General features: G+C 36.3%; 1 protein-coding gene and 2 long non-coding RNA genes across 8 annotated transcripts; all 3 read left to right on the top strand.

Annotated features, from left to right (window-relative positions):
* The first annotated feature begins 23,924 nt into the window (after positions 1–23,924).
* Positions 23,925–29,231, top strand: si:dkey-273g18.1. Its single transcript, NR_138554.1, is given in 4 exon segments — positions 23,925–24,117; positions 26,895–27,455; positions 28,187–28,348; positions 28,761–29,231. It is a non-coding gene; the product is annotated as a si:dkey-273g18.1 (long non-coding RNA).
* On the top strand, positions 23,951–43,369 carry LOC147842277 (uncharacterized). 6 transcript variants are annotated; one of them, XM_087267528.1, is made up of 7 exons: positions 24,036–24,117; positions 26,895–27,065; positions 27,154–27,455; positions 28,187–28,348; positions 33,747–33,806; positions 34,652–34,784; positions 35,028–43,369. In XM_087267528.1, the coding sequence occupies exon 7, from the start codon at positions 35,043–35,045 to the stop codon at positions 42,996–42,998; it is 7,956 nt and encodes a 2,651-aa protein (XP_087123654.1). In that variant the 5' UTR covers positions 24,036–24,117; positions 26,895–27,065; positions 27,154–27,455; positions 28,187–28,348; positions 33,747–33,806; positions 34,652–34,784; positions 35,028–35,042; the 3' UTR covers positions 42,999–43,369. The 6 variants fall into 6 exon arrangements, with proteins under 6 accessions (XP_087123657.1, XP_087123656.1, XP_087123654.1 ...); XM_087267531.1 differs by lacking the exon at positions 27,154–27,455 and having other exon boundaries at positions 23,951–24,117; positions 26,895–27,099; XM_087267529.1 differs by lacking the exon at positions 34,652–34,784.
* Positions 43,370–54,400: 11,031 nt separating this feature from the next.
* Positions 54,401–57,137, top strand: LOC147842276 (uncharacterized). Its single transcript, XR_015944786.1, has 3 exons — positions 54,401–54,422; positions 55,382–56,522; positions 56,722–57,137. It is a non-coding gene; the product is annotated as an uncharacterized LOC147842276 (long non-coding RNA).
* Positions 57,138–65,000: the final 7,863 nt, after the last annotated feature.

The following is a 65,000-nucleotide window of genomic DNA, read 5'->3' as shown; positions in this document are numbered from 1 at the left end:
CATGTTACTAGCATGATTCTAGCATGAATTAGCATGTTGTTAGCACGATTCTAGCATGAATTAGTATGTTACTAGCATGATTCTAGCATGAATTAGCATGTTACTAGCACGATTCTAGCATGAATTAGCATGTTGTTAGCACAATTGTAGCATGAATTAGCATGTTACTAGCATGATTCTAGCATGAATTAGCATGTTACTAGCATAATTTTAGCATTAATTAGCATGATTCTAGCATGAATTAGCATGTTGTTAGCATGATTCTAGCATGATTTAGCATGTTACTAGCATGATTCTAGCATGAATTAGCATGTTACTAGCATGATTCTAGCATGAATTAGCATGTACCTAGCATGATTCTAGCATAAATTAGCATGTTGTTAGCACGATTCTAGCATGAATTAGCATGTTACTAGCATGATTCTAGCATGAATTAGCATGTTACTAGCACGATTCTATCATGAATTAGCATGTTGTTAGCATGATTCTAGCATGAATTAGCATGTTACTAGCATGATTTTAGCATGAATTAGCATGTTGTTAGCATGATTCTAGCATGAATTAACATGTTACTAGCATGATTCTAGCATGAATTAGCATGTAACTAGCATGATTCTAGCATGAATTAGCATGTTCTTAGCATGATAGATAGATAGATAGATAGATAGATAGATAGATAGATAGATAGATAGATAGATAGATAGATAGATAGATAGATATAGATAGATAGATAGATAGATAGATAGATAGATAGATAGATAGATAGATAGATAGATATAGGTAGATAGATCGATAGATAGATAGATAGAGGTAGATAGATAGATGGATAGATAGATAGATAGATAGATAGATAGATAGATAGATAGATAGAGGTAGATAGATAGATAGATAGATAGATAGATAGATAGATAGATAGATAGATAGATAGATAGATAGATAGATAGATAGATAGATAGATAGATATAGGTAAATAGATCGATAGATAGATAGATAGAGGTAGATAGATAGATAGATAGATAGATAGATAGATAGATAGATAGATAGATAGATAGATAGATAGATAGATAGATAGATAGATGGTGTAAGAGCATGAGTCAAACAAGCCAACCCCCGCCTCTCTACGATGTTCTGATGCTGAGATATAGCTGGTGCCATATCGTTGCTAGGTTAGTCTGTTTTGTTGCTATGGAGTTGATTGACAGCTTAGACTGATGATGTATCAAAGCTTCTTGCCAGTATGAACAGTTAAAAACAACCCCCATGTCTCTATCACACTGCAGCATGACAATATCAGTCTGAACCTCTTTAATTGCAGTCTATGGGACAGTTGCTAGGGTGCAGTATCTAGTTGTTAGGGTGTGGCTAGAAAGTTAAAAGGCCATCGGTGATTGGCTGCTGGCTAGACTGAGTTAAATGAGCTCAATCATTAGTCTGTAGGACAGTCTGATGCAGAGTTATGAGCTCACAAAGTTTGATCCCATGTAAAGTCAATGAGAGTATTTTGCAATGGAAGTCTATGGGACGGTTTCTAGGGTCCAAAAGTGGTTGCTAGGGCGTGGCCAGAAAGTTTAAAGGTGGTCAGTCATTGGCAGTTTGATAGTCTGAGTTAAATGAGCCCAGTTAGAAGTCTGTGTGATATTCTGATGCGGAGTTATGAGGTCACAAAGTTTGATCCAATGTTAAGTCTATGGGATTTTTCCGACGGTCCCGGGACATTTTTCGGAAAACCGAAAGTCGGATCAGTCGGAAAAGATATAGCAACTCGAGTCAGAATAGTTCGGAGGTCTGACCCGAGTTTGATGGTCATAGCTTGAAAGGCCTAGGACGAGATAGAGTTTAATTTTTAGTCTCAGAAGAAGAATAATAATATTAACTAGACAGTAAAGTTCGTCGAGACAAACTTTGAGGCTGGCTTGACAAAGCCTGTTGGTAATAGTTTATTTAGTTTAAAAACAGTTTGAAAAAGTATAAGTAGCATGTTATTAGCATGATTTTAGCATAGATTAGCAAATTATTAGCATGAATTAGCATCTTATTAGTACGATTCTAGCATGGATTAGCATGTTATTAGCATGATTCTAGCACGATTTAGCATGTTACTAGCATAATTCTAGCATGAATTAGTGTGTTATTAGCATGATTGTAGTAAAATTATCATGTTACTAGTGTTTTTCTAGCATGAAGTAGCATGTTATTAGCATGATTCTAGTATGAATTAGCATGTCACTAGCATGAGTCTAGTATGAATTATCATGCTACTAGCATGATTCTAGTATAAATTAGCATGTTATTAGCATGATTCTAGCATGAATAAGCATGTTACTAGCATGATTCTAGCATGAATTAGTATGTTACTAGCATGATTCTAATATGAATTAGCAAGATTCTAGTATGAATTAGCATGTTATTAGCATGATTCTAGTATGAGTTAGCATGTTATTAGTATGATTCTAGCATGAGTTAACATGTTACTAGCATGATTCTAGCATAAATTAGCATGTTACTAGCATGATTCTAGGAAGAACTAGCATGTTACTTGCATGATTCCAGTATGAATTAGCATGTTATTAGCATGATTCTAGCATGAATTAGCATGTTACTAGCATGATTCCAGTATGAATTAGCATGTTACTAGCATGAGTCTAGTATGAATTAGCATGTCATTAGCATGATTCTAGTATGAATTAGCATGTTATTAGCATGATTCTAGCATGAATTAGCATGTTACTAGCAAGATTCCAGTATGAATTAGCATGTTATTAGCATGATTCTAGCATGAATTAGCATGTTACTAGCATGATTCCAGTATGAATTAGCACGTTACTAGCATGATTCTAGCATAAATTAGCATGTTACTAGCACGATTTTAGCATGAATTAGCATGATTCTAGCATGAAGTTAGCATGTTGTTAGCATGATTCTAGCATGAATTAGCATGTGCTAAGGTGTTGCTAGGTGGTTGCTAAGGTTTTGCTAGACGGTTGCTAGGGTGTCCTAAGTGGTTGTTAGGTGGTTGCTAAGGTGTTGCTAGGCGGTTGCTAGGGTGTTTTGAGTGGTTGCTAGGTGGTTGCTAAGGTGTTGCTAGGTGGTTGCTAAGGTGTCCTAAGTGGTTGCTAGATGGTTGCTAGGGTATTCTGAGTGGTTGCTAAGGCGTTGCTAGGTGGTTGCTATGGTGTCCTGAGTGGTTGCTAGGTGGTTGCTAAGGTGTTGCTAGGTGGTTGCTAGGGTGTCCTGAGTGGTTGCTAGGTGGCTGCTAAGATGTTGCTAGGGTGTTGCTAGGTGGTTGCTATGGTGTTCTGAGTGGTTGCTAGGTTGTTGCTAGGCAGTTGCTAGGGTGCTCTGATTGGTTGCTAGGTGGTTGCTAAGGTCTTGCTAGGTGGTTGCTAGGGTGTTCTGAGTGGTTGCTAAGGCGTTGCTAGGCGGTTGCTAGGGTGTCCTGAGTGGTTGCTAGGTGGTTGCTAAGGTGTTGCTAGGTGGTTGCTAGGGTGTCCTGAGTGGATGCTTGGTGGTTGCTAAGGCGTTGCTAGGCGGTTGCTAGGGTGTTCTGACTGGTTGCTAGGTGGTTGCTAAGGTGTTGCTAGGCGGTTGATAAGGTGTCCCAAGTGGTTGCTAGGTGGTTGCTAAGGTGTTGCTATGTGGTTGCTAGGGTATTCTGAGTGGTTGCTAAGGCGTTGCTAGGCCGTTGCTAGGGTGTCCTGAGTGGTCGCTAGGCCCTTACTAAGGCATTACTAGGCCGTTGCTAGGTGGTAGCTAGGCGGTTGCTAGGGTAATTTGGGTGGTTGCTAGGCAGTTGCTAGGGAACCCTGGTTGGTTACTAGGCAAGCCTTACATACATGCTTGATAAAACATTTATACTTAGTAAGCATTTCTAGCAAGTTACAGTACTTGGCTAGTCAATATTAGCATGTAGCTAATCACTGCTAGCATGTGTAGCATTTAGGAAGTTCCGTTTGCTAGCATGAGTCAAACGAGCCAATCTCCAAGTCTCTACAATGTTCTGATGCTGAGATATAGCTGTTGATGAATGGTTGCTAGGGTACTCTGTTTTGTTGCTATGGGCGAGGTTACAGAGTGCACTTGAATGTGGTTGGCTGTCTAAGTCAAATGAACCAACCCCCATGTCTCTATGACACTGCTATGCAAAGATATGCATCTTGGCCTATTTTAATGGAAGTCTATGGAATCAATTTGGGGGCGTGGCTTGTGAGCTTCATTATCATATTGAGATGCTCATTGGTTGTCTGAGTCAGATGAGCCATCCCCCAAGTCAATAGGACACTGCTAAGCAAAGATATGCATGTAGGCCAGTTATTAACATGAGTCTAGCATGAATTAGCATGTAACTAGCATGATTCTAGAATGAATTAGCATGTTGTTAGCATGATTCTAACATCAATTAGCATGTTACTAGCATGATTCTAGCATGAATTAGCATGTTGTTAGCATGATTCTAGTTTAAATTAGCATGTGACTAGCATGATTCTAGCATGAATTAGCATGTGACTAGCATGATTTTAGCATGAATTAGCATGTAACTAGCATGTTTCTAGCATGAATTAGCATGTTGTTAGCATGATTCTAGTATAAATTAGCATGTGACTAGCATGATTCTAGCATGAATTAGCATGTGACTAGCATGATTCTAGCATAAATTAGCATGTTGTTAGCATGATTCTAGCATGAATTAGCATGCTACTAGCATGATTCTAGCGTAAATTAGCATGTTACTAGCATGATTCTAGCATGAAATAGCATGTTACTAGCATGATTCTAGCATGAATTAGCATGTTGTTAGCATGATTCTAGCATGAATTAGCATGTTACTAGCATGATTCTAGCATGAATTAGCATGTTGTTAGCATGATTCTAGCATGAATTAGCATGTTACTAGCATGATTCTAGCATGAATTAGCATGTTGTTAGCATGATTCTAACATCAATTAGCATGTTACTAGCATGATTCTAGCATGAATTAGCATGTGAATAGCACGATTCTAGCATGAATTAGCATGTTGTTAGCATGATTCTAGTATAAATTAGCATGTGACTAGCATGATTCTAGCATGAATTAGCATGTAACTAGCACGTTTCTAGCATGAATTAGCATATTGTTAGCATGATGGATAGATAGATAGATAGATAGATAGACAGACAGACAGACAGACAGACAGACAGACAGACAGATAGATAGATAGATAGATAGATAGATAGATAGATAGATAGATAGATAGATAGATAGATAGATAGATAGATGGTGTGCAAGCATGAGTCAAACAAGCCAACCCCTGCCTCTCTACGATGTTCTGATGCTGAGATATAGCTGGTGTCATATCGTTGCTAGGTTAGCCTGATTTGTTGCTATGGAGTTGATTGACAGCTAAGACTGATGATGTAACAAAGCTTCTTGCCAGTATGAACAGTTGAAAACAATCCCCATGTCTCTATCACACTGCAGCATGACAATATCAGTCTGAACCTCTTTAATGGCAGTCTATGGGACAGTTGCTAGGGTGCATTATCTGGTTGTTAGGGTGTGGCTAGAAAGTTTAAAGGCCATCAGCGATTGGCTGCTGGCTAGACTGAGTTAAATGAGCTCAGGCATTAGTCTGTAGGACAGTTTGATGCAGAGTTATGAGCTCACAAAGTTTGATCCCATGTAAAGTCAATGAGAGTCTTTTGCAATGGAAGTCTATGGGACGGTTTCTAGGGTCCAAAAGTGGTTGCTAGGGCGTGGCCAGAAAGTTTAAAGGTGATCAGTCATTGGCAGTTTGATAGTCTGAGTTAAATGAGCCCAGTTAGAAGTCTGTGTGACATTCTGATGCGGAGTTATGAGGTCACAAAGTTTGATCCAATGTTACGTCTATGGGATTTTTCCGACGGTCCCGGGACGTTTTTCGGAAAACCGAAAGTCGGATCAGTCGGAAAGGATATAGCAACTCGAGTCAGAATAGTTCGGAGGTCTGACCCGAGTTTGATGGTCATAGCTTCAAAGGCCTAGGACGAGATAGAGTTTAATTTTTAGTCTCAGAAGAAGAAAATATAATAATAATATTAAGTTTAATAGGATAACAGTAGTCTGGCTTGCTACACAAGCCAGCCTAACTAGACAGTAAAGTTCGTCGAGACAAACTTTGAGGCTGGCTTGACAAAGCCTGTTGGTAATAGTTTATTTAGTTTAAAAACAGTTTGAAAAAGTATAAGTAGCATGTTATTAGCATGATTCTAGCATGGATTAGCATGCTATTAGCATGAGTGTAGTACAAATTAGCATTTTATTAGCATGATTCTAGTATAAATTAGCATGTTATTAGCATGCTTCTAGCATGAATTAGCATGTTACTAGCATGATTCTAGAATAAATTAGCATGTCACTAGCATGATTCTAGTATGAATTAGCATGCTACTAGCATGATTTTAGCATGAATTAGCATGTTACTAGCATGATTCTAGCATGAATTAGCATGTTACTAGTATGATTCTAGCATGAATTAGCATGTTACTAGCATGATTCTAGTATGAATTAGCCCGTTACTATCATGAATCTAGTATGAATTAGCAGGTTATTAGCATGATTCTAGCATGAATTAGCATGATTCTAGTATGATTTAGCATGTTACTAGAATGATTCTAGCAAGAATTAGCATGTTACTCGCATGATTCTAGCATGAATTAGCATGTTATTAGCATGATTATAGTATGAATTAGCATGTTACTAGCATGATTCTAGCATGAATTAGCATGTTACTAGTATGATTCTAGCATAAATTAGCATGTTACTAGCATGATTCTAGCATGCATTAGCATGTTACTAGCATGATTCTAGTATGAAGTAGCCTGTTACTATCATGAATCTAGTATGAATTAGCAGGTTATTAGCATGAGTCTAGCATGAATTAGCATGATTCTAGTATGAATTAGCATGTTACTAGAATGATTCTAGCATGAATTAGCATGTTACTCGCATGATTCTAGCATGAATTAGCATGTTATTAGCATGATTATAGTATGAATTAACATGTTACTAGCATGATTCTAGCGTGAATTAGCATGTTATTAGCATGCTTTTAGCATGCATTAGCATGTTACTAGCATGATTCTAGTATGAATTAGCATGTTATTAGCATGATTCTAGTATGAATTAGCATGTTATTAGCATGATTGTAGTATGAATTAGCATGTTACTATCATGATTCTAGTATGAATTAGCATGTCACATAGCATGCTTAGGTGGTTGCTAGGGTATTCTGAGTGGTTGCTAAGTCGTTGCTAGGCAGTTGCTAGGGTGTCCTGAGTGGTTGCTAGGTGGTTGCTAAGATGTTGCTAGGCGGTTGCTAGGGTGTTGCTAGGTGGTTGCTAGGGTGTTCTGAGTGGTTGCTAGGTGGTTGCTAAGGCATTGCTAGGCGGTTGCTAGGGTGTTCTGAGTGGTTGCTAGGTTGTTGCTAGGGTGCTCTGATTGGTTGCTAGGTGGTTGCTAAGGTCTTGCTAGGCGGTTGCTAGGGTGTTCTGTGTGGTTGCTAGGTTGTTGCTAGGGTGCTCTGATTGGTTGCTAGGTGGTTGCTAAGGTGTTGCTAGGCGGTTGCTAGGGTGTTCTAAGTGGTTGCTAGGTTGTTGCTAAGGTGTTGCTAGGTGGTTGCTAGGGTGTTCTGAGTGGTTGCTAGGTGGTTGCTAAGGTGTTGCTAGGTGGTTGCTAAGGGTCCTAAGTGGTTGCTAGGTGGTTGCTAAGGTGTTGCTAGGTGGTTGCTAGGGTATTCTGAGTGGTTGCTAAGGCGTTGCTAGGCGGTTGCTAGGGTGTCCTGAGTGGTTGCTAGGTGATTGCTAAGGTGTTGCTAGGTGGTTGCTAGGGTGTCCTGAGTGGTTGCTTGGTGGTTGCTAAGGGGTTGCTAGGCGGTTGCTAGGGTGTTCTGACTGGTTGCTAGGTCGTTGCTAAGGTGTTGCTAGGCGGTTGCTAAGGTGTCCCAAGTGGTTGCTAGGTGGTTGCTAAGGTGTTGCTATGTGGTTGCTAGGGTATTCTGAGTGGTTGCTAAGGCGTTGCTAAGGCGTTGCTAGGCGGTTGCTAGGGTGTCCTGAGTGGTCGCTAGGCCCTTACTAAGGCATTACTAGGCCGTTGCTAGGTGGTTGCTAGGCGGTTGCTAGGGTAATTTGGGTGGTTGCTAGGCAGTTGCTAGGGTACCCTGGTTGGTTACTAGGCAAGCCTCACATACATGCTTGATAAAACATTTATACTTAGTAAGCATGTCTAGCAAGTTACAGTACTTGGCTAGTCAATATTAGCATGTAGCTAGTCACTGCTAGCATGTGTAGCATATAGGAAGTTCCGTTTGCTAGCATGAGTCAAACGAGCCAATCTCCAAGTCTCTACGATGTTCTGATGCTGGGATATAGCTGTTGATGAATGGTTGCTAGGGTACTCTGTTTTGTTGCTATGGGCAAGGTTACAGAGTGAACTTGAATGTGGTTGGCTGTATAAGTCAAATGAACCAACCCCCATGTCTCTATGACACTGCTATGCAAAGATATGCATCTTGGCCTATTTTAATGAAAGTCTATGGAATCAATTTGGGGGCGTGGCTTGTGAGCTTCATTATCATATTGAGATGCTCATTGGTTGTCTGAGTCAGATGAGCCATCCCCCAAGTCAATAGGACACTGCTAAGCAAAGATATGCATGTAGGCCAGTTATTAACATGAGTCTAGTATGAATTAGCATGTTACTAGCATGATTCTAGTACAAATTAGCATGTCATTAGCATGTTTCCAGTATGAGTTAGCATGTCATTAGCATGATAAGCATATGAAAAGCATGTTGCTAGCATGATTGGCATGTTATTAGCATGTTAGAATTATAAGCATTTAATAGCACAGCTAATTACAGTCTATAGGACAGTTGCTAGGGTGCAGTATGTGGTAGTTAGGGGTGTGGCTAGAAAGTTAAAAGGCCATCAGTGATTGGCTGCTGGCTAGACTGAGTTAAATGAGCTTAGCCATTAGTCTCTATGACAGTCTGATGCAGAGTTATGAGCTCACAAAGTTTGATCCCATGGAAAGTCAATGAGAGTCTTTTGTAATGGAAGTCTACGGGACAGTTGCTAGGGTGCAGTATGTGGTAGTTAGGGGTGTGGCTAGAAAGTTAAAAGCTCATCAGTTATTGGCAGTTTGGTAGTCTGAGTTAAATGAGCTCAGCCATTAGTCTGTAGGACAGTCTGATGCAGAGTTATGAGCTCACAAAGTTTGATCCCATGTAAAGTCAATGAGAATCTTTTTTAATGGAAGTCTACGGGACAGTTGCTAGGGTGCAGTATGTGGTAGTTAGGGGTGTGGCTAGAAAGTTAAAAGCTCATCAGTTATTGGCAGTTTGGTAGTCGTAGTTAAATGAGCTCAGCCATTAGTCTGTAGGACAGTCTGATTCAGAGTTATGAGCTCATAAAGTTTGATCCCATGTTAAGTCAATGAGAGTCTTTTGAATGGAAGTCTATGGGACAGTTTCTAGGGTCCAAAAGTGGTTGCTAGGGCGTGGCTAGAAAGTTTAAAGGTGATCAGTCATTGGCAGTTTGATAGTCTGAGTTAAATGAGCCCAGTTAGAGTTCTGTGCGACAGTCTGACGCAGAGTTACGAGGTCACAAAGTTTGGTCCAATGTTAAGTCTATGGGATTTTTCCGACAGTCCCGGGACGTTTTTCGGAAAACCGAAAGTCCAATCAGTCTGAGGAGATATAGCATACCGAGTCAGAATAGTTTGGAGGTCTGGTGTGAGTTTGGTGGTAATAGTTCGAAAGTTCAAGGAGGAGATAGATTTTGATTTTTAGAGTCAGAAGAAGAATAATAATAACTAGATTATTAAAGTTCGTCGAGACAAACTTTAGGCTGGCTTGAGAAAGTCTGTTGGAAATAGTTTGTTTAATTTAAACAGTTTTAAAAAGTATGAAACGAAGATAGATAGATATAGATAGATAGATAGATAGATAGATAGATAGATAGATAGATAGATAGATAGATAGATAGATAGATAGATAGATAGATAGATAGATAGATAGATAGATAGATAGATAGATAAAGCAGTTTATAGATAGATAGATAGATAGATAGATAGATAGATAGATAGATAGATAGATAGATAGATAGATAGATAGATAGATAGATAGATAGATAGATAGATAGATAGATAGATAGATAGATAGATAGATAAAACAGTTGATAGATAGATAGATAGATAGATAGATAGATAGATAGATAGATAGATAGATAGATAGATAGATAGATAGATAGATAGATAGATAGATAGATAGATAGATAGATAGATAAAAAACAGTTGATAGATAGATAGATAGATAGATAGATAGATAGATAGATAGATAGATAGATAGATAGATAGATAGATAGATAGATAGATAGATAGATAGGTAGGTAGATAGATAGATAGATAGATAGATAGATAGATAGATAGATAGATAGATAGATAGATAGATAGATAAAAACAGTTGATAGATAGATAGATAGATAGATAGATAGATAGATAGATAGATAGATAGATAGATAGATAGATAGATAGATAGATAGATAGATAGATAGATAGATAGATAGATAAAAACAGTTTATAGATAGATAGATAGATAGATAGATAGATAGATAGATAGATAGATAGATAGATAGATAGATAGATAGATAGATAGATAGATAGATAAAAACAGTTTATAGATAGATAGATAGATAGATAGATAGATAGATAGATAGATAGATAGATAGATAGATAGATAGATAGATAGATAGATAGATAGATAGATAGATAGATAAAAACAGTTGATAGATAGATAGATAGATAGATAGATAGATAGATAGATAGATAGATAGATAGATAGATAGATAGATAGATAGATAGATAGATAGATAGATAGATAGATAGATAGATAGATAGATAAAAACAGTTGATAGATAGATAGATAGATAGATAGATAGATAGATAGATAGATAGATAGATAGATAGATAGATAGATAGATAGATAGATAGATAAAAACAGTTGATAGATAGATAGATAGATAGATAGATAGATAGATAGATAGATAGATAGATAGATAGATAGATAGATAGATAGATAGATAGATAGATAGATAGATAAAAGCAGTTTGAAAAAGGATAGATAGATAGATAGTTTTGAGGTCACAAAGTTAGATCTATTGTTAAGTCAATGACAGTCTTTTGCAATAAAAGTCTATAGGACAGTTGCTAGGGTGCAGTATCTGGTAGTTAGGGTGTGGCTAGAAAGTTAAAAGCTCATCAGTGATTGGCAGTTTGGTAGTCTGAGTTAAATGAGCTCAGCCATTAGTCTGTATGACAGTCTGATGCAGAGTTATAAGCTCACAAAGTTTGATCCCATGTTAAGTCAATGAGAGTCCTTTGAATGGAAGTCTATGGGACAGTTTCTAGGGTCCAAAAGTGGTTGCTAGGGCGTGGCCAGAAAGTTAAAACCTCATCAGTTATTGGCAGTTAGGTAGTCTGAGTTAAATGAGCCCAGTTAGAAGTCTGTGTGACAGTCTGATGCTGAGTTATGAGGTCACAAAGTTTGGTCCAATGTTAAGTCTATGGGATTTTTCCGACGGTCCCGGGACGTTTTTCGGAAAATCGAAAGTCGGATCAGTCGGAAAAGATATGGCATACCGAGTCAGAATAGTTTGGAGGTCTGGTGTGAGTTTGGGGGTCATAGCTCGAAAGCTCTAGGAGGAGATAGATTTTGAATTTTAGTCTCAGAAGAAGAAGAATAATATATAAAAAAAATAATAAGTTTAAATAGGATTTCAGTAGTCTGGCTTGTTTCTCAAGCCAGCCTAATAAGTTTAGAAAGGATAACAGTAGTCTGGCTTTGACAAGCCAGCCTAACTAGATTCTTAAAGTTTGAGAACAAACTTTGAGGCTGGCTTGTGAAAGCCTGACGGTAATAGTTTATTTAGTTTAAACAGTTTTAAAAAGTATGAAAAGATAGATAGATAGATAGATAGATAGATAGATAGATAGATAGATAGATAGATAGATAGATAGATAGATAGATTAGCATGTTATTAGCGTGATTCTAGCGTGAAATAGCATGTTGTTAGCATGATTCTAGCATGAATTAGCATGTTACTAGCATGATTTTAGCATGAATTAGCATGTTGTTAGCATGATTTTAGCATGAATTAGCATGTTACTAGCATGATTCTAGCATGAATTAGCATGTTGTTAGCATGATTCTAGCATGAATAAGCATGTTGTTAGCACGATTCTAGCATGAATTAGCATGTTACTAGCATGATTCTAGCATGAATTAGCATGTAACTAGCATGATTTTAACATGAATTAGCATGTTACTAGCATAATTCTAGCATGAATTACCATGTTACTAGCATGATTCTAGCATGAATTAGCATGTTACTAGCAATATTCTAGCATAAATTAGCATGTTGTTAGCACGATTCTAGCATGAATTAGCATGTTGTTAGCACGATTCTAGCATGTATTAGCATGTTACTAGCATGATTCTAGCATAAATAAGCATGTTGTTAGCATGATTCTAGCATGTATTAGCATGTTACTAGCATGATTCTAGCATAAATAAGCATGTTGTTAGCATGATTCTAGCATGAATTAGCATGATACTAGCATGATTCTAGCATGAATTAGCATGTTGTTAGCATGATTCTAGCATGAATTAGCATGTTACTAGCATAATTCTAGCATGAATTAGCATGTTGTTAGCATGATTCTAGCATGAATAAGCATGTTGTTAGCACAATTCTAGCATGAATTAGCATGTTACTAGCATGATCCTAGCATGAATTAGCATGTTGCTAGCAATATTCTAGCATTGATTAGCATGTTGTTAGCATGATTCTAACATGAATTAGCATGTTACTAACATGATTCTAGCATGAATTAGCATGTTACTAGCAATAATCTAGCATGAATTAGCATGTTGTTAGCATGATTCTAGCATGAATTAGCATGATTCTAGCATGAATTAGCATGATACTAGCATAATTCTAGCATGAATTAGCATGTTGTTAGCATGATTCTAGCATGAATTAGCATGTTACTAGCATTATTCTAGAATGAATTAGCATGTTACTAGCATGATTCTAGCATGAATTAGCATGTTGTTAGCATGATTCTAGCATGAATTAGCACGTTACTAGCATGATTCTAGCATGAATTAGCATGTTGTTAGCATGATTCTAACATGAATTAGCATGTTACTAGCATGATTCTAGCATGAATTAGCATGTTGTTAGCATGATTCTAGCATGAATTAGCATGATTCTAGCATGAATTAGCATGTTACTAGCATGATTCTAGCATGAATTAGCTTGTTGTTAGCATGATTCTAGCATGAATTAGCATGTTACTAGCATGATTCTAGAATGAATTAGCATGTTACTAGCATGATTCTAGCATGAATTAGCATGTTGTTGGCATGATTCTAGCATGAATTAGCACGTTACTAGCATGATTCTAGCATGAATTAGCATGTTGTTAGCATGATTCTAACATGAATTAGCATGTTACTAGCATGAATTAGCATGTTACTAGCATGATTCTAGCATGAATTAGCATGTTGTTAGCATGATTCTAGCATGAATTAGCATGTTACTAGCATGATTCTAGAATGAATTAGCATGTTACTAGCATGATTCTAGCATGAATTAGCATGTTACTAGCATGATTCTAGCATGAATTAGCACGTTACTAGCATGATTCTAGCATGAATTAGCATGTTGTTAGCATGATTCTAACATGAATTAGCATGTTACTAGCATGATTCTAGCATGAATTAGCATGTTGTTAGCATGATTCTAGCATGAATTAGCATGTGACTAGCATGATTCTAGCATGAATTAGCATGTTGTTAGCATGATAGATAGATAGATAGATAGATAGATAGATAGATAGATAGATAGATAGATAGATAGATAGATAGATAGATAGATAGATGAATAGATAGATAGATAGATAGTTAGAGATAGATAGATGAATAGATAGATAGATAGATAGATAGATAGATAGATAGATAGATAGATAGATGAATAGATAGATAGATAGATAGTTAGAGATAGATAGATGAATAGATAGATAGATAGATAGATAGATAGATAGATAGATAGATAGATAGATAGATAGATAGATAGATAGATAGATAGAGTGCGAGCATGAGTCAAACAAGCCAACCCCCGCCTCTCTACGATGTTCTGATGCTGAGATATAGCTGGTGCCATATCGTTGCTAGGTTAGTCTGTTTTGTTGCTATGGAGTTGATTGACAGCTTAGACTGATGATGTATCAAAGCTTCTTGACAGTATGAACAGTTAAAAACAACCCCCATGTCTCTATCACACTGCAGCATGACAATATCAGTCTGAACCTCTTTAATTGCAGTCTATGGGACAGTTGCTAGGGTGCAGTATCTGGTTGTTAGGGTGTGGCTAGAAAGTTAAAAGGCCATCAGTGATTGGCTGCTGGCTAGACTGAGTTAAATGAGCTCAGCCATTAGTCTGTAGGACAGTCTGATGCAGAGTTATGAGCTCACAAAGTTTGATCCCATGTAAAGTCAATGAGAGTCTTTTGCAATGGAAGTCTATGGGACGGTTTCTAGGGTCCAAAAGTGGTTGCTAGGGCGTGGCCAGAAAGTTTAAAGGTGATCAGTCATTGGCAGTTTGATAGTCTGAGTTAAATGAGCCCAGTTAGAAGTCTGTGTGACATTCTGATGCGGAGTTATGAGGTCACAAAGTTTGATCCAATGTTACGTCTATGGGATTTTTCCGACGGTCCCGGGACGTTTTTCGGGAAACCGAAAGTCGGATCAGTCGGAAAGGATATAGCAACTCGAGTCAGAATAGTTCGGAGGTCTGACCCGAGTTTGATGGTCATAGCTTGAATGGCCTAGGAGGAGATAGAGTTTAATTTTTAGTCTCAGAAGAAGAATAATATAGAAAAATAAAAATAATAATAACTAGATTCTTAAAGTTTGAGAACAAACTTTGAGGCTGGCTTGTGAAAGCCTGACGGTAATAGTTTTAGTTTAAACAGTTTTTAAAACTATGAATAGATAGATAGATAGATAGATAGATAGATAGATAGATAGATAGATAGATAGATAGATAGATAGATAGATAGATTAGCATGGTATTAGCATGATTCTAGCATGAATTAGCATGTTGTTAGCATGATTCTAGCATGAATTAGCATGTTGTTAGCATGATTCTAGCATGAATTAGCATGTTATTAGCATGATTTTAGCGTGAATTAGCATGTTACTAGCATGATTTTAGCATGAATTAGCACGATTCTAGCATGAATTAGCATGTTGTTAGCATGATTCTAGCATGAATTAGCATGTTACTAGCATGATTCTAGCATGAATTAGCATGTTGTTAGCATAATTCTAGTATGAATTAGCATGTTACTAGCATGATTCTAGCATGAATTAGCATGTTGTTAGCATGCTTCTAGCATGAATTAGCATGTTACTAGCATGATTCTAGCATGAATTAGCATGTTGTTAACATGATTCTAACATGAATTAGCATGTTACTAGCATGATTCTAGCATGAATTAGTATGTTGTTAGCATGATCCTAGCATGAATTAGCATTTGACTAGCATGAGTCTAGCATGAATTAACATGTTGTTAGCATGATTCTAGCATGAATTAGCATGTTGTTAGCATGATTCTAGCATAAATAAGCATGCTGTTAGCATGATTCTAGCATGAATTAGCATGTTACTAGCATGAATTAGCATGTTGTTAGCATGATTCTAGCATGAATTAGCATGTTACTAGCATGATTCTAGCATGAATTAGCATGTTGTTAGCATGATTCTAGCATGAATTAGCATGTTACTAACATGATTCTAGCATGAATTAGCATGTTGTTAGCATGATTCTAGCATGAATTAGCATGATACTAGCATGATTCTAGCATGAATTAGCATGTTACTAGCATGAATCTAGCATGAATTAGCATGTTGTTAGCATGATTCTAGCATGGATTAGCATGTTACTTGCATGATTTTAGCATAAATTAGCATGATTCTAGCATGAATTAGCATGTTGTTAGCATGATTCTAGCATGAATTAGCATGTGACTAGCATGATTCTAGCATGAATTAGCATGTGACTAGCATGATTCTAGCATGAATTAGCATGTTGTTAGCATGATGGATAGATAGATAGATAGATAGATAGATAGATAGATAGATAGATAGATAGATAGATAGATAGATAGATAGATAGATAGATAGATAAAGGTAAATAGATAGATAGATAGATAGATAGATAGATAGATAGATAGATAGATAGATAGATAGATAGAGGTAGATGGATGGATGGATGGATAGATAGATAGATAGATAGATAGATAGATAGATAGATAGATAGATAGATAGATAGATAGATAGATAGATAGATAGATAGATAGATAGATGGTGTAAAAGCATGAGTCAAACAAGCCAACCCCCACCTCTCTACGATGTTCTGATGCTGAGAAATAGCTGGTGCCATATCGTTGCTAGGTTAGTCTGTTTTGTTGCTATGGAGTTGATTGACAGCTTAGACTGATGATGTATCAAAGCTTCTTGCCAGTATGAACAGTTAAAAACAACCCCTATGTCTCTATCACACTGCAGCATGACAATATCAGTCTGAACCTCTTTAATGGCAGTCTATGGGACAGTTGCTAGGGTGCAGTATCTGGTTGTTAGGGTGTGGCTGGAAAGTTAAAAGGCCATCAGTGATTGGCTGCTGGCTAGACTGAGTTAAATGAGATCAATCATTAGTCTGTAGGACAGTCTGATGCAGAGTTATGAGCTCACAAAGTTTGATCCCATGTAAAGTCAATGAGAGTCTTTTGCAATGGAAGTCTATGGGACGGTTTCTAGGGTCCAAAAGTGGTTGCTAGGGCGTGGCCAGAATGTTTAAAGGTGATCAGTCATTGGCAGTTTGATAGTCTGAGTTAAATGAGCCCAGTTAGAAGTCTGTGTGACATTCTGATGCGGAGTTATGAGGTCACAAAGTTTGATCCAATGTTACGTCTATGGGATTTTTCCGACGGTCCCGGGACGTTTTTCGGGAAACCGAAAGTCGGATCAGTCTGAGGAGACATAGCAACCCGAGTCAGAATAGTTCGGAAGTCTGACCAGAGTTTGATGGTCATAGCTTGAAAGCTCTAGGAGGAGATGAGTTTTGATTTTTAGTCTCAGAAGAAGAAAATATAATAATAAGTTTAAATAGGATTTCAGTAGTCTGGCTTGCTACACAAGCCAGCCTAATAAGTTTAATAGGATAACAGTAGTCTGGCTTGCTACACAAGCCAGCCTAACTAGATTCTTAAAGTTTGAGAACAAACTTTGAGGCTGGCTTGTGAAAGCCTGACGGTAATAGTTTATTTAGTTTAAACAGTTTTTAAAACTATGAAAAGATAGATAGATAGATAGATAGATAGATAGATAGATAGATAGATAGATAGATAGATAGATAGATAGATAGATAGATAGATTAGCATGTTATTAGCATGATTCTAGTATGAATTATCATGTTTTTAACATGATTCTAGCATGAAATAGCATGTTACTAGCATGATTTTAGCGTAAATTAGCATGTTACTAGCATGATTTTAGCATGAATTAGCATGATTCTAGCATGAATTAGCATGTTGTTAGCATGATTCTAGCATGAATTAGCATGTTGTTAGCACGATTCTAGCATTAATTAGCATGTTACTAGCATGATTCTAGCATGAATTAGCATGTTGTTAGCATGATTCTAGCATGAATTAGCATGCTACTAGCATGATTCTAGCATGAATTAGCATCTTGTTAGCATGATTCTAGCATGAATTAGCAAGTTGTTACAATGATTCTAGCATGAATTAGCATGTTACTAGCATGATTTTAGCATGAATTAGCATGTTACTAGCATGATTCTAGCATAAATTAGCATGTTACTAGCATTATTCTAGCATGAATTAGCATGTTACTAGCATGATTCTAGCATGAATTAGCATGTTGTTAGCATGATTCTAGCATGAATTAGCATGTTACTAGCATGATTCTAGCATGAATTAGCATGTTGTTAGCATGATTCTAGCATTAATTAGCATGTTACTAGCATGATTTTAGCATGAATTAGCATGTTACTAGCATGATTCTAGCATAAATTAGCATGTTGTTAGCATGATTCTAGCATGAATTAGCATGTTACTAGCATGATTTTAGCATGAATTAGCATGTTACTAGCATGATTCTAGCATAAATTAGCATGTTGTTAGCATGATTCTAGCATGAATTAGCATGTTACTAGCATGATTCTAGCATGAATTAGCATGTTACTAGCATTATTCTAGCATGAATTAGCATGTTACTAGCATGATTTTAGCATGAATTAGCATGTTACTAGCATGATTCTAGCATAAATTAGCATGTTGTTAGCATAATTCTAGCATGAATTAGCATGCTACTAGCATGATTCTAGCATGAATTAGCATGTTGCTAGCATGATTCTAGCATAAATTAGCATGTTACTAGCATGATTTTAGCATGAATTAGCATGTTACTAGCATGATTCTAGCATAAATTAGCATGTTGTTAGCATGATTCTAGCATGAATTAGCATGCTACTAGCATGATTCTAGCATGAATTAGCATGTTGTTAGCATGATTCTAGCATGAATTAGCATGTTACTAGCATGATTTTAGCATGAATTAGCATGTTACTAGCATGATTCTAGCATAAATTAGCATGTTACTAGCATTATTCTAGCATGAATTAGCATGTTACTAGCATGATTCTAGCATGAATTAGCATGTTGTTAGCATGATTCTAGCATGAATTAGCATGTTACTAGCATGATTCTAGCATGAATTAGCATGTTGTTAGCATGATTCTAGCATGAATTAGCATGTTACTAGCATGATTCTAGTATAAATTAGCATGTAACTAGCATGTTTCTAGCATGAATTAGCATATTGTTAGCATGATAGATAGATAGATAGATAGATAGATAGATAGATAGATAGATAGATAGATAGATAGATAGATAGATAGATAGATAGATAGATAGATAGATAGAAAGAGGTAGATAGATAGATAGATAGATAGATAGATAGATAGATAGATAGATAGATAGATAGATAGATAGATAGATGGATACAGACAGACAGACAGACAGACAGATAGATAGATAGATAGATAGATAGATAGATAGATAGATAGATAGATAGATAGATAGATAGATAGATAGATAGATAGATAGAAAGATGTAGATAGATAGATAGATAGATAGATAGATAGATAGATAGATAGATAGATAGATAGATAGATAGATAGAAAGATGTAGATAGATAGATAGATAGATAGATAGATAGATAGATAGATAGATAGATAGATAGATAGATAGATAGATAGATAGATAGATAGATAGATAGATGGTGTATGAGCATGAGTCAAACAAGCCAACCCCCGCCTCTCTACGATGTTCTGATGCTGAGATATAGCTGGTGTCATATCGTTGCTAGGTTAGTCTGTTTTGTTGCTATGGAGTTGATTGACAGCTTAGACTGATGATGTATCAAAGCTTCTTGCCAGTATGAACAGTTAAAAACAACCCCCATGTCTCTATCACACTGCAGCATGACAATATCAGTCTGAACCTCTTTAATGGCAGTCTATGGGACAGTTGCTAGGGTGCAGTATCTGGTTGTTAGGGTGTGGCTAGAAAGTTAAAAGGCCATCGGTGATTGGCTGCTGGCTAGACTGAGTTAAATGAGCTCAGCCATTAGTCTGTAGGACAGTTTGATGCAGAGTTATGAGCTCACAAAGTTTGATCCAATGTAAAGTCAATGAGAGTCTTTTGCAATGGATGTCTATGGGACGGTTTCTAGGGTCCAAAAGTGGTTGCTAGGGCGTGGCCAGAAAGTTTAAAGGTGATCAGTCATTGGCAGATTGATGGTCTGAGTTAAATGAGCCTAGTTAGAAGTCTGTGTGACATTCTGACGCGGAGTTATGAGGTCGCAAAGTTTGATCCAATGTTACGTCTATGGGATTTTTCCGACGGTCCCGGGACGTTTTTCGGAAAACCGAAAGTCGGATCAGTCGGAAAAGATATAGCAACTCGAGTCAGAATAGTTCGGAGGTCTGACCCAAGTTTGATGGTCATAGCTTGAAAGGCCTAGGACGAGATAGAGTTTAATTTTTAGTCTCAGAAGAAGAATAATAATATAGAATAACTAGATTCTTAAAGTTTGAGAACAAACTTTGAGGCTGGCTTGTGAAAGCCTGACGGTAATAGTTTATTTAGTTTAAACAGTTTTAAAAAGTATGAAAAGATAGATAGATAGATAGATAGATAGATAGATAGATAGATAGATAGATAGATAGATAGATAGATAGATAGATAGATAGATAGATAGATAGATTAGCATGTTATTACCATGATTTTAACGTGAAATAGCATGTTGTTAGCATGATTCTAGCATGAATTAGCATGTTACTATCATGATTTTAGCATGAATTAGCATGTTACTAGCATGATTTTAGCAATAATTAGCATGTTGTTAGCATGATTTTAACATGAATTAGCATGTTGTTAGCACGATTCTAGCATGAATTAGCATGTTACTAGCATGATTCTAGCATGAATTAGCATGTTACTAGCATGATTTTAGCATGAATTAGCACAATTCTAGCATGAATTAGCATGTTGTTAGCATGATTCTAGCATGAATTAGCATGTTGTTAGCATGATTCTAGCATGAATTAGCATGTTACTAGCAAGATTCTAGCATGAATTAGCATGCTACTAGCATGATTCTAGCATAAATTAGCATGTTGTTAGCATGCTTCTAGCATGAATCAGCATGTTACTAGCATGATTCTAGCATGAATTAGCATGTTGTTAGCATGATTCTAACATGAATTAGCATGTTACTAGCATGATTCTAGCATGAATTAGCATGTTGTTAGCATGATTCTAGCATGAATTAGCATTTCACTAGCATGATTCTAGCATGAATTAGCATGATTCTAGCATGAATTAGCATGTTGTTAGCATGATTCTAGCATGAATTAGCATGTTGTTAGCATGATTCTAGCATGAATTAGCATGTTACTAGCATGATTCTAGCATGAAGTAGCATGTTGTTAGCATGATTCTAGCATGAATTAGCATGTTACTAGCATGATTCTAGCATGAATTAGCATGTTGTTAGCACGATTCTAGCATGAATTAGCATTTGACTAGCATGATTCTAGCATGAATTAGCATGTGACTAGCATGATTCTAGCATGAATTAGCATGTGACTAGCATGATTCTAGCATGAATTAGCATGTTGTTAGCATGATTCTAGCATGAAGTAGCATGTTGTTAGCATGATTCTAGCATGAATTAGCATGTTACTAGCATGATTCTAGCATGAATTAGCATGTTGTTAGCACGATTCTAGCATGAATTAGCATTTGACTAGCATGATTCTAGCATGAATTAGCATGTGACTAGCATGATTCTAGCATGAATTAGCATGTTGTTAGCATGATTCTAGCATGAATTAGCATGTTACTAGCATGATTCTAGCATGAATTAGCATGTTGTTAGCATGATTCTAACATGAATTAGCATGCTACTAGCATGATTCTAGCACGAATTAGCATGTTGTTAGCATGATTCTAACATGAATTAGCATATTACTAGCATGATTCTAGCATGAATTAGCATGTTGTTAGCATGATTCTAGCATGAATTAGCATGTGACTAGCATGATTCTAGCATGAATTAGCATGTTGTTAGCATGATTCTAGTATGAATTAGCATGTGACTGGCATGATTCTAGCATGAATTAACATGTGACTAGCATGATTCTAGCATGAATTAGCATGTAACTAGCATGATTCTAGCATGAATTAGCATGTGACTAGCATGATTCTAGCATGAATTAGCATGTGACTAGCATGATTCTAGCATGAATTAGCTTGTTGTTAGCATGATATATAGATAGATAGATAGATAGATAGATAGATAGATAGATAGATAGATAGATAGATAGATAGATAGATAGATAGATAGATAGATAGATAGAAAGAGGTAGATAGATAGATAGATAGATAGATAGATAGATAGATAGATAGATAGATAGATAGATAGATAGATAGATAGATAGATAGATAGATAGATAGATAGATAGATAGATAGATAGAAAGAGGTAGATAGATAGATAGATAGATAGATAGATAGATAGATAGATAGATAGATAGATAGATAGATAGATAGATAGATAGATAGATAGATGGTGTAAGAGCATGAGTCAAACAAGCCAACCCCCGCCTCTCTATGATGTTCTGATGCTGAGATATAGCTGGTGCCATATCGTTGCTAGGTAAATCTGTTTTGTTGCTATGGAGTTGATTGACAGCTTAGACTGATGATGTATCAAAGCTTCTTGCCAGTATGAACAGTTAAAAACAACCCCCATGTCTCTATCACACTGCAGCATGACAATATCAGTCTGAACCTCTTTAATGGCAGTCTATGGGACAGTTGCTAGGGTGCAGTATCTGGTTGTTAGGGTGTGGCTAGACAGTTAAAAGGCCATCAGTGATTGGCTGCTGGCTAGACTGAGTTAAATGAGATCAATCATTAGTCTGTAGGACAGTCTGATGCAGAGTTATGAGCTCACAAAGTTTGATCCCATGTTAAGTCAATGAGAGTCTTTTGCAATGGAAGTCTATGGGACGGTTTCTAGGGTCCAAAAGTGGTTGCTAGGGCGTGGCCAGAAAGTTTAAAGGTGATCAGTCATTGGCAGTTTGATAGTCTGAGTTAAATGAGCCCAGTTAGAAGTCTGTGTGACATTCTGATGCGGAGTTATGAGGTCACAAAGTTTGACCCAATGTTACGTCTATGGGATTTTTCCGACGGTCCCGGGACGTTTTTCGGGAAACCGAAAGTCGGATCAGTCGGAAAGGATATAGCAACTCGAGTCAGAATAGTTCGGAGGTCTGACCCGAGTTTGATGGTCATAGCTTGAAAGGTCTAGGTGGAGATAGAGTTTAATTTTTAGTCTCAGAAGAAGAATAATAATATTAATAATAAAAATAATAATAAGTTTAATAGGATAACAGTAGTCTGGCTTGCTACACAAGCCAGCCTAATAATAATAAGTTTAATAGGATAACAGTAGTCTGGCTTGCTACACAAGCCAGCCTAATAACTAGATTCTTAAAGTTTGAGAACAAACTTTGAGGCTGGCTTGTGAAGCTTAGACTGAAAGTTTAAAGTAATTCTAAGTTTTAAGTAACTTAAAGTATAAAAGTAGTTTTGAATGTAAAAGTATTTTTAAGTAATTCATATTTTAGGTTGTTAAAGTTTAAAAGTAATTTTAAGTTTTAAGAAAGTTGAATATTAAAGGTAGCTTTAAGTAGCTTAAATATTTAAAGTAGTTAAGTAGTTATGTTTTTATGTAGCTTAACAGGGAAGTGAAACACTCAAATTTACATTATTTTGTACATTGAATTCCACTTTAATGAAAATATATTAAGCAAACTGGAATAATGTAAGTGTGTGTTTTGATGTGGGTGTATGCATGCATCAAGTTTATATGTATATATGTAAGTTTCATAAATGTTGTTTTGAACATAGGTTTATATGCGAGTAATGTATAGGTGCATATGCAGGTGTTTTATGTGTTGATAGGTACAGTTTGATTTAAATCCTACATGGCGCCTCATACGATCAACTCAATCTCTGAAAATGTATGAAGAACATTAAAACCTGCCATGTGAAAAACAGCGCCTATCTTAGCTTGGTTTGAACACCAAAAGAGGTGAAGGCTTTAGTGGAGAAGAGTAAATGTACCCGCCCCTATGACGTCACCACCGGACCTGGTTGAAACCAAGGCTGAAACAGGTGAGACCATATTTGGCGCGTGACACGTGACTATCTTTGGCGCGTCTGCTAAATAGGTTAATAACCCTCTGATGCTGAGTGAGCTTCTCTTTCATTATGACCAGGGGCGGACTTACCATAGACAGCACCAGGACATTTCACGTTGACCTAATGGTCAATCTGGAGTGCCACCGTGAATCTGGACCAATCGCCCACCACCAAGCGTGTAAGTGTATATGTCTGTGTGTGCACTTGTGTGACAATATGCCTATCTTTTTATTGAAAAGGGCCACCCCTTCTCAGGTGTGTTTTTCAGCATTGTGGCTGATTTATAGAATGTATACAATTCTCAGTAGTTCTGTGCAATTTATCGAAAATTCGATTTAGATTTTTACTTATAATGATTATAAAAAAAAAATTAATCCAGATAAAAGATTATTGCATCATATACCGCCCCGTTTAAAGCTGTACACGTTTGTTGCTCTGCAAAGCTCCGTTCCACGTGAAAATGACTAAAACCATGTGCTGTAATTTTTGCAACACGGGATGCGCATCATGCATTGATGTACGTTCGAATCCTTCATATATTTAATAGCGCGTAAGAGCACGTGCTGTTGGGTGTGTGCGAGCCTCGGAGCCATCTTAATGTGAGTGCTTTAATGGTCAAATACATGCACATTTGTGCCAGAACGCGGAGTTTAGTGATTATTCATAATAACCCTCGTTTGTGTAATAAACAAATAAGTTGAGTATCATGTATATATGTATAAGACATGTGAAAGAGAAACCATATCAGAGCCGCACTATTCTTAAAGAGACAGCGCGCTGAAAGAGCACGTGCTGTTGGGTGTGTGCGCGCCGCATGGAGACATGCAGAGCATACACATCTTAATGTGAGTGCTTTAATGGTCAACTACATGCACGTTTGTGCCAGAACGTGAAGTTTAGTTATTATTCATATTAACCCTCGTTTGTGTAATAAACAAACAAGTTGAGTATCATGTATAGCTGAGTATATATATGTGTAAGACATGTGAAAGAGAAACCATACCAGAGCCGCACTATTCTCAAAGAGACTTTTTCATTATTGTTAATAAAACAACAAATGGAGAAAACCTCTGCCCGCTGCTCTTGACTGAAGGATTTTTTTTTAGCAAAAAAGCATTTTTTACAGTGAAGATGCCTAAAGCACAGTTTAAACATAACAAATTTAATAACTCATTTCTAATAACTGATTTTATTTTATCTTTGCTATGATGACAATACGTCATATTTTACTAGATATTTTTAAGATACTAGTATTCAGCTAAAAGTGACATTCAAATGCTTAATTAGTGTAATTAGGCAAGTCATTGTTTAACAGAAGTTTCTTCTGCAGACAATCAAAAATATATATTGCTTAAAGGGACTAATAATATTGAGCTATTAAAATAGATTTTAAAATATTTAATCCTGCTTTTATTCTAGCCGAAACCAAACAAATAAGCCTTTTCTCCAGATGAAAAAATATAAGAAATACTGTAAAAAAAAAAATCCTCCGTTAAACATAATTTGAAAAATATTTATATATAAAAAAATTCACAGAAGGGCGAATTTTCACTTCAACTGATAATCGTTTTAAGTAAATCGCGATTACAACTATGACCAAAATAATCCCAATTATGTTTTTTTCCCATATCAGAAACTGTATTTCTCTCTCTCTCTCTCTCATTTTAATTACATTACAGCATCAATTCTTTAAAAGGAACACTATAAAATTGAAAAAGGCACAATAACTGTTCACCGGTAGTTTATCAATATGGGAAGAAACAATAGCTCAGCATATACCCTCGATCAATGTGTGAACAGATGTACAATGGAAATAATTAAAACCTCAGATTTAAAAATTGGCTTAAATTAACATCAAATAAAATTTAGAGAAGTTAGATTATTATAAGAAAAGTATTACAAAAACTGTTAAGGGTACCTAATATTTGAAATAAAACTACACCTTCTCTGAACTTTACAGATTTCCATGAGACAATTTGTTTTATGATTGGGTGCAGGGAGCCGAGTACTGCTCAGGAACAACAAACACTATAGAATCACTACCAAGGAACACTGATTCCTTTCGCTTCTTTCAATACATGTCCCTCTATGAACTTGGTATGCAAAAAAAAATAAGTGCGTCACTACCAGCTCTGTAACACAGTTTGACATAACGTAATGTTTTACAGCATGTACCTTCACTTTAATAAAGCTTGAAAGAATTCACACTTACTGTTCCCTGTATGCCGTGATGGAGGTGGGTGATGAGAATTTGGCAAATGGATAATGGTGTAGCCATAAATAATTGAAAACATAATTATTATTAAAACTTAAAAGGTTGACTTGAGAAGTTTGATTTAAAAGTTTGATATAGTTCAAAAAGTTTTATGATAGTTAATGGTGTGAAATGATTAGACTTACTATGTAATGCAGAATTATAATGGTAAATAAACACAATTTACACACATTTAATTTTTTATTAATTACAATTGTATTATTGTGTAAGTTAACAAAACCGAAATACACATACATTGTTTCAAATATTTAATTCAACTAGCCTAATGTAAAATAGAAACCGTAAAGAACAAAGGTAAAACAGAACTGTAAAGAACAAATTTAAATGACTGTAGCCTAATTGACAAAATTAAGCATACTGGAAACTTTACTTGAGGGTTGTTCATTAGACTGTCATGAAAACTTTAGAATCATGACACGATATGTATATGAGAGTTTATGCATGCTTATGACAACTGTCATTAGCACAGTTATGTCATTTTAAATGCTAAAATTACATAATGTGACATGGCAACACGTTCATAACAACATGACATAAATGCATCGTAACCTATTTTTTGCTTTGTGACACCTAATGACAGTTGTGATAAGCATGCAAAAAAAGTTTTATTCATTATACATTTCACAATTAAAAAGGTGAGTTTTATGAACACCCCTTGAACCTTTCCTCACAAACCCTAGAAAAGGCAGTCCATTGAGTCCTGAGTGTCTTCTGGATGGACCTGATTGGGGTCAGCAGATCCTCCACTGTGAACATCTGGAGGGCCCTGATCCGCATCAGCAGATCCTCCACTGGGAACATATGGAGGAACCTGATCCACACTGGCAGATCCTCCACTAGGAACGTCTGGAGTGACCTGATCCACACCAGCAGATCCTCCACGAGGTACGTCAGGAGGGACCTGATCCACACCAGCAGATCCTCCACAAGGTACGTCAGGAGGGACCTGTTCCACACCAGCAGATCCTCCACGAGGTACATCTGGAGGGACCTGTTTCACACTGGCAGGTTCCACGTGGAGGACGCTTCCACAGATGTGCCTGAGTTTTAATTGAAGTGGGAGCTGGTTTGCCAGCTCCTCAATAGTGCCTGCATAGAAATGTACAGGCACTATGTACTCATCCATATGGCTATCCAGGAGGATGAGCTTGTCGTGCATCTCTGACACTCCAACGATCTCAAGAACTGCCTCCTGGATATCCCTATCAATAAGCTGAAAAACAAAAAAAATTTTAGAAAAGGTTAGTAGAAAAGATTCAACTTGCATTTGATAAAAGTAACCGTATTTTCTGTGGATTAAGTTATCTTTTTTTAAATCATAAAGGGCGCCTATTTTATCAATTTTTTTCAAGGTTTAAGATAAGTTTTTGTGTCTCCAGAATGTTTTTGTAAAATGTTGGCTCGAAATACCCATGAGATTATTTATGATACCTTTCTCTATATATGAAATCTGAGCTGTAATGATATTATAGCTGTTTTGTTGCTTGTGCCTTTAATGCAAATGAGCTAGTTCATTAAGTTAAATTCCAAATTTATTTGCACATACAGTATTTTATAGAAACTATTCAAAAGTGCAATACTATATACTAATTGCAAATAAGTGTTTTCAGATTCATCAGATGAACTACATTTTGGTAGAAAAAATATTTTTTTTCGTATACATTTTCCAATAAGTTATGTAATGCAAACAACAGAAAAAAAAAAACTTAAGGAAAAGTTTAATTTGTACTCTTCGTGTTATTTGAATCAAACAGCCTTCTGTGATGTTTTATCCACTGTTCATCTGACACTACTATAATCGTTATTAAGGCAACAATGTCATTTCATTTCTAAATTTTTAATGTCTCTTGAAGGTTAACACTTTTAAATGTGTGTGGATTACAGATGTGCAGCATATAATGTTTACCTTAAAAGTTGTGTGATTAGAAGAGTCAAATTTTGCTCTTCCATCTGGTCTTCCGTTTACTTTCAGGTGACTGAGCTCAATGATGTCCCCGACATAGAGCTCGTTAAGTGCTTCTTCCCGCCACAGTGAGACATCATGTACTACGGAGCCACATTTCATCCGCAGGTCCAGGATCGGTATGTGAGTGCGAGTCATTCTAGGCGCTTCAACCTGGAAAATGACAAAAAGGTAAGTACTATAGTGTTTTTATTTATTTTTTTTCTTAATCCTGACACAAGAATTTACTGTCATTGAGTCGGACTGTATGTTTTGGTGATTTGAAATGTCAACATTAGCAGAAATCGCCTGTCTAAAGACATGCGGTACAGCTGAATTGGGTAGAGTAAATTGTCTGTTGTGAATGAATGTATATGTATGAGTGGATGTTTTCCAGAGATGGCTGTCAGCTGGAAGGGCATCTGCTGCGTAAAACAAATGCTGGATAAGTTAGCGGTTCATTCTGCTGTAGCGACCCCCAAATTAATAAAGGGACTAAGCCGAAAAGAAAATGAATGAATGAATTCACTTACTTTTTCTAACTGCCCCCGTAGACTCAGGTACCCAGTTTCACTGAAGATATCCTCTTCCTCTCCTGTTATAGGTCGTGAATGAGGACAGAGGGCCTCCCTTGCAGCTCTTTTAGCCTCCTCACTTATGGCTAGCGGAGCCGTCCTAAATTTGATGGTGCCTTTATTTACAAATAAACATCGGCGGCCGTATTTGTTTGAGATGGTTACATTTTTTACAATATATGAGTGTCCCTCTTCAAATTCAGGGTCACTGCCGTTTTTTATGGACAGATAAACTGCATCACCATCCGTAAGGGCACATAAAGATGTGACTTTGTAGGTGTCAACAATTATTTTGTTTTCATGTTTAATAAATGTCAAAGCCTTTTGGCTACTGTGCACTTTAACACAGGTGATGTGCAGTGGTGGTGGGCGGCTGTACGGTGTTGCCATCCTAAGAATAAGAAAAAAAGGTTACTTTGTATTAGTTGTAAATATTATGTAGAATAAATTATAATTTCTTTTTAACTCAATTCATCAATTAAACATATCAATCTAAATCTGTTTGTCTTGACTGGAATGTTGTGCTACATCCTCCTTCAAAATATCATATATTGTGTTTTATAGAAGAGAGAAACTCAAAGATTTGTAAGCATATAAGGGGGGAGTAAATTGTTTTTTTTTGTGAGGGGGGGTATTTATGCTTTTAAAGATAATTAAATATTTTGCATGGCCAAAGTCTAACAATCTAGGCCCAAATCAAGGCCTTCCTAACATCTCAAGCTAAAAGACAATAGGAAAATAATTGGCATACAATGAAGAGTCAAACTCTTTTAAACCAATAATTTACCAAACTTGTCACCAGTAATAGTTAATTTTACCAAATCATGCCCTAGGTGGGTGTGGAATGTCCTGACCTAACATTGTCTCAGTCTGCCCATGCATAGTACTGTATAACTATAATCATATTGGCATATCAGAATTAACAATTGGATAATTATAAATTGACACATTTTTACAGAATACCATCGATGCACTGTTTTATGAAACTTGTCACACTATAAGTCCTGCCTCTGACAATATAGTTTATAATGCTGTAATTGTTAAAATGAGGATAAAATACCTGGAAAAAACACTTCCTATCAGATCAAATCCTGTCAGAAAAACTATTATAGTTTACAGATTTCTATTTATTTCTTTAGATTTTGAGATTCTTGGTATGGGATTTCATCGAGGTCTGCAGTGTAGTATACAATTCATTGAAAATCCAGTAATAAATAATGCATTTATTCTTAGGAGTATTAACCTGTGCAGATACTCAGCACCGTTAAATATAAGCCACTTATTTTTTTTATATTTTATTATAAATTGGGCATATAGTATTACACAATGTTTTATTTATATAGAGCATTTTTCTAAATTTTTTTTTTTTTAATTTTTATTTTATTATTACACAAGAAGTTTGTAAAGGGTTCACTGTGAACATCAGCCTGCTTTCAAGATTTAAGATAAGTCTTTTGTGTCTTCAGAATGTGTCTTAAGTTTCAGCTCAAAATACCCATCAAATTATTTATTATACCTTCCTGGATATATATTAAAAGTCACATGAACATTATTTGAAGTAAAAAGTTAAACACAAACACAGCTGAATCAAATATTGAGTATTATTTAATTATACGACTAGTCTGTAACAGTTAAGTTAGCAGGGTTTTTCACAGCATTTTTATTGAAGAAGTGGTAATTTCTTATTTATTTCAGTCACATTAACTTTTTAAAATAAGAATAAAGTAAAAAACTAATTTAGATAAAATTGCCTCAAACACTAAAAACCCCATTCCCGGCGTATAAATGATCATACTATAATTATTAAACTTAACGTTACGAATCCAGCTGTATTCTGACAAGATTTGACTGGACAGAAGTGTTATCTGAGGTATTTAAAAAAAAAACCCAAAACCATGTTATTTTATAAAGGCATCTGTAGAATTTATAGTATAATATCATAATTTAATTATACTGTAATCATAATCATATAAAAGCTAAATAAGAATTAAAAAGCTCTCACCTCAGAAGTATGCTGTCTGTTGTACAACTGAAAGAATTGACAGTGATGTGTATCCAGTCAGAAGCGAGACATCCATCACCAAGGCTCATGACGTCAGATGGAAACCTTTATCGAATGATGTTCATGCATTTTTGTTTTTTATTTTTATTCATATAATAAATGTTGATTGACAATGTGGCGCATCCAATCGGAAGAGAGACATCCATCACCAAGGTACATGACGTCAGATGGATGTCCATGTGGATTGACAGTGAGGCGCATCCAATCAGAAGCGAGACATCCATCACCAAGGGACATGACGTCAGATGGAAACCTTTTATCAAATGATATCCATGTCTTTTTTATTTTTTATTTTATTCATGTAATGTTAATTGTTATTTAAAATTCATTATATGTAGTACATTGAAACATTTCTGAGGTCATAATTCATTAAAATATCACACTGATGTATTCTCTTATTAAATGAGTAACGTAATGTATTACGTTGGTCACTAGAGTGGTAAAAGACGATTGTATGCTTATCAAAACAATTATTACGATTTTGTTTTGAGTTTTATCAGTAACAATACTTATAATTTTAGTTGATATCTTTATAATTATATTGTACCTTATTTTGTACTAATATTTTTTTAGATATAAGCAAGATAAGTTTGCGAAATACCTTGGTATTTCTTTAAAAAAAAAAAAAAAAGGTAAACAAATATTAACGTAAACATAAGAGTTGGCCAATGAGACCGCTGGGATTTTCCATAACCTGTCCTTAATCATCCGGTCCGATGGTCCGCACATTGGGTCTCGCATTAGGAACGATTTCTGAGGTAAATTTTCAATTAAATGTTAAAAAAAATGCGTACGGGTGCTTAAATTGGCTATATTCAGACAGATATATTATGAACTAATTGTTTTTGAGAAACAAATAAATCGTTATTAAGCATTACTATTAAATTAGTCTTGTGAGGGAACTATACCGGATGGTGTGTGACGAATTTTGTCCTCAGTCTAATTTACTCGCATTTTATACCTCCTGTTCGTTATTTTGCCATGTAAACAGTATTAATTCAGTTTGTAACGTTTGACCCCTTAACGTTATATGCTTTATAAAGAAATGCCGTCGTTTGTCACTAAATAAACTCTTGACTTTTATCCCAAAAGTATGCATTTTTTCTGTTAGTCTCCAGATTTGATGAAATATTGATGGATTCTCATGTCTTTACTTGATATTTTACCCATACTGAGGCGATGAACTTAAGAGCTTCATGCCCATTTCATTCATACGGGAAACCAGAGGGCGCCATACATAAAGGCCTTTGGCCTAGCGCAGGGGTGCTCAATCCTGTTCCTGGAGATCTACCTTCCTGCAGGTTTCAGTTGGTACCCATATCAAACACATCTGCCTGTAATTATCAAGTGGTGTGCAGGTCCTAATTTTCAGGTGTGTTTGATATGGGTACCAACTGAAATCTGCAGGAAGGTGGATCGCACGTAGATATTTACACGCACGTCGTCTTTCCTTTGTTTACTAGCGTTGCTAAGCAACGCAAACAGATGACAGTAAAAACTTAACCCGTTATATAAGATGTAGTAAAAGCATTTTCATAGTATTCTCATTTTGTACATTTTATTTCTCATTCTGTGATAAGAATTTAGCCTAATGTAACCTTAATAAAGCAGCACATAAACCACAAAAGTAGTTAAAGTGCTGCTTAACAGACAGACAAATAATGGAACTTTACATCTTTATCTTAATAGACACATATTCATCCATCCCTGTGTATTATTTGGCACGTCTCCCTTTTCTCCACGTTTTTCCCTTTTCAATTCAATCATTGTTTTTTTTTTTTGGCATGACAAATGTATTGCCAGATATACAATAAATTCCTGTCTATGTATACTTAATATTCTAATGGTTCGACATTATATATTAACAATAACAATACAATTTATTCCTGGCTCAAAATAAGGCAGAGGTGGTGATCAAGAATTTTTTTCCTACTTGAAACAAACACATTTTGCATCAAGTAAATATAATTTAATTGAAAAGAGACATTAAATGTAAGTACAAAACATTATTAGCTAATCTGTTTATTTAAAGTAATCTCACATTCTATGATATATATGAGTAAATATGAAATGGATGCAACAATAATTAAAAGTGACGCAGTGGGTAGCACGATCACCTCACAGCAAGAATGTCGCTGGTTTGAGCCTCGGCTGGGTCAGTTGGCATTTCTGTGTGGAGTTTGCATGTTCTCCCTGTGTTGCCGTGGGTTTCCTCCGGGTGCTCCGGTTTCCCCCACAGACCAAAGACATGTGGTATAGGTAAAGTCTGTAGTGTGTGTGTGTGTGTGTGTGTGAATGGGTGTGCATGGATATTTCCCAGTGATGAGTTGCAACTGAAAGGGCATCCCCTGCTTAAAATAAATGCTGGATAAGTCGGCGGTTCCTTCTGCTGTGGCGACCCCTGGTTAATAAAGGGACTAAGCTGAAAAGAAACTAAATGAATAATTTACAGAAGTGTTTTATTAAACTCGAAAAAACTGAATTCAACTAAGTCTGAGACAGACCAAGGGTATTTTAAAGCTTACTGTACAATTATTTCAAAGATTTTTTTTTCTGACTACTGATGAAATGAGACCAAAAATAAAATAATAAACCAGCAAAATAATCATGTTCACAGCACAAATGCCATAATGACTTCATCACGTGTAGCTGTGACTGGTTACCTAATTGTTGTCAAGGTGGATGTGGTACAAATTTAACAAGAGAGAATTTTCTCTATGCAAAATCATGAACAATAATATTGTAACTTTAAACTAATATCAGTGAACTATAATAATGATTTCTTTATTTTATTTTCATTGCTTGTCTATAAATGAGCCATGTCTATATCTTTGTATACCAGATCATTGCACCCTCTGCTCCAAGTTATCTTTTAACTAAATGTTTTGGCAGTAACTGTCAAGGTTTGTATTTGTTTATTTATTGATCTACTTTTTTTTTACTCATCTTTTAGATTGTGTTGTCCTCTACCACTTCTTCCAGCTGAAGAGTGATCACCAGTACCTTTCTTAAGGTAATTAATGTTTATTTTCACCTCATTAATAAATGTTTTTCATGGGATTGTGGCTGCATTGGCCTTCTTTGCAAGTATCATTTTACATGTTACACATTATCTGTTTAAATTTTAATTTATTGTACATGTACTGTAAGTTCTACATAGACATTGCCATCATAATTATCTACCATTTACAGTCCATATAAACATGTAATGCTAAGTAACACCAATGTCTCAAAGACTTAATGTATCAGATTGTGTAAACAAAATTGTCTCTTTTTTTACAGCAGTTGGACATCTTTATTACTGTCTATTTAAGAACTATTTTTCAACCATCTACTTAATGACTTTTATTTATTTATTTAGTATTAATTTTTCCTCCCTCAATTCAATAAGTAATCATTTTGAAATTATTGACATTATATATTATTATTGTTATTATATATTATTATTAGTAGTATTATTTAGTAATTAGCTGTTAACATATTTCACGTTTAGCTGATCATTTTGTAAATCAAATGCAACCGTGTATAAAGAATGTTATTAACTCTGTGTGTGTGTGTGTGTGTGTGTGTGTGTCTTGGTGTGGTTGTGTCCTTTACTGTCCTTTACTGTCCTGTCCTATCTATACCTTTATAATCATTTTTCACTCAAAACTTTGTATTGCTTCAATCTCCACCTCTTGCTCATTCCATTCTTTCTCTTCCGAAAACCAAAAACTTGCTGGCTGCCAAAAACCCAAAACGCTGCTGCACTGCTTGCTGCTTTGCTTGCCTGCGACCCAAATATAATACCACCCAAAACGCAATCCAACATGCAAAATCCCAAATGCTAATGCGTGCTTGCAATTGCATCTCAAAAAGAAAAAGCCAGAACAAATCTCAAACTCTTTGAAACCAAAAACTCTTGACTGTGAAAAACTCTTGATTCTGAAAATTATTTGACAGTAAAAAAGTTGATTGCCTGTGAAAAGCTCAAAGTAAACATCAAACTGAGGTAAGAACTACTACTGATTAAGAAAAGAGAGAAATTAATTTTCAGATTTCACCAACATTGAATATCAACTCTTTTGGAGTCAACAATCATTTTTGATTGATATAACTTCACAATAAGTAATTCTTACTGTTATCTTGTTATACATCACATATTTTACATTTCGTTGTGACCTTTTACCTACTAGTACATATATCTATTTTTAGTACTCATATCCTTTCACATCTGCATTTGCTTAATTGCCAGTTTCGAAACATCACAATGCCAAAAAAAGGAAAGAGGAGTGAATCTCAGAAACAGCGCAGAAAACGAGAAGCTTCATTTGGCACCAGTAGCAGTGCCAGCTCTGTATCAGGTAAGAATGATGCATACGTTATGTCTGTTACAGCATCCCACTGCCAAAACGATGACAGGTACAGTAGTTACTCTAGAAACCGCCAGTGTACTTGCAATTCATTGATGTTCCTAGCAGTCCACAATGAACGCAATGAGCTAAAGAGTTTTGATTTAGACTGGATTTTACAGAGAGGCGATGCAGTTTACACTGTCGTCAAACAATCGCTCCAGAGCAAAGGCCAGTTTGTCGATAGTTTTTTAAACTTTGATGAGCTACCAAACTCAATGCAGACAAATGCTCACCAGTATGACATTCTTAAACATCCTCAAAGATCTGGGCTTCTAAACGATACACCTGCCCTAGATGAGTATGAAAATCTTGAGAATACACTGCAGTGTCTTAAAAATGATGCGACTCATGCATTGCTGCTGTGTGGAGGATTGTGTATCGCTGTATTCAGAGATCGCTCAGGGAGGTTTGGCTACTTTGATTCTCACTGCAGAAAACCAGACGGGATGTATACAGGTGAAAGAACAGGGACAGCCGTGATGTTGACATTTTTCCATTTAAAAGACATGGTAGAGAGACTACTTCTTTTGTTTCAAGGGTGCTTCCAGTTTAGTGATCAAGAACAATTTGATCTTTTACCAGTGTCATTCATTGAAGTTACAGAAACTGATGTGCATTCAGAAGTCCCAATGAAGTGCCGTGTGCTTGAACGTGAAGGAATACCATGCGTTTCTTTTGAGAAGGCTCCAAATCATCATTCACAATCTACAATTAAGCAGATAAAAACATTTAATAAGACTCAAAATAATTTTCTATCGGTTGCAGCATCCCACTGTCAAAGTGATGTCAGGTACGACAGTAGCTCCAGAAACCGGCAGTGTACGTGCAATGCCTTAATGTTCCTAGCAGTCCACAATGAAAGTAATCAGCTACAGAGTGCTGATCTAGATTGTGTCTTACAGAAAGGTGATGCAGTTTACAGTAGTGTCAAACGATCTCTCCAGAACAAAGGCCAGTTTGTACATGATTTTTTAAATTTTGATGAGCTACCGAGCACAATTGAGACAAACTCCCAATGTTACAACATTGTAAAACATCCTCAGAGGTTTGGTTTTCTGAAAGATACACCTGCTCTAGGAGAGTATCAAAATCTTGAGAATACACTGCAGTGTCTTAAAAGTGGTTTAACTGATGCATTGCTGCTTTGTGGAGGCTCATGCATTGCTGTTTTTAGAGATCGCACAGGGAGGTTTGGCTATTTTGATTCTCACAGTAGAACACCAGATGGCATGTATACTGGTGAAAAATCAGGCACAGCCGTGATGTTGACCTTTCTTCATTTAAAAGCCATGGTAGAGAAACTACTTCAGTTGTTTCAGGGGTGTTTGCAGTTGAGTGATCAAGAACAGTTTGATCTTTTACCTGTGTCATTCATTGAAATTACTGGAAATTATGTCCACACGGAAGTCTCAAAGGAGTGCCATGAGCCTGAAGATGATGTAGCTAATGAACAGTCCCATTCAACTTATCAAGATAAAATTAATGTTGTAACTACCTTCACTAACAATCAGGGCAGATTAAAACCCAACGTATTATTAAGTGAGTTTTCTTATGACATCTCGTCAACTTGTCAGTTGGCTTTGTCAGCTCCAAATCAAATACATTCACCGTTGACATTTGAGAAGCCAAAAAAACTTAATAAAGCTCAAAAGCGAAAGTTTTATTGCAACAAAAGGCGCAAAATAATGGCTCAGAGACAAGATAATTATACAAAAATACAGAATGCAAGTAAGGATTACGTGTATAAAACAAGTAGTGAATACAGACAAAAACATAAACAAGCCATGAAAAACAGCTATTGGAACAACATGATTTACAGAGAGCAGCACAAAAAAGCTATGAAAAGCAACTATGAAATTAATGAAAATAGAGAGAGAAAAAAAAGGAATGCAATAAGCAAGTACAGGAATGATGAACAATACAGAAATAGGAAAAAAAGTAAAATAATCTTAAATTACATAAATAATGAACAATTTAGAAAGAGACAAAGGAATTATATAATTCAAAAGTACAGGAAAAATGATCAATTCAGGGAGAGACAAAAGTATTCTATAATTCAAAAATACAGGACTGATGATCAATTCAGGGAGAGACAAAAGCACTATAGAATTCAAAAATACAGGACTGATGATCAATTCAGGGAGAGACAAAAGCACTATATAAAGGAAAATTATAGAAACAATGCCAAATATAAGGAACAACACATGCAATATCTTGTTAATAGATATTTAAATTATCCAGATTTTAGGCAAAGGCAAAGGGAACACTATAGAAACAGATGCAAAAATGATCCTCTTTTTTATGAAAAAAGAAAAAAACAATTTAAGCAACGTTATCAATGTGATGCACAGTTTAGGGCTCGCCAGAACAATTATAATTTATTCAAATCTAACAATTTGAAAAAAAATGAAAAAATGTCTAAACTTAAGGCTCTTCACAAAGTGCACTGCGCACAGAGCATACAATGTAAATACAAAAAAATGTTTCTGATACGCCAGCAAACAGAAATGTTACAAAATATTCAGCCTGACATAGATCCAGTCATGGTAACTGCCTTAAATATATTCAGAGATGTTATAAAACAGGGTCCAACTTATGTCTGCACATGCTGTGCCAGGGCACTCTTCTTAAATCAAGTACGTAGATGTGATCGAGAGAAGTATCAAAAGAATCCAGAGCTGGTTTCACTTTGTTTGACTGCGAACTATGTACACATCAGCTCCAACTGTCCAGATCAATGTAACTTGGAAGACATGACAACAGAGTGGATCTGTCATTGCTGTCATACGACCCTTTTAACAGGTCAAATGCCAGATATTGCTGTATTCAACAAGCTTCAGTTTTTTCCCATTCCCTCAGAACTTTGTAATTTGAATATCCTAGAAAGACATGTTATTGCAAAATACATTCCGTTTGCTAAAATTTTATCTCTTCCTAAAGGTCAACAGAGAGCTATTAAAGGAGCTGTAATTTCTGTTCCATCTGAAGTAGAAACAACAGTGAATAGTTTACCTAGACCAAGAAATGATTCACAGCTGCTAACAGTGAAACTGAAAAGACGTCTATGCTACCAGGGTCACTATCAGTTTCAGACTTTAAACATGCATAAAGTTTTGTCTGCTTTAAAAAAACTGAAAGAAATCCATTCAGAATATAAAAATATATGCATTAATACAGCATTTTTTGAAGAAGAAATGTTTAGTGAGCATGAAGAGGATGAAATGAATATTGAAGATCGCAGCCAAAATGAGAATATTGAAGAACAGAGTAATGAGAATGTGCAAAATGATGACACTGAGACCACTGCAGAAGAACAATCAAGAGGTCTTGCTTTGGATACATGTCTTCAACCTCCAGATCTTGCTCAGCAGCTATTGTCCTATGATGATGGGATATTTTGTATTGCCCCAGCTCAAGGAAACAAACCTGTAAGCATTTTTAAAGTACCTAAACTCGAATCCATGGCATTTCCAGTGCAGTTTCCAGATGGAAAGAACACCTTTGATGAGCCTCATAGAGCCAAACATATTTCCCCTAGCAGGTATTTTAATTCTAGACTGTTTTCTATAGACAATCGTTGTGCAAGAGATACTAACTATATCTTCTTTGCACAATTTGTGACCGAAATGCACATGGCCACATCTAGTATGTCTATCCAGCTGAGGAAAGCAAAACCCATGACCCGTGATGGACGAAGAATAAACTGTTCACTGCTGCAGGACAAACGGGAGTTAGAAAAACTTGTATTAAATAAGGAAGCAACCCGTTTTATGCAGCCATTAAGAGGGACTCCAGCATACTGGGAGAAAACTCTTCGTGATTTGTTTGCTATGCTTCGGCAGCTGGGCACTCCAACATTTTTCTGTACATTTAGTGCTGCTGAAATGAGATGGCCTGAAGTGATTACTGCCATTAAAACACAACAGCGTGAAACTGTAAACTTTGCTGATTTAGACTGGTCAGAAAAATGTGAAATCTTGAAAAGCAACCCAGTAACAGCTATGAGAATGTTTGAAAAACGCGTTGAGGCCTTAATGAGAGATTTAATCATGTCACCTGCTCAACCTGTTGGTGAGGTTATTGACTTTTTTTACAGAGTAGAGTTTCAACTTCGTGGCTCTCCGCACATTCATTGTTTATTTTGGGTAAAAGATGCTCCAGAGTTTGAACATGATCAAGATCAGGTGGTTTGTGATTTCATAGATAAATACATTTCATGCAAATTACCAGATGTAATCAAAGACCCAGAATTGCATAGAATTGTAAGTGAGGTGCAGATGCACAGCCGTAACCACTCCAAATCTTGCAGAAAGAACAATAAGCATTGCCGATTTGGATTTCCTAAACCACCAATTAATAGGACTATTATAACTCGTCCCAGACCTCCTCCAGAAAATCAATCAAATGAACAAGGTGAATCAACAGAGGAAAATCATCCTTTTAATGCTAAAAATGCTAAAGCTGAGCTTCAGAAAGTGTGGGATCTACTGAATGACTCAACTAAGAGTTTTGAAAACGTAACAGATTTACTTAATCAAGTAAACATGACTTATGAGGATTATGAGAATCACATTGACGCTCTTTCTAAATCAAGTGTAATAGTTATGGAGAGACGACCACAGGACTGCTGGGTTAACGGCTATAATCCACTACTATTAAGAGCCTGGAATGCAAATATGGATATGCAATTCATTCTGAACCCCTACAGCTGCATCATGTACATGCTGTCATACATTTCAAAAGCTGAACATGAGATGAGTGATTACTTAAAAACTGTTATAAGAGGGTCGAGCCATGATGACTTGTCTGACCGTGAATGCATGAAAAAGGTCATGAATGCCTATTCAAAGAACAGAGAAGTCAGTGCTCAAGAGGCAGTTGCTCGCACATGCAGCCTGAAGTTGAAATCATCATCACGTGCTGTCATATTCATTCCAACGGATGACAATGCTGTAAAAATGAGTTTACCCATGAAATACTTGCAGAATATGGATGATGATGTAGAGAATGTCTGGATGACTGGACTGCCAGACAAGTACAAGGCCAGACCAAACAGACCTGAATTCGAGAACATGTGCATGGCTGAATTTGCCAGTGAGTACCGCATTGTTTATGCAGGACAAACAAAGCGAAAAAATGTTTTGCCACTTCAAAATAAATTGGGACACATACAGAAAAGGACAAGGGGAAAGCCTGCTGTTATTAGATTTGCTCGATTTTCAGAGAAAAAAGATCCAGAAAAATTCTATGGAACTCTGCTAAAACTCTACTTGCCATATCGTACAGATAGCCAGTTGAAATGTGCACGATTCCCAACATATCAAACCTTTTATGCATTAGCTTCAGTAAAACTACCAGGAAGTGATGAAGTGCAGCGTGTTTACAACATTGTAAGTGAAAATCGTGAAAAATATGAAAAACATAATGAGGATATAGAAAGGGCAATTGAAGATTTTGAAAAGAATGGTCCAATTGAAGATGCATGGACTACATTGGCACCGACAAATGAACTGATACGATTGGAAAGCATTATGGAGCGAGAACCTATTGATCCTAATGAAGTTAATGAACAAGATGACATTCCTGAATACACTGCATCCAGCTCTGTCAGTAACACAGCTATGCTGCTAATGGAGGCTGCCAAACTAAATACTGCACAGATTCGCAAAATGTATCAGAGCTTGAACCAAACACAAGCTTCCATATTTTATGCTGTGCGGGACTGGTGCAAAAGATGCGTTTCCGGTGAAAAACCACAACAGTTTCTCTACTTTCTTAATGGAGGAGCCGGTGTGGGCAAATCACATGTTGTTAAATCTATTTATGCAGAAGCATCCAAAATACTGCGTAGGCTTCCATGTATGCAAGAGAATACTGACATTTCCAAAACTACTGTTCTTTTAACTGCATTCACGGGTACTGCAGCCTTTAACATCTCTGGTAAAACACTGCACTGTCTTCTAAAGCTGCCAAGAAGCTTGAAGCCTCCATATCAAGGTCTGGGAAACATTTTAGATGAAATCAGAGCAGATCTTTCTAATGCACACATTTTAATTATTGATGAAATATCGATGGTGTCAAAGCAGTTATTTGCCTATGTAAACTGGAGACTTCAACAAATTAAGGGAAATCAGAAACCTTTTGGTGGTCTGTCTGTACTCTGTGTTGGTGATTTTTACCAGCTTCCACCACTGGGAAGAGCAAAACCACTTTGTGTTTATGAGGAGCATGTGTTGGACTTCTGGAAAGATCATTTTCAAATGATAACGCTGACACAGATAATGAGACAGAGAGAGGATCTTTCATATGCTGAACTTCTTAACCGTCTTAGAATAAAACAGAAACACGAGAAGCTAACTGATGCAGACAAATGTATGTTAGAAGCTGTCATAAAATCTGCCCCTGAAGAGTGTCCCTCTGATGCTCTGCACATCTATGCAACTAATAAAGAGGTAGATAGTCACAACACAGCAGTCATATCGTCACGTTTTTCTGAAATTATCACAGTTTATGCCAATGATTACAAAAAAGATCCACGAACGGGTGAAATGAAGCGCCAAGGTGTACCACTGAAAGGTGACAAACGTGATCTTGTTGATACACTACAGATTGCTATCGGTGTACGAGTAATGCTTATTAGAAATATTGATGTAGAAGATGGTCTGGTGAATGGTACTTTTGGAAAGGTAGCAAAAATAACAACTCTGAACCGAGATGATGTTCCGTTTGTGCACTTAATTGGTTTGCATTTGGATGATGTGAATGCTGGACAAAAACATCGTAACAAAGCACCTGGAGATGACAATATTGTCTATATTGAGAGATTAGAAGAACCACTAAAAAGAAAAGGAACAATTCGTAGACAATTTCCCATGAAACTTGCTTTTGCTTGCACCATACATAAAGTGCAAGGAATGACAACTGATTGTGCCGTTGTATCTCTGAAACATATATTTGAACCTGGCATGGCGTACGTTGCACTCAGCAGAACAACAACACTCAGCGGATTGCACATTATCGATTTTAATGAAAATAAAATTTTCTGTGATCCAGAAATACGCACCTCCTTGGAGAGCATGCCAAAAGCTGATTTTCACAATTTTCAGCCCATCTTAGATTTATTGCAGGATTCAAACCTAAATTCAGCACTTAAAATCATTCACCATAACACAGAAGGTCTTCAGTGTCATATGGATGATTTAAAATGCCACCATGAACTTTTATTGGCAGACATATTGTGTCTCAGTGAAACGCATCTATCTGGCTCCTGTGTTCCTGAATATCTCCAGCTGGATGGATACACCATGTACAAGCGCAACAGGCATTCATCCTACACAAACTATGCACATTTAGCGAACAAGAGTGGTGGTGGTGTAGCCATATATGTGAAGAACATCTTTCAAGCTCGTCCTATGATGTATATCCAGAATGTTACAGATTTGGAATATCTGGTTTTGAAGATAGAAACCCCCAAACAAGCACTTCTTGCAGTGATCTACAGACCACCCAGTTACCAACTATCAGAGTTTTTGCTCAATCTCAATGGCCTTTTGACTTCTCTGGAGATTCTGAACATCAAGCCTGTTATAGTGTGTGGAGACTTCAATGAAGATCAGCTGTCCCGTTGCAACAAACCCATTCTCAATTTGTTTCATGATAAAGGATACACACAACTCATCAGCACCGGAACAACAGAAAACAACACTCTTCTTGATCCTGTTTTCATAAGCAGCGCACACTCAAATGTAAGAGCAGGAGTTCTACAGACATATTACAGCTATCATGATCCTGTGTATTGTGTTTTAGAATAGATACATCAAATATAGAAAAACTGCATACGTCTTATTAAGCTTTTCTGTAATATAGTTAGATAACTTATTGAAATAATAATGATAATAAATGCAAATTATACTAAGCTGTTCACATTGTCTTCTTGTGTGCATGTGTGTGTGAATGTGTTATTATAGACTGTCTGTCTGTGTGTGTCTGTGTTTGAATGTATTAGATAAAGAATGAATGGTGAGTGAATGTCCTTTCCAAGGATCGCCACCTTGACGTGGTGGAAAGGCTTGTGTGTACCAGTGATCCCGAAAGTAAGCCATTTTGGAGCATTTTACACTCAATGGCTATGCTTAGGGGGAGGTTCCAGACTAAGGCGATCCAAAACATTAATTTAATAAAATATTATGCTGTGTGGAATTACTTGACTGTCTTTATTGATTTATGCAAAATTGTTAATTCAGTGACAAAAACTTTCAAATATACAGATACTAAATTAGCCTATTGATAGCATGATTCTAGCACAAATTAGCATGATGTTAACATTATTTCACTGCAGATGTTGTTAGAATGATAAAAGTATGGGTTAGAAGATTATTGGCAGGATTTTAGTACAAATTAACGTGTTAACAGGATTCTAGCATGTTGTTAGCATGTTTATAGTTTGAATTAACATGTTGTTAGCATGTGAGCATAATTCTACTACAAATTACCAAGTTATTAGCATAATTTCAGTATGAATTAGCATGATAGCATGATTTTACTATCAACTACCATGTTACTAGAATGATTCTAGCATGAATTAGCATGTTATTAGAATGGTTCTAGCTTAAATTGGCATGGTTCTAGCATGTTACTAGCATCATTATAGCATGAATTAGCATGTTACTAGCATGATTCTAGCATGAATTAGCATGATTCTAGCATGAACTAGCATGTTGTTAGCATGATTCTAGCATGAACTAGCATGATTTTAGCGTGAATTAGCATGTTACTAGCATGATTTTAGCATGAATTAGCATGTTGTTAGCTTGATTCCAGCATGAATTAGCATGTTACTAGCATGATTCTAGCATTTAATAATCAAGCATTTAATTAGCATGTTGTTAGCATGATTCTAGCATGAATTAGCATGTTGTTAGCATGATTCTAGCATGAACTAGCATAATTTTAGCGTGAATTAGCATGTTACTAGCATGATTTTAGCATGAATTAGCATGATTCTAGCATGAATTAGCATGTTGTAAGCATGATTTTAGCATGAATTAGCATGTGACTAGCATGATTCTAACATTAATTAGCATGTTACTAGCATAATTCTAGCATGAATTAGCATGTTACTAGCATGATTCTAGCATGAATTAGCATGTTACTAGCAATATTCTAACAAATTAGCATGTTGTTAGCACAATTATAGCATGAAATAGCATGTTACTAGCATGATTCTAGCATAAATTAGCATGTTGTTAACATGATTCTAGCATGAATTAGCATGTTACTAGCATGATTCTAGCATGAATTAGCATGTTGTTAACATGCTTCTAGCATGAATTAGCATGTTACTAGCACGTTTCTAGCATGAATTAGCATGTTACTAGCACGATTCTAGCATGAATTAGCATGTGACTAGCATGATTCTAGCACGAATTAGCATGTTGTTAGCATGATTCTAGCACGAATTAGCATGTTGTTAGCACGATTCTAGCATGAATTAGCATGTTACCAGCACGATTCTAGCATGAATTAGCATGTTACTAGCAAAATTTTATCATTAATTAGCATGATTCTAGCATTAATTAGCATGTTGTTAGCATGATTCTAGCATGATTTAGCATGTTACTAGCATGATTCTAGCATGAAATAGCATGTTACTAGCATGACTCTAGCATGATTCTAACATGAATTAGCATGTTGTTAGCACGATTCTAGCATGAATGAGCATGTTGTTACCATGATTCTAGCATGAATTAGCATGTTACTAGCATTATTCTAGCATGAATTAGCATGTTGTTAGCACGATTCTAGCATGAATTAGCATGTTGTTAGCACGATTCTAGCATGAATTAGCATGTTGTTACCATGATTCTAGCATGAATTAGCATGTTACTAGCATTATTCTAGCATGAATTAGCATGTTGTTAGCACGATTCTAGCATGAATTAGCATGTTTTTAGCACGATTCTAGCATGTATTAGCATGTTACTAGCATGATTCAAGCATAAATTAGCATGATTCTAGCATGAGTTAGCATGTTACTAGCATGATTCTAGCATGAATTAGCATGTTGTTAGCATGATATTAGCATGAATTAGCATGTTACTAGCAATATTCTAGCATGAATTACCATATTGTTAGCACGATTCTAGCATGAATTAGCATGTTTTTAGCACGATTCTAGCATGTATTAGCATGTTACTAGCATGATTCTAGCATAAATTAGCATGTTGTTAGCATGATTCTAGCATGAATTAGCATGTTACTAGCATGATTTTAGCATGAATTAGCATGTTCTTAGCATGATGGATAGATAGACAGACAGACAGACAGATAGATAGATAGATAGATAGATAGATAGATAGATAGATAGATAGATAGATAGATAGATAGATAGATAGAGGTAGATAGACAGATATAGATAGACAGATATAGATAGATAGAGGTAGGTATATAGATAGATAGATAGATAGATAGATAGATAGATAGATAGATAGATAGATAGATAGATAGATGATAGATATATAGATAGATAGAGGTAGATAGATAGATAGATAGATAGATAGATAGATAGATAGATAGATAGATAGATAGATAGATAGATAGATAGATAGATAGATAGAGGTAGGTATATAGATAGATAGAGATAGATAGATAGATAGATAGATAGATAGATAGATAGATAGATAGATAGATAGATAGATAGATAGATAGAGGTAGGTATATAGATAGATAGAGATAGATAGATAGATAGATAGATAGATAGATAGAGGTAGATAGATAGATAGATAGATAGATAGATAGATAGATAGATAGATAGATAGAGATAGATAGATAGATAGATAGATAGATAGATAGATAGATAGATAGATAGATAGATAGATAGATGGTGTGCGAGCATGAGTCAAACAAGCCAACCCCCGCCTCTCTACGATGTTCTGATGCTGAGATATAGCTGGTGCCATATCGTTGCTAGGTTACTCTGTTTTGTTGCTATGGAGTTGATTGACAGCTTAGACTGATGATGTATCAAAGCTTCTTGCCAGTATGAACAGTTAAAAACAACCCCCATGTCTCTATCACACTGCAGCATGACAATATCAGTCTGAACCTCTTTAATGGCAGTCTATGGGACAGTTGCTAGGGTGCAGTATCTGGTTGTTAGGGTGTGGCTAAAAAGTTAAAAGGCCATCAGTGATTAGCTGCTGGCTAGACTGAGTTAAATGAGCTCAATCATTAGTCTGTAGGACAGTCTGATGCAGAGTTATGAGCTCACAAAGTTTGATCCAATGTAAAGTCAATGAGAGTCTTTTGCAATGGAAGTCTATGGGACGGTTTCTAGGGTCCAAAAGTGGTTGCTAGGGCGTGGCCAGAAAGTTTAAAGGTGATCAGTCATTGGCAGTTTGATAGTCTGAGTTAAATGAGCCCAGTTAGAAGTCTGTGTGACATTCTGATGCGGAGTTATTAGGTCACAAAGTTTGATCCAATGTTAAGTCTATGGGATTTTTCCGACGGTCCCGGGACGTTTTTCGGGAAACCGAAAGTCGGATCAGTCGGAAAGGATATAGCAACTCGAGTCAGAATAGTTCGGAGGTCTGACCCGAGTTTGATGGTCATAGCTTGAAAGGCCTAGGACGAGATAGAGTTTAATTTTTAGTCTCAGAAGAAGAATAATAAAATTAACTAGATTCTTAAAGTTTGAGAACAAACTTTGAGGCTGGCTTGTGAAAGCCTGACGGTAATAGTTTATTTAAACAGTTTTTAAAACTATGAAAAGATAGATAGATAGATAGATAGATAGATAGATAGATAGATAGATAGATAGATAGATAGATAGATAGATAGATAGATAGATTAGCATGTTATTAGCATGATTCTAGCATGAATTAGCATGTTTTTAACATGATTCTAGCATGAATTAGCATGTTACAACATGATTTTAGCGTAAATTAGCATGTTACTAGCATGATTTTAGCATGAATTAGCATGATTCTAGCATGAATTAGCATGTTGTTAGCATGATTCTAGCATGAATTAGCATGTTGTTAGCACGATCCTAGCATTAATTAGCATGTTACTAGCATGATTCTAGCATGAATTAGCATGTTGTTAGCATGATTTTAGCATGAATTAGCATGTTGTTAGCATGATTCTAGCATGAATTAGCATGTTACTAGCATGATTTTAGCATGAATTAGCATGTTACTAGCATGATTCTAGCATAAATTAGCATGTTGTTAACATGATTCTAGCATGAATTAGCATGCTACTAGCATGATTCTAGCATGAATTAGCATGTTGTTAGCATGATTCTAGCATGAATTAGCATGTTGTTAGCATGATTCTAGCATGAATTAGCATGTTACTAGCATGATTCTAGCATAGATTAGCATGTTACTAGCATGATTCTAGCATAAATTAGCATGTTGTTAACATGATTCTAGCATGAATTAGCATGCTACTAGCATGATTCTAGCATGAATTAGCATGTTGTTAGCATGATTCTAGCATGAATTAGCATGTTGTTAGCATGATTCTAGCATGAATTAGCATGCTACTAGCATGATTCTAGCATGAATTAGCATGTTGTTAGCATGATTTTAGCATGAATTAGCATGTTACTAGCATGATTCTAGCATAAATTAGCATGTTGTTAGCATGATTCTAGCATGAATTAGCATGTTGTTAGCATGATTCTAGCATGAATTAGCATGTTACTAGCATGATTCTAGCATGAATTAGCATGTTGTTACCATGATTCTAGCATGAATTAGCATGTTACTAGCATGATTCTAGCATAAATTAGCATGTTGTTAGCATGATTCTAGCATGAATTAGCATGCTACTAGCATGATTCTAGCATGAATTAGCATGAATTAGCATGTTGTTAGCATGATTCTAGCATGAATTAGCATGTTACTAGCATGATTTTATCATGAATTAGCATGTTACTAGCATGATTCTAGCATAAATTAGCATGTTACTAGCATTATTCTAGCATGAATTAGCATGTTACTAGCATGATTCTAGCATGAATTAGCATGTTGTTAGCATGATTCTAGCATGAATTAGCATGTTACTAGCATGATTCTAGCATGAATTAGCATGTTGTTAGCATGATTCTAGCATGAATTAGCATGTTGTTAGCATGATTCTAGCATGAATTAGCATGTTACTAGCATGATTCTAGCATGAATTAGCATGTTGTTAGCATGATTCTAGCATGAATTAGCATGTTACTAGCATGATTCTAGCATGAATTAGCATGTTGTTAGCATGATTCTAACATCAATTTGAATGTTACTAGCATGATTCTAGCATGAATTAGCATGTGAATAGCATGATTCTAGCATGGATTAGCATGTTGTTAGCATGATTCTAGTATAAATTAGCATGTGACTAGCATGATTCTAGCATGAATTAGCATGTGACTAGCATGATTCTAGCATGAATTAGCATGTAACTAGCATGTTTCTAGCATGAATTAGCATATTGTTAGCATGATGATAGATAGATAGATAGATAGATAGATAGATAGATAGATAGATAGATAGATAGATAGATAGATAGATAGATAGATAGATAGATGATAGATAGATACAGACAGACAGACAGACACAGACAGACAGACAGACAGACAGACAGACAGACAGACAGATAGATAGATAGATACAGACAGACAGACAGACAGACAGACAGACAGACAGATAGATAGATAGATAGATAGATAGATAGATAGATAGATAGATAGATAGATAGATAGATAGATAGAAAGATGTAGATAGATAGATAGATAGGTAGAGGTAGATAGATAGATAGATAGATAGATAGATAGATAGATAGATAGATAGATAGATAGATAGATAGAAAGATGTAGATAGATAGATAGATAGATAGATAGATAGATAGATAGATAGATAGATAGATAGATAGATAGATAGATAGATGGTGTATGAGCATGAGTCAAACAAGCCAACCCCCGCCTCTCTACGATGTTCTGATGCTGAGATATAGCTGGTGTCATATCGTTGCTAGGTTAGCCTGTTTTGTTGCTATGGAGTTGATTGACAGCTAAGACTGATGATGTATACAAGCTTCTTGCCAGTATGAACAGTTAAAAACAATCCCCATGTCTCTATCACACTGCAGCATGACAATATCAGTCTGAACCTCTTTAATGGCAGTCTATGGGACAGTTGCTAGGGTGCAGTATCTGGTTGTTAGGGTGTGGCTAGAAAGTTAAAAGGCCATCGGTGATTGGCTGCTGGCTAGACTGAGTTAAATGAGCTCAGCCATTAGTCTGTAGGACAGTTTGATGCAGAGTTATGAGCTCACAAAGTTTGATCCAATGTAAAGTCAATGAGAGTCTTTTGCAATGGAAGTCTATGGGACGGTTTCTAGGGTCCAAAAGTGGTTGCTAGGGCGTGGCCAGAAAGTTTAAAGGTGATCAGTCATTGGCAGATTGATGGTCTGAGTTAAATGAGCCTAGTTAGAAGTCTGTGTGACATTCTGACGCGGAGTTATGAGGTCGCAAAGTTTGATCCAATGTTACGTCTATGGGATTTTTCCGAAGGTCCCGGGACGTTTTTCGGAAAACCGAAAGTCGGATCAGTCGGAAAAGATATAGCAACTCGAGTCAGAATAGTTCGGAGGTCTGACCCAAGTTTGATGGTCATAGCTTGAAAGGCCTAGGACGAGATAGAGTTTAATTTTTAGTCTCAGAAGAAGAATAATAATATAGAACTAGATTCTTAAAGTTTGAGAACAAACTTTGAGGCTGGCTTGTGAAAGCCTGACGGTTATAGTTTATTTAGTTTAAACAGTTTTAAAAAGTATGAAAAGATAGATAGATAGATAGATAGATAGATAGATAGATAGATAGATAGATAGATAGATAGATAGATAGATTAGCATGTTATTACCATGATTTTAACGTGAAATAGCATGTTGTTAGCATGATTCTAGCATGAATTAGCATGTTACTAGCATGATTTTAGCATGAATTAGCATGTTGTTAGCATGATTTTAGCATGAATTAGCATGTTACTAGCATGATTCTAGCATTAATTAGCATGTTGTTAGCATGATTTTAACATGAATTAGCATGTTGTTAGCACGATTCTAGCATGAATTAGCATGTTACTAGCATGATTCTAGAATGAATTAGCATGTTACTAGCATGTTCTAGCATGAATTAGCATGTTGTTAGCATGATTCTAACATGAATTAGCATGTTACTAGCATGATTCTAGCATGAATTAGCATGTTGTTAGCATGATTCTAGCATGAATTAGCATTTCACTAGCATGATTTTAGCATGAATTAGCATGTTGTTAGCATGATTCTAGCATGAATTAGCATGTTGTTAGCAAGATTCTAGCATGAATTAGCATGTTACTAGCATGATTCTAGCATGAATTAGCATGTTGTTAGCATGATTCTAGCATGAATTAGCATGTTACTAGCATGATTCTAGCATGAATTAGCATGTTGTTAGCTTGATTCTAGCATGAATTAGCATGTTACTAGCATGATTCTAGCATGAATTAGCATGTTGTTAGCACGACGCTAGCATGAATTAGCATGATACTAGCATGATTCTAGCATGAATTAGCATGTTACTAGCATGAATCTAGCATGAATTAGCATGTTGTTAGCATGATTCTAGCATGGATTAGCATGTTACTAGCATGATTTTAGCATAAATTAGCATGATTCTAGCATGAATTAGCATGTTGTTAGCATGATTCTAGCATGAATTAGCATGTGACTAGCATGATTCTAGCATGAATTAGCATGTGACTAGCATGATTCTAGCATGAATTAGCATGTTACTAGCATGAATCTAGCATGAATTAGCATGTTGTTAGCATGATTCTAGCATGGATTAGCATGTTACTAGCATGATTTTAGCATAAATTAGCATGATTCTAGCATGAATTAGCATGTTGTTAGCATGATTCTAGCATGAATTAGCATGTGACTAGCATGATTCTAGCATGAATTAGCATGTGACTAGCATGATTCTAGCATGAATTAGCATGTAACTAGCATGATTCTAGCATGAATTAGCATGTTGTTAGCATGATGGATAGATAGATAGATAGATAGATAGATAGATAGATAGATAGATAGATAGATAGATAGATAGATAGGTAGAGGTAGATAGATAGATAGATAGATAGATAGATAGATAGATAGATAGGTAGAGGTAGATAGATAGATAGATAGATAGATAGATAGATAGATAGATAGATAGATAGATAGATAGATAGATAGATAGATAGATAGATAGGTAGAGGTAGATAGATAAAGGTAGATAGATAGATAGATAGATAGATAGATAGATAGATAGATAGATAGATAGATAGATAGATAGATAGATAGATAGATAGATAGATAGAGAGATAGAGAGATAGATAGATGATAGATAGATAGGTAGAGGTAGATAGATAAAGGTAGATAGATAGATAGATAGATAGATAGATAGATAGATAGATAGATAGATAGATAGATAGATAGATAGATAGATAGATAGATAGATAGGTAGATAGATAGATAGATAGATAGATAGATAGATAGATAGATAGATAGATAGATAGATAGATAGAGGTAGATAGATAAAGGTAGATAGATAGATAGATAGATAGATAGATAGATAGATAGATAGATAGATAGATAGATAGATAGATAGATAGATAGATAGATAGATAGATAGATAGATAGATAGGTAGAGGTAGATAGATAAAGGTAGATAGATAGATAGATAGATAGATAGATAGATAGATAGATAGATAGATAGATAGATAGATAGATAGATAGATAGATAGATAGATAGATAGGTAGAGGTAGATAGATAGATAGATGGTGTAAGAGCATGAGTCAAACAAGCCAACCCCCGCCTCTCTACGATGTTCTGATGCTGAGATATAGCTGCAGTTATATCGTTGCTAGGTTAGTCTGTTTTGTTGCTATGGAGTTGATTGACAGCTTAGACTGATGATGTATCAAAGCTTCTTGCCAGTATGAACAGTTAAAAACAACCCCCATGTCTCTATCACACTGCAGCATGACAATATCAGTCTGAACTTCTTTAATGGCAGTCTATGGGACAGTTGCTAGGGTGCAGTATCTGGTTGTTAGGGTGTGGCTGGAAGGTTAAAAGGCCATCAGTGATTGGCTGCTGGCTAGACTGAGTTAAATGAGCTCAATCATTAGTCTGTAGGACAGTCTGATGCAGAGTTATGAGCTCACAAAGTTTGATCCCATGTAAAGTCAATGAGAGTCTTTTGCAATGGAAGTCTATGGGACGGTTTCTAGGGTCCAAAAGTGGTTGCTAGGGCGTGGCCAGAAAGTTTAAAGGTGATCAGTCATTGGCAGTTTGACAGTCTGAGTTAAATGAGCCCAGTTAGAAGTCTGTGTGACATTCTGATGCGGAGTTATTAGGTCACAAAGTTTGATCCAATGTTACGTCTATGGGATTTTTCCGACGGTCCCGGGACGTTTTTCGGGAAACCGAAAGTCGGATCAGTCGGAAAGGATATAGCAACTCGAGTCAGAATAGTTCGGAGGTCTGACCCGAGTTTGATGGTCATAGCTTGAAAGGCCTAGGACGAGATAGAGTTTAATTTTTAGTCTCAGAAGAAGAATAATAAAAATAATAATAAGTTTAATAGGATAACAGTAGTCTGGCTTGCTACACAAGCCAGCCTAATAATAATAATAAGTTTAATAGGATAACAGTAGTCTGGCTTGCTACACAAGCCAGCCTAACTAGACAGTAAAGTTCGTCGAGACAAACTTTGAGGCTGGCTTGACAAAGCCTGTTGGTAATAGTTTATTTAGTTTAAAAACAGTTTGAAAAAGTATAAGTAGCATGTTATTAGCATGATTCTAGCATGCATTAGCATGATTCTAACATGGGTTAGCATGCTATTAGCATGAGTGTAGTACAAATTAGCATTTTATTAGCATGATTCTAGTATAAATTAGCATGTTATTAGCATGCTTCTAGCATGAATTAGCATGTTACTAGCATGATTCTAGAATAAATTAGCATGTCACTAGAATGATTCTAGTATAAATTAGCATGCTACTAGCATGATTCTAGCATGAATTAGCATGTTACTAGCATGATTCTAGCATGAATTAGCATGTTACTAGTATGTATCTAGCATGAATTAACATGTTACTAGCATGATTCTAGCATGATTCTAGTATGAATTAGCCTGTTACTACCATGAATCTAGTATGAATTAGCAGGTTATTAGCATGATTCTAGCATGAATTAGCATGATTCTAGTATGATTTAGCATGTTACTATAATGATTCTAGCAAGAATTAGCATGTTACTCGCATGATTCTAGCATAAATTAGCATGTTATTAGCATAATTATAGTATGAGTTAGCATGTTACTAGCATGATTCTAGCATGAATTAGCAGGTTATTAGCATGATTCTAGCATGAATTAGCATGATTCTAGTATAAATTAGCATGTTACTATCATGAATCTAGTATGAATTAGCAGGTTATTAGCATGATTCTAGCATGAATTAGCATGATTCTAGTATGAATTAGCATGTTACTAGAATGATTCTAGCAAGAATTAGCATGTTACTCGCATGATTCTAGCATGAATTAGCATGTTATTAGCATGATTCTAGTATGAATTAGCCTGTTACTATCATGAATCTAGTATGAATTAGCAGGTTATTAGCATGATTCTAGCATGAATTAGCATGATTCTAGTATGAATTAGCATGTTACTAGAATGATTCTAGCATGAATTAGCATGTTACTCGCATGATTCTAGCATGAATTAGCATGTTATTAGCATGATTATAGTATGAATTAACATGTTACTAGCATGATTCTAGCGTGAATTAGCATGTTATTAGCATGATTTTAGCATGCATTAGCATGTTACTAGCATGATTCTAGTATGAATTAGCATGTTATTAGCATGATTCTAGTATGAATTAGCATGTTAATAGCATGATTGTAGTATGAATTAGCATGTTACTAGCATGATTCTAGTATGAATTAGCATGTCACATAGCATGCTTAGGTGGTTGCTAGGATATTCTGAGTGGTTGCTAAGTCGTTGCTAGGCAGTTGCTTGGGTGTCCTGAGTGGTTGCTAGGTGGTTGCTAAGATGTTGCTAGGCGGTTGCTAGGGTGTTGCTAGGGTGTTCTGAGTGGTTGCTAGGTGGTTGCTAAGGCATTGCTAGGCGGTTGCTAGGGTGTTCTGAGTGGTTGCTAGGTTGTTGCTAGGCAGTTGCTAGGGTGCTCTGATTGGTTGCTAGGTGGTTGCTAAGGTCTTGCTAGGCGGTTGGTAGGGTGTTCTGTGTGGTTGCTAGGATGTTGCTAGGTGGTTGCTAGGGTGTTCTGAGTGGTTGCTAAGGTGTTGCTAGGCAGTTGCTAGGGTGTTCTAAGTGGTTGCTAGGTTGTTGCTAAGGTGTTGCTAGGTGGTTGCTAGGGTGTTCTGAGTGGTTGCTAGGTGGTTGCTAAGGTGTTGCTAGGTGGTTGCTAAGGAGTCCTAAGTGGTTGCTAGGCGGTTGCTAAGGTGTTGCTAGGTGGTTGCTAGGGTATTCTGAGTGCTTGCTAAGGCGTTGCTAGGCGGTTGCTAGGGTGTCCTGAGTGGTTGCTAGGTGGTTGCTAAAGTGTTGCTAGGTGGTTGCTAGGGTGTCCTGAGTGGTTGCTTGGTGGTTGCTAAGGCGTTGCTAGGCGGTTGCTAGGGTGTTCTGACTGGTTGCTAGGTCGTTGCTAAGGTGTTGATAGGCGGTTGCTAAGGTGTCCCAAGTGGTTGCTAGGTGGTTGCTAAGGTGTTGCTAGGTGGTTGCTAAGGAGACCTAAGTGGTTGCTAGGCGGTTGCTAAGGTGTTGCTAGGTGGTTGCTAGGGTATTCTGAGTGGTTGCTAAGGCGTTGCTAGGCGGTTGCTAGGGTGTCCTGAGTGGTTGCTAGGTGGTTGCTAAGGTGTTGCTAGGTGGTTGCTAGGGTGTCCTGAGCGGTTGCTAGGTGGTTGCTAAGGCATTGCTAGGTAGTTGCTAGGGTGTTCTGAGTGGTTGCTAGGTGGTTGCTAAGGTGTTGCTAGGCGGTTGCTAAGATGTCCCAAGTGGTTGCTAGGTGGTTGCCAAGGTGTTGCTAGGTGGTTGCTAGGGTATTCTGAGTGGTTGCTAAGGCGTTGCTAGGCGGTTGCTAGGGTGTCCTGAGTGGTCGCTAGGCCCTTACTAAGGCATTACTAGGCCGTTGCTAGGTGGTTGCTAGGCGGTTGCTAGGGTAATTTGGGTGGTTGCTAGGCAGTTGCTAGGGTACCCTGGTTGGTTACTAGGCAAGCCTTACATACATGCTTGATAAAACATTTATACTTAGTAAGCATTTCTAGCAAGTTACAGTACTTGGCTAGTCAATATTAGCATGTAGCTAATCACTGCTAGCATGTGTAGCATTTAGGAAGTTCCGTTTGCTAGCATGAGTCAAACGAGCCAATCTCCAAGTCTCTACGATGTTCTGATGCTGAGATATAGCTGTTGATGAATGGTTGCTAGGGTACTCTGTTTTGTTGCTATGGGCGAGGTTACAGAGTGCACTTGAATGTGGTTGGCTGTCTAAGTAAAATGAACCAACCCCCATGTCTGTATGACACTGCTATGCAAAAATATGCATCTTGGCCTAGTTTAATGGAAGTCTATGGAATCAATTTGGGGGCGTGGCTTGTGAGCTTCATTATCATATTGAGATGCTCATTGGTTGTCTGAGTCAGATGAGCCATCCCCCAAGTCAATAGGACACTGCTAAGCAAAGATATGCATGTAGGCCAGTTATTAACATGAGTCTAGTATGAATTAGCATGTTACTAGCATGATTCTTGTACAAATTAGCATGTCATTAGCATGTTTCCAGTATGAGTTAGCATGTCATTAGCATGATTAGCATATGAGTAGCATGTTGCTAGCATGATTGGCATGTCATTAGCATGTTAGAATTATAAGCATTCGATAGCACACCTAATTACATTCTATAGGACAGTTGCTAGGGTGCAGTATGTGGTAGTTAGGGGTGTGGCTAGAAAGTTAAAAGGCCATCAGTGATTGGCTGCTGGCTAGACTGAGTTAAATGAGCTCAGCCATTAGTCTCTATGACAGTCTGATGCTGAGTTATGAGCTCACAAAGTTTGATCCCATGTTAAGTCAATGAGAGTTTTTTGTAATGGAAGTCTACGGGACAGTTGCTAGGGTGCAGTATGTGGTAGTTAGGGGTGTGGCTAGAAAGTTAAAAGCTCATCAGTTATTGGCAGTTTGGTAGTCTGAGTTAAATGAGCTCAGCCATTAGTCTGTATGACAGTCTGATGTAGAGTTATGAGCTCACAAAGTTTGATCCCATGTTAAGTCAATGAGAGTCTTTTGAATGGAAGTCTACGGGACAGTTGCTAGGGTGCAGTATGTGGTAGTTAGGGGAGTGGCTAGAAAGTTAAAAGCTCATCAGTTATTGGCAGTTTGGTAGTCGGAGTTAAATGAGCTCAGCCATTAGTCTGTAAGACAGTCTGATGCAGAGTTATGAGCTCATAAAGTTTGATCCCATGTTAAGTCAATGAGAGTCTTTTGAATAGAAGTCTATAGGACAGTTACTAGGGTCCAAAAGTGGTTGCTAGGGCGTGGCTAGAAAGTTTAAAGGTGATCAGTCATTGGCAGTTTGATAGTCTGAGTTAAATGAGCCCAGTTAGAAGTCTGTGCGACAGTCTGACGCAGAGTTATGAGCTCACAAAGTTTGATCCAATGTTAAGCCTATGGGATTTTTCCGACAGTCCCGGGACGTTTTTCGGAAAACCGAAAGTCGGATCAGTTTGAGGAGATATAGCAACACGAGTCAGAATAGTTTGGAGGTCTGGAGCAAGTTTGGTGGTAATAGCTCAAAAGCTCTAGGAGGAGATAGAGTTAGAAATTTAGTCTCAGAAGATTAATAAAAAAAAAAATAAAAAAAATAACTAGATTCTTAAAGTTTGAGAACAAACTTTGAGGCTGGCTTGTGAAAGCCTGACGGTAATTGTTTATTTAAACAGTTTTTAAAAAGTATGAAAAGATAGATAGATAGATAGATAGATAGATAGATAGATAGATAGAAAGATAGATAGATAGATAGATAGATAGATAGATAGATGTTGTTAGCATGATTCTAGCATAAATTAGCATAATGTTAGCATGATTCTAGCATTAATTAGCATGTTGTTAGCATGATTCTAGCATGATTAAGCATGTTGTTAGCATGATTCTAGCATGATTTAGCATGTTGTTAGCACGATTCTAGCATGAATTAGCATGTTACTAGCATGATTCTAGCATGAATTAGCATGTTGTTAGCATAATTCTAGCATGAATTAGCATGTTACTAGCATGATTCTAGTATGAATTAGCATGTTACTAGCACGATTCTAGCATGAATTAGCATGTTACTAGCATGATTCTAGCATGAATTAGCATGTACCTAGCATGATTTTAACATGAATTAGCATGTTACTAGCATGATTTTAGCATGAATTAGCACGATTCTAGCATGAATTAGCATGTTGTTAGCATGATTCTAGCATGAATTAGCATGTTACTAGCAAGATTCTAGCATGAATTAGCATGTTGTTAGCACGATTCTAGCATGAATTAGCATTTGACTAGCATGATTCTAGCATGAATTAGCATGTGACTAGCATGATTCTAGCATGAATTAGCATGTTGTTAGCATGATTCTAGCATGAATTAGCATGTTACTAGCATGATTCTAGCATGAATTAGCATGTTGTTAGCATAATTCTAACATGAATTAGCATGCTACTAGCATGATTCTAGCATGAATTAGCATGTTGTTAGCATGATTCTAACATGAATTAGCATGTTACTAGCATGATTCTAGCATGAATTAGCATGTTGTTAGCATAATTCTAACATGAATTAGCATGCTACTAGCATGATTCTAGCACGAATTAGCATGTTGTTAGCATGATTCTAACATGAATTAGCATGTTACTAGCATGATTCTAGCATGAATTAGCATGTTGTTAGCATGATTCTAGCATGAATTAGCATGTTGTTAGCATGATTCTAGCATGAATTAGCATGTGACTAGCATGATTCTAGCATGAATTAGCATGTAGCTAGCATGATTCTAGCATGAATTAGCATGTTGTTAGCATGATGGATAGATAGATAGATAGATAGATAGATAGATAGATAGATAGATAGATAGATAGATAGATAGATAGATAGATAGAGATAGTTAGAGATAGATAGATAGATAGATAGATAGATAGATAGATAGATAGATAGATAGATAGTTAGATAGTTAGAGATAGATAGATAGATAGATAGATAGATAGATAGATAGATAGATAGATAGATAGATAGATAGTTAGAGATAGTTAGAGATAGATAGATAGATAGATAGATAGATAGATAGATAGTTAGATAGATAGATAGATAGATAGATAGATAGATAGATAGATAGATAGATAGATAGATAGATAGATAGATAGTTAGAGATAGATAGATAGATAGATAGATAGATAGATAGATAGATAGATAGATAGATAGATAGATAGATGGATGGTGTTCGAGTATGAGTCAAACAAGCCAACCCCCGCCTCTCTACGAAGTTCTGATGCTGAGATATAGCTGGTGCCATATCGTTGCTAGGTTACTCTGTTTTGTTGCTATGGAGTTGATTGACAGCTTAGACTGATGATGTATCAAAGCTTCTTGCCAGTATGAACAGTTAAAAACAACCCCCATGTCTCTATCACACTGCAGCATGACAATATCAGTCTGAACCTCTTTAATTGCAGTCTATGGGACAGTTGCTAGGGTGCAGTATCTGGTTGTTAGGGTGTGGCTAAAAAGTTAAAAGGCCATCAGTGATTGGCTGCTGGCTAGACTGAGTTAAATGAGCTCAGCCATTAGTCTGTAGGACAGTTTGATGCAGAGTTATGAGCTCACAAAGTTTGATCCAATGTAAAGTCAATGAGAGTCTTTTGCAATGGAAGTCTATGGGACGGTTTCTAGGGTCCAGAAGTGGTTGCTAGGGCGTGGCCAGAAAGTTTAAAGGTGATCAGTCATTGGCAGTTTGATAGTCTGAGTTAAATGAGCCCAGTTAGAAGTCTGTGTGACATTCTGATGCGGAGTTATTAGGTCACAAAGTTTGATCCAATGTTACGTCTATGGGATTTTTCCGACGGTCCCGGGACGTTTTTCGGGAAACCGAAAGTCGGATCAGTTGGAAAGGATATAGCAACTCGAGTCAGAATAGTTCGGAGGTCTGACCCGAGTTTGATGGTCATAGCTTGAAAGGCCTAGGACGAGATAGAGTTTAATTTTTAGTCTCAGAAGAAGAATAATAAATATAACTAGATTCTTAAAGTTTGAGAACAAACTTTGAGGCTGGCTTGTGAAAGCCTGACGGTAATAGTTTATTTAGTTTAAACAGTTTTTAAAACTATGAAAAGATAGATAGATAGATAGATAGATAGATAGATAGATAGATAGATAGATAGATAGATAGATAGATAGATAGATAGATAGATAGATAGATTAGCATGTTATTAGCATGGTTCTAGCATGAATTAGCATGTTTTTAACATGATTCTAGCATGAATTAGCATGTTACTTGCATGATTTTAGCGTAAATTAGCATGTTACTAGCATGATTTTAGCATGAATTAGCATGATTCTAGCATGAATTAGCATGTTGTTAGCATGATTCTAGCATGAATTAGCATGCTACTAGCATGATTCTAGCATGAATTAGCATGTTGTTAGCACGATTCTAGCATTAATTAGCATGTTACTAGCATGATTCTAGCATGAATTAACATGTTGTTAGCATGATTCTAGCATGAATTAGCATGCTACTAGCATGATTCTAGCATGAATCAGCATCTTGTTAGCATGATTCTAGCATGAATTAGCAAGTTGTTAGAATGATTCTAGCATGAATTAGCATGTTACTAGCATGATTTTAGCATGAATTAGCATGTTACTAGTATGATTCTAGCATAAATTAGCATGTTACTAGCATTATTCTAGCATGAATTAGCATGTTACTAGCATGATTCTAGCATGAATTAGCATGTTGTTAGCATGATTCTAGCATGAATTAGCATGTTACTAGCATGATTCTAGCATGAATTAGCATGTTACTAGCATGATTCTAGCATGAATTAGCATGTTACTAGCATGATTTTAGCATGAATTAGCATGTTACTAGCATGATTCTAGCATGAATTAGCATGTTGTTAGCATGATTCTAGCATGAATTAGCATGTTACTAGCATGATTCTAGCATAAATTAGCATGTTACTAGCATTATTCTAGCATGAATTAGCATGTTACTAGCATGATTCTAGCATGAATTAGCATGTTGTTAGCATAATTCTAGCATGAATTAGCATGTTACTAGCATGATTCTAGCATGAATTAGCATGTTGTTAGCATGATTCTAGCATGAATTAGCATGTTACTAGCATGATTTTAGCATGAATTAGCATGTTACTAGCATGATTCTAGCATAAATTAGCATGTTGTTAGCATGATTCTAGCATGAATTAGCATGCTACTAGCATGATTCTAGCATGAATTAGCATGTTGTTAGCATGATTCTAGCATGAATTAGCATGTTACTAGCATGATTTTAGCATGAATTAGCATGTTACTAGCATGATTCTAGCATAAATTAGCATGTTACTAGTACTATTCTAGCATGAATTAGCATGTTACTAGCATGATTCTAGCATGAATTAGCATGTTGTTAGCATGATTCAAGCATGAATTAGCATGTTACTAGCATGATTCTAGCATGAATTAGCATGTTGTTAGCATGATTCTAGCATGAATTAGCATGTAACTAGCATGATTCTAGCATGAATTAGCATGTTGTTAGCATGATTCTAACATCAATTTGAATGTTACTAGCATGATTCTAGCATGAATTAGCATGTGAATAGCATGATACTAGCATGAATTAGCATGTTGTTAGCATGATTCTAGTATAAATTAGCATGTAACTAGCATGTTTCTAGCATGAATTAGCATATTGTTAGCATGATAGATAGATAGATAGATAGATAGATAGATAGATAGATAGATAGATAGATAGAAAGATGTAGATAGATAGATAGATAGATGTAGATAGATAGATAGATAGATAGATAGATAGATAGATAGATAGATAGATAGATAGATAGATAGAAAGATGTAGATAGATAGATAGATAGATAGATAGATAGATAGATAGATAGATAGATAGATAGATAAATAGATAGATAGATAGATAGATAGATAGATAGATGGTGTATGAGCATGAGTCAAACAAGCCAACCCCCGCCTCTCTACGATGTTCTGATGCTGAGATATAGCTGGTGTCATATCGTTGCTAGGTTAGTCTGTTTTGTTGCTATGGAGTTGATTGACAGCTAAGACTGATGATGTATACAAGCTTCTTGCCAGTATGAACAGTTAAAAACAACCCCCATGTCTCTATCACACTGCAGCATGACAATATCAGTCTGAACCTCTTTAATGGCAGTCTATGGGACAGTTGCTAGGGTGCAGTATCTGGTTGTTAGGGTGTGGCTAGAAAGTTAAAAGGCCATCAGTGATTGGCTGCTGGCTAGACTGAGTTAAATGAGCTCAGCCATTAGTCTGTAGGACAGTTTGATGCAGAGTTATGAGCTCACAAAGTTTGATCCAATGTAAAGTCAATGAGAGTCTTTTGCAATGGAAGTCTATGGGACGGTTTCTAGGGTCCAAAAGTGGTTGCTAGGGCGTGGCCAGAAAGTTTAAAGGTGATCAGTCATTGGCAGATTGATGGTCTGAATTAAATGAGCCTAGTTAGAAGTCTGTGTGACATTCTGACGCGGAGTTATGAGGTCGCAAAGTTTGATCCAATGTTACGTCTATGGGATTTTTCCGACGGTCCCGGGACGTTTTTCGGAAAACCGAAAGTCGGATCAGTCGGAAAAGATATAGCAACTCGAGTCAGAATAGTTCGGAGGTCTGACCCAAGTTTGATGGTCATAGCTTGAAAGGCCTAGGACGAGATAGAGTTTAATTTTTAGTCTCAGAAGAAGAATAATAATATAGAACTAGATTCTTAAAGTTTGAGAACAAACTTTGAGGCTGGCTTGTGAAAGCCTGACGGTAATAGTTTATTTAGTTTAAACAGTTTTAAAAAGTATGAAAAGATAGATAGATAGACAGATAGATAGATAGATAGATAGATAGATAGATAGATAGATAGATAGATAGATAGATAGATAGATAGATAGATTAGCATGTTATTACCATGATTTTAACGTGAAATAGCATGTTGTTAGCATGATTCTAGCATGAATTAGCATGTTACTAGCATGATTTTAGCATGAATTAGCATGTTGTTAGCATGATTTTAACATGAATTAGCATGTTACTAGCATGATTTTAGCATTAATTAGCATGTCGTTAGCATGATTTTAACATGAATTAGCATGTTGTTAGCACGATTCTAGCATGAATTAGCATGTTACTAGCATGATTCTAGAATGAATTAGCATGTTACTAGCATGATTTTAGCATGAATTAGCACAATTCTAGCGTGAATTAGCATGTTGTTAGCATGATTCTAGCATGAATTAGCATGTTGTTAGCATGATTCTAGCATGATTTAGCATGTTACTAGCAAGATTCTAGCATGAATTAGCATGCTACTAGCATGATTCTAGCATAAATTAGCATGTTGTTAGCATGCTTCTAGCATGAATTAGCATGTTACTAGCATGATTCTAGCATGAATTAGCATGTTGTTAGCATGATTCTAACATGAATTAGCATGTTACTAGCATGATTCTAGCATGAATTAGCATGTTGTTAGCATGATTCTAGCATGAATTAGCATTTCACTAGCATGATTTTAGCATGAATTAGCATGTTGTTAGCATGATTCTAGCATGAATTAGCATGTTGTTAGCAAGATTCTAGCATGAATTAGCATGTTACTAGCATGATTCTAGCATGAATTAGCATGTTGTTAGCATGATTCTAGCATGAATTAGCATGTTACTAGCATGATTCTAGCATGAATTAGCATGTTGTTAGCTTGATTCTAGCATGAATTAGCATGTAACTAGCATGATTCTAGCATGAATTAGCATGTTGTTAGCACGACGCTAGCATGAATTAGCATGATACTACCATGATTCTAGCATGAATTAGCATGTTACTAGCATGAATCTAGCATGAATTAGCATGTTGTTAGCATGATTCTAGCATGGATTAGCATGTTACTAGCATGATTTTAGCATAAATTAGCATGATTCTAGCATGAATTAGCATGTTGTTAGCATGATTCTAGCATGAATTAGCATGTGACTAGCATGATTCTAGCATGAATTAGCATGTGACTAGCATGATTCTAGCATGAATTAGCATGTGACTAGCATGATTCTAGCATGAATTAGCATGTTACTAGCATGAATCTAGCATGAATTAGCATGTTGTTAGCATGATTCTAGCATGGATTAGCATGTTACTAGCATGATTTTAGCATAAATTAGCATGATTCTAGCATGAATTAGCATGTTGTTAGCATGATTCTAGCATGAATTAGCATGTGACTAGCATGATTCTAGCATGAATTAGCATGTGACTAGCATGATTCTAGCATGAATTAGCATGTAACTAGCATGATTCTAGCATGAATTAGCATGTTGTTAGCATGATGGATAGATAGATAGATAGATAGATAGATAGATAGATAGATAGAGGTAGATAGGTAGAGGTAGATAGATAGGTAGATAGATAGATAGATAGATAGATAGATAGATAGATAGATAGATAGATAGATAGATAGATAGATAGATAGATAAAGGTAGATAGATAGATAGATAGATAGATAGATAGATAGATAGATAGATAGATAGATAGATAGATAGATAGATAGGTAGAGGTAGATAGATAGATAGATTGATGGTGTAAGAGCATGAGTCAAACAAGCCAACCCCCGCCTCTCTACGATGTTCTGATGCTGAGATATAGCTGCTGTTATATCGTTGCTAGGTTAGTCTGTTTTGTTGCTATGGAGTTGATTGACAGCTTAGACTGATGATGTATCAAAGCTTCTTGCCAGTATGAACAGTTAAAAACAACCCCCATGTCTCTATCACACTGCAGCATGACAATATCAGTCTGAACTTCTTTAATGGCAGTCTATGGGACAGTTGCTAGGGTGCAGTATCTGGTTGTTAGGGTGTGGCTGGAAGGTTAAAAGGCCATCAGTGATTGGCTGCTGGCTAGACTGAGTTAAATGAGCTCAATCATTAGTCTGTAGGACAGTCTGATGCAGAGTTATGAGCTCACAAAGTTTGATCCCATGTAAAGTCAATGAGAGTCTTTTGCAATGGAAGTCTATGGGACGGTTTCTAGGGTCCAAAAGTGGTTGCTAGGGCGTGGCCAGAAAGTTTAAAGGTGATCAGTCATTGGCAGTTTGACAGTCTGAGTTAAATGAGCCCAGTTAGAAGTCTGTGTGACATTCTGATGCGGAGTTATTAGGTCACAAAGTTTGATCCAATGTTACGTCTATGGGATTTTTCCGACGGTCCCGGGACGTTTTTCGGGAAACCGAAAGTCGGATCAGTCGGAAAGGATATAGCAACTCGAGTCAGAATAGTTCGGAGGTCTGACCCGAGTTTGATGGTCATAGCTTGAAAGGCCTAGGACGAGATAGAGTTTAATTTTTAGTCTCAGAAGAAGAATAATAAATATAATAATAAGTTTAATAGGATAACAGTAGTCTGGCTTGCTACACAA

The sequence above is a fragment of the Danio rerio genome, chromosome 9 (genome assembly GCF_052040795.2).
Source record: "Danio rerio strain M-AB ecotype USA chromosome 9, GRCz13ab, whole genome shotgun sequence".
Taxonomy (NCBI): Eukaryota; Metazoa; Chordata; class Actinopteri; order Cypriniformes; family Danionidae; genus Danio; species Danio rerio.
The sequence above is the reverse complement of the archived record's forward strand: the minus strand, read 5'-3'. Positions and strand labels throughout refer to the sequence as shown.

Coding starts and splice junctions, on each gene's coding strand:
- LOC147842277 (XM_087267530.1), top strand. CDS start 35,043: ATGCCAAAAAAAGGAAAGAGGAGTGAATCTCAGAAACAGCGCAGAAAA.